This window comes from Solanum verrucosum, unplaced genomic scaffold (genome assembly GCF_900185275.1).
Source record: "Solanum verrucosum unplaced genomic scaffold, falcon-dt-bn FXZP01000177.1, whole genome shotgun sequence".
Classification (NCBI taxonomy): Eukaryota; Viridiplantae; Streptophyta; class Magnoliopsida; order Solanales; family Solanaceae; genus Solanum; species Solanum verrucosum.
The window spans coordinates 1,672,570-1,744,658 of NW_026020401.1; the positions used below are offsets into that span (position 1 = coordinate 1,672,570).

The 72,089-nt window shown below is 33.4% G+C and overlaps 2 protein-coding genes and 1 pseudogene across 2 annotated transcripts; 1 reads left to right on the forward strand and 2 right to left on the reverse strand.

The window, feature by feature from the left end:
* Positions 1-8,219: 8,219 nt before the first annotated feature.
* Positions 8,220-23,439, reverse strand: LOC125839912 (uncharacterized). Its single transcript, XM_049518883.1, has 3 exons — positions 23,287-23,439; positions 23,101-23,229; positions 8,220-8,366 (listed from the first exon to the last, which is right to left on the reverse strand). Exons 1-3 carry the CDS (start codon positions 23,437-23,439, stop codon positions 8,220-8,222), a joined length of 429 nt encoding a protein of 142 aa, XP_049374840.1.
* A 3,766-nt stretch (positions 23,440-27,205) lies between these two features.
* On the reverse strand, positions 27,206-27,990 carry LOC125839913 (uncharacterized; annotated as a pseudogene).
* A 5,584-nt stretch (positions 27,991-33,574) lies between these two features.
* On the forward strand, positions 33,575-39,966 carry LOC125840030 (geraniol 8-hydroxylase-like). The gene is made up of 3 exons (XM_049519013.1): positions 33,575-34,216; positions 35,245-35,529; positions 39,364-39,966. The coding sequence occupies exons 1-3, from the start codon at positions 33,617-33,619 to the stop codon at positions 39,961-39,963; spliced, it is 1,485 nt and encodes a 494-aa protein (XP_049374970.1). The 5' UTR covers positions 33,575-33,616; the 3' UTR covers positions 39,964-39,966.
* Positions 39,967-72,089: the final 32,123 nt, after the last annotated feature.

The following is a 72,089-nucleotide window of genomic DNA, read 5'->3' on the forward strand; positions in this document are numbered from 1 at the left end:
ATATATATATTAATTAAGAGTACACTTTCAAAGATGAAAATTAAATTCAACTTGGGTGCCATGAGCAATGGCTGCCTGAACAGAATAACTCAACCATGCTATGACATTTTTATGACTATAAAACACTAAGGAGTAAAACAAAAAGAAATTAAAAGAATTCTTAAAAGTAAAAAAGTATAGGTTTTAAAGTTGACAAATCTGGTATATTAAACTAAGGGAAAATTACACGACAAGACAAACATGTTATATGTATTTAGGATAAACTGTTATAGTTTAAAATATTACAATTTGTCACTGTATATAGAATTTTATAACAAATTTCTCTCTCCCTTGTGTCTCGTCCCCCCCCCCCCCCCCTCCATCCTAAACAGTTGCAACCTAAAATCATTCTACTTAAATATGACAGTTGTATTTTGTATTATGTATCAAATATATTTGTATTCCGTATTAACTATATTTTGTATTATGTATCAATTGTATTATGAAAATTTATATTTTATCAATTGTGTTCGTAAATACAATTGATACAATTATATTTGATATATGATACCAATCAACTTTCCTCAGACAAATATATTTTGTATCAACTTTATTTGCATTATGTCTCAATTGTATTCATGATACATCGAATATGCATACATTCAACATCTCTCCTCTTTCTCTCGATCTCGCTCGCATCTCTCCTCCTAAAATGAATGCAATTGTATTTCGATACAAATATGTTGTATCAATTATATTCGTGATACAACGAATACAATAGGTATTCAACCTCTCTCTCTCAAATCTCATTCGCCTATGTCCTCTCTCTCTAACATGTAGCTATATTTCGTAATTAAGCAAACTATATCTATAAATTTCTAATTAAGCCAAAATTTGTCACGACCCAGGGATACCCCCTAGATGTAACAAGGCGTATAGAACCCCGAAGGACTCCATACAAGCCCCTTAGTCTTCATAACATAAGAAATAGAACAATAAGAGTAATACATAATTTCAAGTCTTAAAACGTTTTTCATAAAAGCAAGCGGAAGTCTAGACACTTTGTTTCATCATAGTCATCTATTACAATAGTGGATGAAATAGGGCCTAGCACATACAACATGTTCAAAAGGAAATACAAGAAATGGAAACTAAACAATAACTCCGTCCTCGAATCATAAGGACTCACCAAGCTCAGGAACAATCAAATCCAAGCTCTAGCCACAAGTATGATCACATCTAGTGCCGGACCCTACACTTGGAGAAAATGTAGGCAAAAGTAGGCGTTTAGTACAAAAATGCACCAAGTGTGATAGTCATGCATAAAAACACTGGAAACATGCAAAAATGGACATTTCATTTGAAAGCATGCACTTTACCAAGTTTAAACATCATCATAGAGATAGTTGGAAAACATAAGTCAAAACATCATCTTCAACACAAGCTAGCATCATCTTTACAACATTTGATCACTTACGGGATACTTCTTGAAGCATGTCTTAGTTCACTATTAAACATCTTGTTATTATGGGAAATAAGTCTTAATCGACATGAGACCATGTGAGTTGAAACATGGAATCCGGTGACTCCCTCACCGAAAATGATTGGTCTACTTGCCTAAGGTAGAACCGGTAACTCTTAGCTTAGGTGGATCCACTAGCTAAATATCCTACGGGGGCACGTAGTTTATGGGATGGGCAGATTTTTACTAGAAATTCGGCCTTACTATGGGAGAGCTTCCATCTCAAGAGAATTCTTCTAGAAACCCGGCCTTACTACGGGAGAGCCTCCATCTCATACAGTATCTACTCGGTGCTAAGCATTAAATTCCCACGGAGTAGTTAATACTTTATCAACATCATTACTCATGAAAGGGCACCCTTGGCCTACCGATTCAAGGTACATAATTGGAATAGCACTTTTTAGTTACTCATGAAAAGGTGTCATTGGCTTACCGATTCAAGGTACATCATTACTTTAGCTCTTTAGACCATGTGTGAGCAATTATCATCATCCATGATCACTTTTACTCTTAGTTTCAATTAGGTGAGAAAAGCCTTCCAACCTTAGAATCATTACTATTGTGAGAAAACCTTTCACATCACCTTTCAATCAGCCCAGAACAACTAACATAATCATTAACACTTTACTCTCAAAGCATCATTAAGACAATTAGATAGACTTCATAAAAAATGCATAATCTCATACTTTACCTCCTTGAGGTTCAAAACTCACCTTGAATCAAAACATCTAGAATTTAAGCATTAGACATGGATTTCATTATAAATCATGTGACTCTATCACCTCATGCATTAATTCATAAAATTTCCTCTTTCATCAACAAAGACCCACAACATATCATCAACTTTGAGAAATATGGCGATTTCATGGGTTCTTGGGGATACATCATAAAAACCATAGGAAATCAGCAATTCATGCTTAATATAACTCAATGAAATGAGATTTGATATTGTTAAAGAATGACAAAAGTTTCATATCGGGGGTTTATGAGATGGGTGGACTCCTTATAAAGACTGGACAATCTTCCTCTCTTTGAGCTAACTTTTGGGGTGCGAGTTAGTCCAACACCTAATTTAACATGGTATCAAAGCAGGGCTTATCTCACCAAATATTGGGCCCCCAAAATCAAAATTATTCATACACCAAATGCTAAGCACTGGGTGAAGTGGGGTGTTAAAGATTTGACCATCTTTGAGCTAAGAAGTTCGAGGACACAAACTTTCCTCATATTTCTCTAATAATCTCAATATGAACTATCCAATGTTGGTGCAATCATAAAAATATGAAACTTGCCGACATAATTTTTGGCCTATTTGCCAAAAAAAGTTCTTGAGTTTTCATTAATTGCTCCAAATTTCCTATAAAAGGTAGGCTCCATGGTCCAGAGGCAAGATTTTGTTTGGAGATTTCAATTTCTTCCATTTCAAGATTTCGTTGAAGAAGGTTCGGATGAACCCCTTATTCCTTGCTAGCTCCGCCCCTCCTAGCCATTATTGACACCCACAACCACCACCGGTATAGAATCTACTTACACTAATAAGGTAATAAATTTTTTAATTCATTTAGTAATTAATAGATGATATGCTAAGAGAAAAATCACCTAATTAAAAATTAGCCATAAATCAATTATTCAGAGAAAATTTCCCATTCTCACAATTTTTGTTTCTGGAGTTCTTCTCATACAGTTTACCAGAGGCGTATCCAGTATTTTGGAATGATGGGTGCATTATTATGAAAATGTGGATCTAATCGGTTTGACATTTAGATTCGTATCATTGAAAACAATTAAAAATTTAAATCTATAGGTCTAAAATTGAAATGATTAATTAATTAAAACGCCAAAAGTGCTACCAATAACCACTTAGAGAGGTGTTACCTAAATTTAGAAAGAAAAATAATACAAGATATATATAAAATTTAAATTTCTAATCTCAATCATCATTGCATTATATGATATTTCGATTGTGGGTTCACACATCTATATTTAATAAAAAATTAAAAATATAACAATACTATATATGATTTCAGGAGGAAAACATGGGTTCACGTAAACCCGGTGACCCTCTTCTGCATACGCCTCTGTAGTTTACTAACTAAAACTTGAATGTACCATAATATTATTAGCTTTTCTATTGATAAAAGTTTGGTCAAATACAAACTATGACAATGTTTCAATTAAATACCTGAACACATAATATATATTTCTACTAGATATTTTCTACTAAAAAAATTTGAATAAAATTTTGTGCATGTTCTAAAGCTATCATAAGTAAAAGGACATGCTAGCCATTTAAATTATATCACCTCCTTTTAGAATCAGTACCCAATAAAACCTCATGCATATGTCAATCGATGATGACGCCATGATGTGTATATATAAAGAAGGAGACTTACTTTATATGATTAAGTGCCCATTTGGATTGACTTATTTTAGGTATTTTAAAGCCAAAATAGCTTTTAAGCAGTATTGAAGTGTTTGGGTAAAGTTAAAAAATATTTATAAGCACTTATTTTAAAGCCAAAATAACAAAAATAAACCAAAAGCCATAAGTTAGAAATCCTAACTTGTGGCTTTTGGCTTATAAGTCATAAGCCAAAAGCCAATTCAAACAGGCCCTAACTTATCTATGCAATGAACACTTTGAGAATATGTACAAAAACTTTTCAAATTGTGTCATTTATAAAAGGACTTTAAGTGTCCAATAGATACTAATAATAATTTAAATGTTTAAATGAAATTATCTGACAAATTTAAGGAGCTACACATATATTTAGCTATAGTCCGTACATGAAAAAGGATTATAGGAGATTTGAAAAAGATTCATAAAGATATGTAGTAGCTAGTTGACAAATATGGTAGGGAGAGATATAGCATCAATTACCTAGATAGTGATATTCCTTAAAAACAAATATGTACGTATGGTATATATATATGTACCACTAAACAATAAAAATCTATCGTTAATTAGAAGGGTATCCTACTTGTTGATCCCTCCGCAATTCCGTATCAATTATATTTTGTATTATGTATCAAATATATTTGTATTCCGTATCAATTATATTTTGTATTATGTATCAATTGTATATGCATTATTTTGTATCAATTGTATTATGAAAATTTGTATTTTGTCAATTGTGTTCGTAAATACAATTGATACAATTATGTTTGATATATGATACCAATCAATTGTCCTCAGACAAATATATTTTGTATTAACTCTATTTGCATTATGTATCAATTGTATTCATGATACAACGAATATGCATGCATTCAACATCTCTCATCCTTTTCTCGATCTCGCTCGCATCTCTCCTCCTAAAATGAATGCAATTGTATTTCGATACAAATATGTTGTATCAATTATATTCGTGATACAACGAATACAATAGGTATTCAACCTCTCTCTCTCTCAGATCTCATTCGCCTCTATCCTCTCTCTAACATGTAGCTATAATTCGTAATTAAGCAAACTATAGCTACAAATCTCTAATTAAGCCAAGACTTGTCACGACCCAGGGGTACCCCCTAGATGTAACAAGGCGTATAGAACCCCTACTACTAAAAAACTGCTAAAAAAACGACGGAAGAAAAAGCGGACAGCGTCGCTCCAAAAAAGAGACGGACTAAGAGATACCGTCTGTTGCTTTTTAATTAAAATAATTATTTTTAAAATTATTTTACAAAAAGCGACGGACTGCATCTCTTAGTCCGTCGCTTTTTATTAAAAATAGTAATTTATAAATTAAACAATAACCACGCTGTCCGTCGTTTTAATTTATTTTATTTTATTAATTAGTTTTTTTTTTAAAAGCGACGGACGGCATCTCTTAGTCCGTCGCTTTTTGGTCAAAATATCTAGTCAAACATTTTTAAAAAGCGACGGACAGCATCTCTTATTCCGTCGCTTTTAAATTAAAATATGTATTTTTAAAAAAAATTTAAAAGCGACGGACGGCATCGCTTAGTCCGTCACTTTTTTTCGCGTATTTTTGCTAATTAATTATTTTATATAGATAGTGACTCAGTCCGTCGTTTTTATTAAAAATAATTATTTATTAATTTAAAAAAAGTCACGCCGTCCGTCGCTTTTTATTAATTTTAATTGTTTAATTATTTTTTAAATTAGCGACGGACAACATCTTTATGTCCGTCGCTTCTTGGTCAAAATATCTGGTCAAATATTTTAAGAAAGCGACGGACAATGTCTCTTAGTCTGTTGCTTTTTGGTCAAAATGTTGGTCAAACATTTTTAAAAAAAAGCGACGGACATAGAGACGTTGTCCGTCGCTTTTTTAAAAATATCTGCACTAGCAGACGCGATTTTCCCCATTACTCCATATAAAAAACAAAATTGAGAAATATTTTGTTTTTATTTTATTTAAATCGTCTTCCGGAAAATGGTTTTGTGTAAAATAAAAAACAAAAAAAATTATAATACCGACTTCCAGATGTCGGTAAAATTAAATAGTATGTAATAAATTAATATTTTCAATTAACTTTAAATAAATCGTCCTCCGAATGACGGTTTTATATAAGTTAAAAAATAATTTAATATAAAATACCGACCTCCCGATGTCAATATTATTTAATTAACATGATTACTTTTTATTTATCTTAAAATTTAATGTGATACCGACCTCATGAGGTCGGTATTTTTTATTATATCTAATTACTTTTAATAAAAGCGACATCCGGAGGTCGGTATGTTTAAAATATTCCTATTAATCATAATTTTGCTATTGTGCATAATATTAAAATTTCATTTTACACCTACGATTAATTGTTCAAAAAGTGTAACAATTTTGTATACTTACAAATAAAATGTTAGAATTGGTGAAATAAATAAAAAAATATCTATAATCCATATTTAGTGTATGAAACTACGTTGATATGAATTAGGAGATAATTATACTTATATTTATAGAGTAATGTACAAATCCTATCAGTCCGTCATCTAATCATAAACGTAATATCTCATGTCATGATGTAGTAGAGGTGAAGAGCTAACATATAATCCACTCCAGTATGAAATGCGAGATAGTATTATTATATACGTTCGATCTTGAATGGATGTCAAGTGTAGTGATCACCTCCTAATTATGATGACATGTAAAGGATACTTCATCGGAGTATGAAATACGTTGATTAATTATATATATATTCCTCGAGTAGTTTAACAAATCAAGTCTTATATACTAGTGGTTCAGATATGAAATACATTATCAATTAAAGAAATACCGATGATCAATTCAAAGAGATTTATATATTAAATTTGATATTGATAAACTTTTGTTGATCAATAAAATTAAATTTATATAATTAGAAGGTATATAATTTAAATTTATAAAATTAACTTGATTGATAAATTAAATTTATTAAATTAAACTTTTGTTGATGTGTAGTTAAATTATATATATGGCCAAACACATATACAACCCCTCTAACTTGTCCACATTTTTCATTTTGGCACTTTATCTTAGCCTTGTTCCATTTTAACCCTTGAACTCCATTTTTTATGCTCCATTTTAACACGAAATACTATTTTTATGATTTATTTATTTTTATATATATTCTTCATTTGCAACTTCTTATTTTAAATCGACATGTGTCATTTTATTTTAGTTAAAAAATTAAAAATTAACAAAAAATAATTCTTTTTAAAAAATAATAATTTCTTTTTAAGAGTGTTATGTATTTTTGTGTGAAAAATAACCGACGAAATTGTGTTGGTTTTCTTTCTTTAAAATCACTGACAACCTAACAAAGTCAGTCGAGTTTTAACATTGTATAGTAGTGTTATTAGCAATGAACAAGAGTCTTTTTTTAGTAGTGTTATTAACTAAGTCAGTCGAGTCTTTTTAAAGATGGGTTTTTTTATTCGTATTGATTTATATTAAAAATTAAAAGTGAGTATTTGCGTTAAATTTAGATAGCCTAGATGATAAGAAAAAATAAATAAGTAGTGTTATTTAATTTGATTGAATGTTTAAGAAAGAAAATCAAAGAACTTTCGTCAATTTATTTTCATGCAAAAATACAGAGAAATATCAAAAAATAATATTATTGTTTGAAAATTTTTATGTTCGTTTGCGAATGTTTAATTTTTTTAATTAACAGGCACACGTCTATTTTTTTAAAATAAGAAATTGCAATTGAAGAACATAAATAAAAACAAATCCTAAAAATTAAGGTTGTCTAAAAAATTATATATTTTAGTATGCATGATTTATAAAAATATTATTATTTTTAAATTATTATATTTATCGATAGTTAAACTCAAAATAATTACTTTACTTATATTTTAAAATATTAGATGTTTTTAATAATGTGTGAAAATATTTTAATATGTAGTATTTTATTAATCGGCTAGCATTTCCTTATTCTTCGTCTAAATTATTTAAATTATAGTCCATTCTATTCCAATTTATTTCAATTCTAGCCCTCTTTCTATGCAATTCTCTTTCGATTTTAGCCTCTAATTTCAATTTAGTCGCAATTTTAGCCCTTTTGCTCATTGCAATTATTTCAGATTTCAATCAAACTCATCCCTTTTAATCTTGACCACCCATCTCACTCCAAGTTAATCTCAGCCTTACATCTATTTTAAATCAACGGTCAAGATCTATTTTCCTATTTTAATCTACCAAAAGGAGCCAACCCTTAACTAATTCATTCTTCATCTCTTTCTCCTTACCGCCGCCCAACCTCCTCCTCTCTCTCATTCTCCGTCCATTTCCGGCGAGAAGCAGCAGCCCTCCTCCCGCCGCCCTCCTCTTCTCATCTCTTCTCTCCTTGCTCCCTCCCGTCTCTTCTCACCGGCGAGAACGGCAACAACATCTCCGACGCTGCTCTGTCTCTCCCTCAACTGCTTCGGCCAGCGAGCTCCAAGCAATCAACATCAACAGCCGGCCAACTGACCCCGACCTCGATCTACTGCCCTTCTCCTTTAATTGAAGGTTAGGGTTTCATAATATTATTTTTAATTTCTTTCAATTTGAGTATTAAATTTGTTAATTAGTGTATTGAATTAGTTTTTTTTTATTGATTGTTAGTTTGATTGATTGTTAGTTAGTAAGTGAATGATTTAGGGGTTTTTGAAGGTTAGTTTGAATCAGGGATTATTTGATTGTTAGTTTGTGTTTGTTGATTGTGAAATGAAAATTTTAATGTTGGGGTTTGTTTGAATTAGGGTATCTTAGGATTTGTTTGAAATTCGGTATTTCTTGAGTTAATTAGTTTGATTTTGGAATTGTAAGATTAGATTGAATTAGGGTATTTAAGGAGTTGTTTGAATTTAGGATTTTAGCACTAGTTAGAATTTGGGATTTTAGGACTAGTTTGAATTTGTGATTTCAAGACTAGTTTGAATTTTGAATTTAGGACTAGTTTGAATTATTATTGAAGTTGAACTTAGAATTTGAACATGAACTTGAACTTAAAATTTGAAGTTAAACTTAGAACTTGAACTTGAAATTAGAACTTGAAATTAGAACTTGAACTTAGAATTTGAACTTGAAATTAGAACTTTAACTTGAACTTGAACTAGAACTTGAACTTAGAACTTGAACTTAAACTTGAAATTAAAACTTGAACTTGAACTTAAACTTAGAACTTAAACTTGTGTTTGTTGATTGTGAAATGAAAATTTTAATGTTGGGGTTTGTTTGAATTATTATTGAAATTGAACTTAGAATTTGAACATGAACTTGAACTTAGAATTTGAAGTTAAACTTAGAAGTTGAACTTGAAATTAGAACTTGAACTTGAAATTTAACTAATTTTAGAACTTTTCGTGCTAGGCAACTGAGGAAGCTCAACATCTAAAAAAGTTGATACAAGACTATATTGCTTCTTTCATCAAAGTAGGAGATAAGGTTGGTGCTTCTAAATTTCTAAAGTTCAAGTACAATTGTTTTCAATAATGTGTTTATTCCATCTAGTATTGATATTTAACTTTAATTTTATGATAATATTTTTGTGTCCATCGATTGTTTGTTAAGCATAAGTACCAACACTAGTTGATCCTATTGATGACAAAATTGATTTTCTTGCAAGATCGATTTGTGTCCATCTAGTGTTGACACTTAGCTTTAAATGTAGAAATAATATATTTGTTAAGCATGAGTACCAACACTAGTTGATCCTATTGATGACAAAATTGATTTTCTTGCAAGATCGATTTGTGTCCATCTAGTGTTGACACTTAGCTTTAAATTTAGAAATAATATATTTGTTAAGCATGAGTACCAACACTAGTTGATCCTATTGATGACAAAATTGATATTCTTGCAAGATCGATTTGTGTCCATCTAGTGTTGACACTTAGCTTTAAATTTAGAAATAATATATTTGTTAAGCATGAGTACCAACACTAGTTGATCCTATTGATGACAAAATTGATTTTCTTGCAAGATCGATTTGTGTCCATCTAGTGTTGACACTTAGCTTTAAATGTAGAAATAATATATTTGTTAAGCATGAGTACCAACACTAGTTGATCCTATTGATGACAAACTTGATTTTCTTGCAAGATCGATTTGTGTCCATCTAGTATTGACACTTAGCTTTAAATTTAGAAATAATATATTTGTTAAGCATGAGTACCAACACTAGTTGATCCTATTGATGACAAAATTGATTTTCTTGCAAGATCGATTTGTGTCCATCTAGTGTTGACACTTAGCTTTAAATGTAGAAATAATATATTTGTTAAGCATGAGTACCAACACTAGTTGATCCTATTGATGACAAACTTGATTTTCTTGCAAGATCGATTTGTGTCCATCTAGTATTGACACTTAGCTTTAAATTTAGAAATAATATATTTGTTAAGCATGAGTACCAACACTAGTTGATCCTATTGATGACAAAATTGATTTTCTTGCAAGATCGATTTGTGTCCATCTAGTGTTGACACTTAGCTTTAAATTTAGATAAGTTAAATTAAAAAATGTGGTTTTGTTGATGAATTTAGTTGTTGGAATTAAGTCAAAATTAAACTAGTTCAAGTTATAAAGTTGTTAAGTTGTTTAAATAAGTTAAATTAATTAATGTGGATTAGTTGGTGGATTTAGTGTTGTATTAAGTCAAAACTAAACTAGTTAAAGTTGTTAAGTTGTTTAAATAAGTTAAATTAATTAGTGTGGTTTTGTTGATGGATTTAGTTGTTGGAATTAAGTCAAAACTAAACTAGTTCAAGTTAAAAAGTTGTTAAGTTGTTTAAATAAGTTAAATTAACTAATGTGGTTTAGTTGGTGGATTTAGTGTTGTATTAAGTCAAAACTAAACTAGTTAAAGTTGTTAAGTTGTTTAAATAAGTTAAATTAAATAATGTGGTTTTGTTGATGGATTTAGTTGTTGGAATTAAGTCAAAACTAAACTAGTTAAAATTAAAAAGTTGTTAAGTTGTTTAAATAAGTTAAATTAAATAATGTGGTTTTGTCAATACTAAACTAGTTTTAGGACTACTACTAGTAAAATTATTATTAAATTTTATTTATAATATAATTGAACATCTATATTTTTGTAGATGGATCATCGTTTGTGTATGTATAATATGCATTATGAAACTGGTGCTGGTTTGAAACCTGAGTTTATTGACGGTGTTAGAAATTTTATTGAACATACAATGACACTTGACATTTTCAAGATTAATGGATTGGTTAGGTGTCCTTGTAGTGCATGTAAGTGCTTAAATTTTTTTAAACCAGATAGAGTTATGGTTCATTTGTACCGTAATGGATTTAAGCCTAGATATTTTGTATGGATTGATCATGGAGAAAGTGATCGATTGGATGGTATCTTTTATAATTTGATGCCTGTTGATGTATATAATATTAGTTGATACATATATATCGTTATAAATTTCAATTTTTATTTATAGAAAAAAGAATTGGAACGCACTCCCATTGAACTAGAGGTTTTCAAAAAGACTCATGTCAGGAAGAAAGAAAATGAGTCGGATCCGGATGTGTGGGTGGAGGAAAGGGCCGAACGAACTTTTGTAAGTTATTTAATATGAATAATATATATCAATAGTGAATATATTTATGGTATGTATATATATTGATGTCAATACATATATTTAATATGCAGAATGACTTTCATAAGTACGTCGCTGAGAATTTAGATAATTCGGTTCAATTGACACCTGAACTGTCCACTCAGATTCGGAAAGAAAAAGTGGTAGGAGGGACACACAAGGGTAGATGCTATGGTCTAGGCTCTCGCAACGATGTTAGACGCCTTCAGTCAGGCTTAGAAGGTATTGGATCGTCATGTCAAGCTGAGGCACTTGACGGTGTTTAGATTGCTGCTATGTCGGATCAAATAGCTAAACTTACAGCGGCACCAGCAGAGTCAGAGCGGAAAAGAGTAGCTGAACAAAAAAGCATGAGTGAGACCGTTCAGCAAATCAAATAACAAGTGATGAACCTCGCTCGTCGACCTACTACTTCGGCTCCCGATGACAACGACGATGAGAGTGATGAGGATGATTATGTAGATCTCACTCCCTAGTTTAGATCTCTGGACATTTATGAACTTTTTGAAATTTTAAAAGACTTTATAAGTCTTTAATTTATGATTTAGATACTTTTGAATGTTATTTTAAGTTTGTTGTTTTATGTTTTGTTTAGATTGTTTATAATTGTGTGTGTTTGATTGGGCTGAATAGTGTAGAATTGAAATAAATTGCATTTGCAGGTGGGCAGCAGAAGCTGCAAGCTGCTACTGTCAAAAATATTGCAGAAAAAGTGACGGACAGCGTGGTTTAGTCCGTCGCTTTTTTGGGTTTTAATTTTTTTAAAAACCCAGAAAAGCGACAGACAGCGTGGTTTTGTCCGTCGCTTTTTTAAGTTTTTAAAAATAAAATTTCTAGAAAAGCAACGGACAGTGTTCTTTTATCCATCGCTTTACTGGATTTTCAAAAAATAAATTTCCAGAAAAGCGACGGACTGCGTTACCCTTTAGAAATTAAAAAAAATGAAAATTAAAATAAAGCGACGTAATCCGTCGCTTTTTTTTAAAAAAATAATAATAAAAAAGAAGTAAAAAAACGACTCAGTCCGTCGCTAAAAGAGACGCAGTCCGTTGCTTTTTTAAAAATGACGTTGTCCGTCGCTTTTTGAAAAGCATCGAGCTAAAAAGCGACGGAAGTGACTGGGTCACTTTTCCGTCGATGTTGACCAAAAATGCGACGCAGTCCGTCGCTTTTGACCGTCGTTTTTTAACAATTTTTTAGTAGTGCCCGAAAGACTCCATACAAGCCCCTTAGTCCTCATAACATAAGAAATAGTACAATAAGAGTAATACATAATTTCAAGTCTTAAAAAGCCTTTCATAAAAGCAAGCGGAAGTCTAGACACTTTGTTTCATCATAGTCATCTATTACAATAGTGGATGAAATAGGGCCTAGCACATACAACATGTTCAAAAGGAAATACAAGAAATGGAAACTAAACAATAACTCCGTCCTCGAATCATAAGGACTCACCAAGCTCAGGAACAATCAAATCCAAGCTCTAGCCACAAGTATGATCACCTCTAGTGCCGGACACTACACTTGGAGAAAATGTAGGCAAAAGTAAGTGTTTAGTAAAAAAATGCAGTAAGTGTGGTAGTCATGCATAAAAACACTGGAAACATGCAAAAATGGACATTTCATTTGAAAGCATGCACTTTACCAAGTTTAAACATCATCATAGAGATAGTTGGAAAACATAAGTCAAAACATCATCTTCAACACAAGCTAGCATCATCTTTGGAACATTTGAACACTTACATGATACTTCTTGAAGCATGTCTTAGTTCACTATTAAACATCTTGTTATTGTGGGAAATAAGCCTTAATCGACATGAGACCATGTGAGTTGAAACATGGAATCCGGTGACTCCCTCACCGAAAAGGGTTGGTCTACTTGCCTAAGGTGGAACTGGTAACTCTTAGCTTAGGTGGATCCACTAGCTAAATATCCTACGGGGGCACGTAGTTTATGGAATAGGGATATTTTTACTAGAAACCCGGCCTGCCTTACTATGGGAGAGCTTCCATCTCAAGAGATTTCTTCTAGAAACCCGACCTTACTACTAGAGAGCTTCCATCTCATACAATATCCATTCAGTGCTAAGCATTAAATTTCCACAGAGTAGTTAATTCTTTATCAACATCATTACTCATGAAAGGGCGCCCTTGGCCTACCGATTCAAAGTACATCATTGGGATAGCTCTTTTTGGTTACTCATGAAAATGTGTCATTGGCCTACCAATTCAAGGTACATCATTACTTTAGATCTTTAGACCATGCATGAGCAACTATCACCATCCATAATCACTTTTACTCTTAGATTCAATAAGGTGAGAAATGTCTTTCAACCTTAGAATCATTACTATTGTGAGAAAACCTTTCGCATCATGTTCATTATGAGTTCATGAGAATAACCTTTGAATCAGCCTACAACAACTAACATAATCATTAACACTTTACTCTCAAAGCATCATTAAGACAATTAGATAGACTTCATAGAAAATGCATAATCTCATACTTTATCTCCTTGAGGTTCAAAGCTCACCTTGAATCAACACATCTAGAATTTAAGCATTAGACATGGATTTCATTATAAATCATGTGATTCTATCACCTCATGCATTAATTCATAAAATTTCCTCTTTCATCAACAAAGACCCACATTATATCATCAACTTTGAGAAATATGGGGATTTCATGGGTTCTTGGGGATACATCATAAAAATCATAGGAAATCAGCAATTCATGCTTAATATAACTCAATTCAATCATTAAAATCAAGTTTTAAAGGAACCCGTGACTTTTGAATCAAGTCCTAACAATTGGGGATTTCTACAATTTGAAATTGAAGGTTTTGAGAGGGCTCCATGGATGAAAGTTATCCATGGATGAAGACTACCATACCTTAATCACAATGCCCAAAGAAATTGATGTGCAAAACCTTGCTCTTCAAACCATTGCTCAAATCATCATCATCATCATCTTCTTTTTCTTCTAAAGAGAGAATTTTTTTGGGAGGAGGTTTTGGTTTTCTTTTGGGATTTAGGAGGAATGAATTAAATGAGGTGAATTTGGGGTTAAAAGAGCTCATATAGGGGTTCTAAATATAGACAAAACGACATAGTATAGAAATCAATTAATTAGGAAAAGACCCAATTTCCCCTAAGTTAAACTGTCAGCTGTCTCCGACCTGCTGACCTACGGACCTAGTCGACGGACCGTGGATGGACCTACGGTCCGTCTCGGTGAACCGTGGTTGGTGGTCAGAGTATTTGGCCTTGACCTACGGCCACGGTCCGTAGGTCCCTTCCGTGGTCCATGCTGGGACCATTTCTGAGTGCCCAACGACGGACCCAGTCGACGGGCCGTGGTCTGACCCACGAACCATCCTGGTGGACCGTCGATCGGGATCAGAGACTAGGAATTATGGGGCACCAACCATGAACCACACCTACGGTCCGTGGTCCACTCCAAAGGCCATGGGTGGGTGGCGTGGTTTCACTGCACCAGATCCTGGAAATGCCCCTTTTTGGATCGGGGAGTTACGAAACTGTAGTCATTTTTTTTAATGTTTCCTTAAAATTAAAGGTATATATAAAGATTGAAGTTTAGGTTTATAACATTAAAAGAAATCTTTTAAAGATGTGTTAGACTTACAAGAATGAATGCTTTGATGTTCTGATTTGTGATAGGATATCCAAATTCTCCACTCTCCATCACTTTAAGTAAATCATCAACCAAATCTTCATTTCCAGACTTACCATTACATTTCTTACCTTTTGCTCGATTATCTAGATGATCATTAATGATTTTTCTCCAAGATTTTATCAACATTTAAGTACGCCTTTGACAATTTGGACTTTATTCCACTAATGTTATGAATCCATTTTTGGGAAGGGAACAAATCGGTTAAGTCGAATCCTCCCTTTATCAACTTATTTCGATCATGTATGATTTTTCACCTACATGTTGTAGTATTCGCAAACCAAAAAAAATTGTTTGATAAGTTGATCAATTAGTCAGGTGTACTTGAAATGAGATTTGATATTGTTAAAGAATGACAAAAGTTTCATATCGGGGGTTTATGAGATGGGTGGACTCCTTATAAAGACTGGACAATCTTCCTCTCTTTGAGCTAACTTTTGGGGTGCGAGTTAGTCCAACACCTAATTTAACATGGTATCAAAGCAGGGCTTATCTCACCAAATATTGGGCCCCCAAAATCAAAATTATTCATACACCAAATGCTAAGCACTGGGTGAAGTGGGGTGTTAAAGATTTGACCATCTTTGAGCTAAGAAGTTCGAGGACACAAACTTTCCTCATATTTCTCTAATAATCTCAATATGAACTATCCAATGTTGGTGCAATCATAAAAATATGATACTTGCCGACATAATTTTTGGCCTATTTGCCAGAAAAAGATCTTGAGTTTTCATTAATTGCTCCAAATTTCCTATAAAAGGTAGGCTCCATGGTCCAGGAGGCAAGATTTTGTTTGGAGATTTCAATTTCTTTCCTTTCAAGATTTCGTTGAAGGAGGTTCGGATGAACCCTTATTCTTTGCTAGCTTCGTCCCTCCTAGCCCTTATTGACACCCACAACCATCACCAGTATAGAATCTACTTACAATAATAAGGTAAAAAAAATTTAATTCATTTAGTAATTAATAGATGATATGCTAAAACAAAAATCACCTAATTAAAATATTAGCCATAAATCAATTATTCAGAGAAAATTTCCCATTCTCACAATTTTTGTTACCGGAGTTCTTCTCATACAGTTTACCAGAGGCGTATCCAGTATGTTGGAATGATGGGTGCTATTATGAAAATGTGGATCTAATCGGTTTGACATTTAGGTTCGTATCATTGAAAATAGTTAAAAATTTAAATATGTAGGTCTAAAATTGAAATGATTAATTAATCAAAACGTCAAAAGTGCTACCAATAACCACTTAGAGAGGTGTTACCTAATTTTAGAAAGAAAAATAATACAAGATATATATAAAATTCGAATTTCTAATCTCAATCATCATTGCATTATATGATACTTCGATTGTGGGTTCACACATCTATATTTAATAAAAATTTAAAAATATACCAATACTAAATATGATTTCAGGAGGAAAACATGGGTTCACGTAAACCCGGTGACCCCCTTTTACATACGCCTCTGCAGTTTACTAACTAAAACTTGAATGTACCGTAATATTATTAGCTTTTCTATTGACAAAAGTTTGGTCAAATACAAACTATGACAATGTTTCAATTAAATACCTAAACACATGATAGATGTTTCTACTAGATATTTTCTACTAAAAAATTTAAATAAAATTTTGTGCATGTTCTCAAGCATCATAAGTAAAAGGGCATGCTAGCCATTTAAATTATATCACTTCCTTTTAGCACCACTAACCAATAAAACCTCATGCATATGTCAATCGATGATGACGTCATGATGTGCATATATAAAGAAGGATACTTACGTTATATGATTAACTTATCTATGTAATGAACACTTTGAGAATATGTACAAAAACTTTTTCATAATAGAAGCTGAAAGTGTCTAATACAAATACTTTATCATATGTTTGGTGCTCAATTATAATAGTCTATAGTTTAAGTATATAAATAAGATTTACTATCATGTTCAAGCGGTTCGACCTAAAAATTTATTATAAGAATCATCCACATTTGCATAGCTTTGATAAATCGAATACACAGACCCTTAAATTTTCCAAATTGTGTTAAATTGCTACACTTATAAAGGAGTTTAAGTGTCCAATAGATACTAATAATAATTTAAATGTTTAAATAAAATTATCTGACAAATTTAAAGAGCTACACATATATTTAGCTATAGTCGGTACATGAAAAAGGATTATAGGAGATTTGAAAAAGATTCATAAAGATATGTAGTAGCTAGTTGACAAATATGGTAGAGAGAGATATAGCATATATTACCTAGATAGTGATATTCCTAAAAAGCAAATATGTACGTATGATATATATATATATATATATATATATATATATATATATATATATACCACTAAACAATAAAAATCTATCGTTAATTAGAAGGGTATCCTATTTGTTTATCCCTCCGCAACCGAGTAGGCAATTAATCGCAAGTACCAATGACAGTGATATTCCTAAAAAACAAATATGTACGTATGGTATATATCTACCGCTAAACAATAAAAATCTATCGTTAATTAGAAGGGTATCCTACTTGTTGATCCCTCCGCAACTGAGTAGGCAATTAATCGCAAGTACCAATGACAGTGATATTCCTAAAAAACAAATATGTACATATGGTATATATGTACCGCTAAACAATAAAAATCTATCGTTAATTAGAAGGGTATCCTACTTGTTGATCCCTCCGCAACTGAGTAGGCATTAGGTCGAGTTCTAGACTTAAGCTTGTCTTAAGATTACCAATACCAATGCAGTTTGTTCTTAATGCAATTACTCCTTGCCATAGTAATGGTTTCTTTTAGAGATGTCAAATGAACGGATTGAGTTGAAACTAGAGATATTAAAATGGGTTGAAATAAAAATTGGGTTGGGTTTTGACCCGCCCAAGTTTACTTTGGGCTCAAATGGGCTTAAAAGCGGGTTGGGTCTTGACTCGCTTAATCTCAATAATTTTAATATATTGTTATTTAAGTTTTATAACCACCATTTGAATTTCAACTCAAGAAAATTATTTTTAAAAAAAGTTACAAATGGATAGATAAATCCGAAAAGATATAAAATAGATAGTAATTCATACCTTTAAATAGTAACATACATTACATCAATGAAAATAAAGAGTCTTAAAACGGGTTGAAATTGGAGATTAAATTGGGCTCAATTGAGAATTCTCTTAAAATGGGTTAAGACTTGATGGGTTGAGATTGAACCCCATTCAAATTATCTTAAACTCAACCCTTCAAATTATGAGCAGATTAATTACCTATAGTTGGGCTCATTTTTGACGCCCCTAGTTTCTTTCTTATATATTATGAGCTTGCCCTCTTTTTATTCAGTTTTGTTTAATTATTGACTGAATTAATTCCTGAACTCCAAGTTAGAATAAATACTAGCTATAAATACACCCATAGAAATATACTTAGCAGATGATAGGATCATACAACCTATAGAAAAAAGTATAATAAGTGCAGTAAAAGGTAACTTTATATACCAAAAATTTAAATTCATAATAAGTGCTAACTACTCAATAGCAATAAATGACAGGAATATAGATAAATCGCTAGTATTATTTTGGAAAATGTCAGGGATAGAGCTAGCCCCAGGAAGTAAATATTTACAACTAGATGTAAAAACTTGTATGTTTTAACAACAAAACATAAGATAACAGCAAAAAATAAAATAAAAAAAATAAAAATAGAAAATCCTTTTGAGAGAATAGTTACAGTCATAGATAATAATGACTATAGTTATAATGAGATTGACATAAAAGAAGATTTAGAAATAGTAAAAGAAAGATTAAGCACATAAAAAAGAATAAACTATGAAATACCCCAAATATCATAAAAAATGAGTACCTCAAGAAGAATAGATAAAACTCCACAAAAATCAATAGAAGAAGAAATAAAACCATATCATTATTACATAACGGGAGTAATGGAGCAACAAAAATATCTAATATTAATAAATACAGGACAAGAAGAAAACTATATTACAAGAGAATTAGTAACAGAAGATGAAATAATTACTACTGAAGAAAACTAAAAGCATGGCGAATTCCGTAGTAACTATCTTCTAATTTTACTGTTTCTTTTTCTAACGTTAAACTTAGATTGTCACCTATTTTCTTATATCTTCTTCCTAGATTAGAAAATATTATCTTTATTTTTAGTCCGTTATAGTTTTCATATGTTTTTTCATCTATTGCGTACTTTTCTTTATTCATTTATAAATTGTGTTGTAGTTTATATTCTAAGTTTTCTATTTGTATTTGTAGATATAAAATAGTTTTTCTCTGTGCTATTATAGATTTTTTACAAATTCTGCAAATATATTACTGTTAAGTCTATTTTGCCTATGTCTCAATTCTTGTCTTTTTGCTATAATTATTTCAGTAAGTTTTTGTCTATATTCGTTATACTCGTTATACATTGTATCTTTAAATATTGAATATATTTATATTCTATTTTAGATATATTATCTATTAATTGATCTAATTTATCGTTATCAGTTTTTGTGATATTGAGTTGTTTATATTCTAGATACCATTTTTTTGGTTAATTTTCTTCTTATTTTTCTACTAATATATATTTTTTTATCCATATCTCAAAATTACTTTAAAACACCTTAAATAAATCAATCCATAAGCTGAAAAGATATTTTGGGTAAGCTAATTATAATGGTCCCTTGCTCATTTATTAGTAACTCCACATGGTACGGGGTTAAGCTGCAACCACATATCGTTTTTTTTTTTTTTGGTTTTCACATTGGAGCTCGACTGAATTCGAATTCGCGCCGAAAAGTCCCACATTGGGGGGTAAAGCGCTCCCAACAAAGGTGACTCCGTACCCAAGGGGGCTCAAACCCGAGACCTCTTGGTTAAGGATGAAGGAGTACTTACCACTCCATCACAACCCTTGTTGGTGCAGCCACATATTGTTACAACAAATTAAAAATAACTTTTAACGATAATAAATATACTCATTAACAAAAAGTAATAAAGTCTTTATTGATATTAATTAATTGTCATTGGATCCACGGTCGATATATGTTTTAAAGTCATTTGCAAAATATGTTAAATGCAGCTAAAAATATATTTTTAGCGCCAATTACACAAGAATTGAAAAGGATAGTTTTATAAATTATATTTATGCAAAGAATTTACTATTAAATGAACATATTATCTAATATTTGACGGAAGAACTTATCTAATGTTGCAGTAGCTTACGTTTTTGTGCTATTTGGGAAAAGTCACCAAAGTTAGCAAGCACATGGTATGCTAGTCGTACAATTCCAACGTGTTCTATTTCTGCGGTGATAAAGAAAGGTGTCAACAACGTAAAATAATGAACATAATTTTATTTTTACAAATATTTTGTTCTAAAATATATTTTCTTATTTTTCTTATTATTTTAACTTTTTTTTTCTTATGAATATTATTTTTTGTTTCTTTCTATTTTTTTCTTCAAAATTCATTGTCATCTCTATTGAACTTCCTCATTTAATTTCAATGTCACAATTTTTACCACATGTCCACCCTCCCTCTTTTATTACGACTCCCTTTGTCCCTAATTACTTGTTCACTTTTTTTTAGTTGTCCCTAATTACTTGTCTATTTTGACAAATCAAGAAAGGACAATTTTTTTCACCTATTATACCCTCAATTAATTACTTTGAAAAATGTAAAACTTCTTGAAAATCTTAAAATTTTAATTCACCCACTTCATAATTAATAAGGGTAAAATGGTAAACTCACTATGACAATCATTGTTTTCTTAATATGTGTGTCAATTCAAAAGTCGACAAGTAATTAGGGACAGAAGGAGTATTAGTTTAACTCTCTTCAATTTTAAAACTTTATATAAATATTCTTTTACATTTTGAAAATTTTGATAAACCCACTAGATATCAAGATGATTGTAAGGTATCATTTACTTATTTTATTTGAATTTCAATCAAGCTATTCTTATTTTTGGAGAATTCATTGATTCTTTCAAATTTATCATTTTTAATTTTGAAAGTTATATGAAAACGAGATAAATTAATTGATGATACCTTTAAAATTTTAAAATTTCTTAGAAAAATAATTAATTTTGTTATCAATAACTCAACAAAGTCTAGAAAATAGTATGATATTTTTTTAAAAATCACCGAAGAAAAGAAAGTTGGCTAAAGAAGAAGAAAAAAAACGAAAATGAGAGAGGAGCTCAGCTTGAATGTGGGGTGGGGGTGAGAGGCGAAGAAAAAAGAAAGAAAATGGGGGTGGGGGTCAGCTTGAACGTGGGGTGGGAGTTGAAGTGAAATTTAAGGAGAATTCAAAATTAAAGTAAAAGAAAATAAATTAAAAAGTAAATGAGAAAAAAATAAAGAAAAACCTAAAATAAAAAAATATATATTATACTCCCTCCATTTCATATTAATTGAATTTTTGAGGTGTTTCACACCCTTTAAGAAAAGTAGATTAAGAAATAAATTGAACATAGTTTTCCATTTTTATCCTTATTAATTATTGTCAAATTTATGATTAAAATAACTAAATATTAATTAATCACTAATTCCAATACTAACTAATGAAGGGTAAAATTGGAAGAACATTCTAAATGTAGTCTTGAAAACTGAACAATTAAGTTAATTTGAAAAATTAAAATGTCTCAACAATTCAATTACTCCATGGAGGGAGTAAGTTAAATTAATATGTGTCACATAATGATTGGTGTGTGATAATATTTGCTTTTCAAAATCTGAAAGTAATTAAAACGCGATATAATAGTATCATTTCCAAATTATTTAATGGAGTAATTAAATTCCATATTGTGATTTGATGTATACCACCAATCAAGGAGTTGCAATTGTAGTCTAAAGCTAGTATAAAACCCAAAACAGTGACAAGAAATCCACAATTTTCACTCAACTATAACCTGCATTTAAATCATGAAACCATCAATTTAAACCCAATCCCCAACGTTCCTTAATTTCCATTTAATAACTCCCCAGTCATTACCTAATAATTATCACCCTTTGTAACAATAAACATATGCATTATACAATTCACAACTCGCCTGAAAGGAAAGTTGTTTTACCTGGAGTCTGCGGTTTCTCTTCTCCCCGCACACGTTTTGCCTAACTCTGTTACTGGTGTTACGCTAATCACCCAATTAACTTAAATCAATTCATGGGCCAAGTGTTAAAAGGGTATTAAACAAAGGAAAAATTACAGAAATCTCACATTTTAAGTTTACTTATTACCATTATCCCCTATAAGTTTTACAAATCTCCAAAATCTCTCATTTTCGTGCATTAGATTAGTGTATCAGCGCTTATATTATTGTATCTCGCGCATCATATTAATGTATCACCGCTTATATTATTGTATCCCACGCATCAGATTAATGTATCAGCACTTATATTATTGTATCACGGGCATGTATCAGCGCTTATATTATTGTATCTCGCGCATCAAATTAATGTATCAACGCTTATATTATTGTATCCGTTTGAGGGATTTCTGTAATTATAAACTTTTAAGGGATAAATTGTAATTTTGTCTTAGAAGTATGTGATTTCTGTAATTTGCCCTTAAACAAATTATGTACTTGGCCCATTAACTATCAACTATTAGTTATTTGCTAAATACTCGTAATTATCGAATAGTTTAAAATTTTCATTTAAATTTTACAGGAAGAGTCAAAATAGTCCTAGTTCTCAAAACGACCTAGCGGGTCATTACATCACCTACCACTTAAACAAACGTTAGTCTTTGAACGGAAAAAGAAAAGAACTCACCTGAACGCTAAAAAAGCTGAGGATATCTACTCCTCATGTCTGACTCTGTCTCTTATGTAGCCTCCTCCACTGGACGATGCTTCCATTGAACCTTTACTGAAGCAATCTCTTTCGACCTCAACTTTCGAATTTGCCTATCCAAAATGGTTACTGGCTCCTTCTCAAAAGTCAATTTTTGCTCAAGTAACACCGAATCCCATTGAATCACATGAGCACCACCCTGATGATTACTTTTTTAACATCGAAATATGAAATACGAGATGAACACCCGACAAACCAGGTGGCAAAGCCAACTGATACGCCACCTCACCAATACGCTCTCTACAATCTCGAAAGGACCAATATACCTTGGGCTCAACTTGCCTTTCTTTCCAAATCTATTCACACCCTTCATGGGCGAAACTTTCAATAGAACCCGCTCTCCCACCATGAACTCCAAATCGCGAACCTTCTGATTTGCATAACTTTTTTGCCTACTCTAAGCCATGAGAAGCCTATCTTGGATCAACTTGACCTTGTCCAAGGACTCCCTCAACAAATCTGTACCCCACAGTCTAAACTCAAATGCATCAAACCAACTAATTGGAGATCGACATCTCCTACCATACAAAGCCTCAAATGGTGCCATCTCAATGCTCGAGTGGTAACTATTATTGTAAGCAAACTCCGCTAAAGGCAAAAATTGATCCCAGTGACCACAAAAGTTGATCAGACATGCCCGCAACATGTCCTCAAGAACCTGAATAGTCCGTTCAGACTGACCATCAGTCTGAAGGTGAAAGGTTGTGCAAAGATCCACCTGAGTGCCCAACTCATTCTAAATAGACCGCTAGAAATGAGATGTAAATTGTGTGCCACGATTTGAAATAATAGAAACAGGAACCCCATACAAACTGACTATCTCTCGAATATAGATCTTGGCCAACTTCTCTGAATTATAGGTAGTCTGAACTGGTACAAAGTGTGCAGACTTAGTCAATCGATCCACGATGACCCATATAACATCAAACTTACCCAAAGTACGTGGCAAACCTACCACAAAGTCCATAGCAATACGCTCTTACTTCTACTAAGGTATAGGCATCCTCTGAGTCACACCTCCAGACTTTTGGTGTTCATACTCACTTGCTGACAATTTAAACACCGAGATATAAAATCTATTATGTCCCTCTTCATACGACACCACTAATAATGTTGCTTCAAGTCACGATACATCTTAGTAGCCCCCGAATGAATAGAGTACCTCGAACTATGGGCCTCCTCCATGATCAATTTAGTCAATTCACCGGTCGGAGGAACACAAATATGACCTTTTATCCACAAAACTCCCTTACTATCAAGAGTTGCATCCTTGGCTTCTCCTTTTGACACCTTGTCTCTAATCTTACATAAATCACCGTCATCAAACTGTTGAGCCTGAATCTGCTCCAACAAGGATGACCTAGCCTCCATATAAGCCAATACCTTACCAGATTCTGAACTATCAAGCCTCACTAAGCTATTGGCCAAGGATTAGACATCCTTAGCTAAAGGGCGCTCGCCAGCCTGCAATAAGGCTAGACTACCTATACTTACCGCCTTCCGACTCAAGGCATCTGCTACCACATTTGCCATACCCGGATGATAAATAATAGTCAATTCGTAGTCTTTGAGCAACTCCAACCATCTCCGTTGCCTCAATTTGATATCCTTCTGATTGAATATATACTGGAGACTACGATGATCCGTGAACACCTCACAATGCACACCATAAATATAATGCCTCCAAATTTTCAATGCAAACACAAAAGTCGCCAACTCCAAATCATGAATAAGATAGTTCTTCTCATGAACCTTCAACTGCCTTGAAGCATAAGCTATCACCTTCCCCTTCTGAATCAATACGCAACCAAGACCAATTCGAGAAACATACAACAAAACCCTCTCCCTCCATGAGTAGGGTCAAAATTGGAGCAGTAGTCAATAAAGTCTTGAGTTTTTGGAAACTCACCTCACACTCGTCAGACCACTGAAACGTCACTTCCTTTTGGGTCAATCTAGTTAATGGGGATGCAATGGACGAGAACCCCTCTACAAATCGTCGATAATAACCTACAAGGCCTAAGAAACTCCGAATCTCAGTAACTAAAGCATGTCTGACCTAATCTCGAACTGCCTCAATCTTCTTAGGATCCACTATAATACCTTCCTTAGACACTACATATCCCAAGAATGCTACCGAACTAAGCCAAAACTCACACTTTGAAAACTTTGCATAAAGCTTCTTCTCCTTCATAATCCCAAGCACAATCCTCAAATGATGTTCGTGTTCCTCTTTACTGCAGGAGTATATCAATATATTATCTATGAAGACACTAACAAAGAAATCCAAGTACGGTCTGAACACTCCGTTCATCAAGTCCATAAAAGTTGCTGGGGCATTAGTCAATCCGAAAGACATCACCAAAAACTCGTAATGGCCATAACGTGTTCGGAAAGCTGTCTTAGGGATATCCTCCACCCTAACCTTCAGCTGATGATAGCCGGATCTCAAGTCAATCTTGGAGAAAATTGAAGCACCCTGCAGTTGATCAAATAAATCATTAATACGAGATATCTGGTACTTATTTCTGATGGTTACCTTGTTCAACTGTCGATAGTCAATACACATACACATAGATCCATCTTTCTTCTACACAAATAACACTGGAGCACCCTAAGGAGATACACTCGGTCTAATAAAACCCTTGCTCAACAAATCCTGCAACTACTTTTTCAACTCTTTCAATTCAGTCGGTGTCAGGCGATAAGAAGAAATGGAAATAGGTTGAGTGTCTGGCTCAACATCAATACAAAAATCAATATCACGATCAGATGGAAGACCTGGTAAATCTGTCAGAAATACCTCCGAAAATTCACTCACCGCTGGAATAAACTCAAGCATAGGAGTCTCAACACTAGTATCTCGAATTTGCGCCAAGTAAGCCAAACATCATGTCTTTACCAAGTGACGAGCCTTAAGAAATGATATCATCCCCTTAGGAGGGTGACTAAGAGAACCTCTCCATTTTACTATAGGAATTCCAGGCATAGCTAATATAACTGTCTTGGCATGACAATTTAAAATTGCATGGTAAAGGGATAACCAATCCAAACCAAGAATCACGTCAAAATTTACCATATCTAAGACCTTTAAATCTGCATGAGTGTCATATCCCATCAAGGTAACAATACATAGTCGATACATCCGATCTACCACTACAAAATCCCCAACAAGAGTAGAAACATGTACCAGCAAATCAAGAGAATCACATAATATATCCAGACTCGAAGCAAAATGTGTGGACACATAAGAATAAATAGAGCCTAGATCAAATAATACAGTAGCTGGTCGATGACAAACCGGAATAATACTTGTGATAACAACATCTGAAGTCTCAGCCTTTGGCCGACACAGAAAATCATAACAGTGAGAACGACCGCTCTCAGATTGTGAACCTCCACGACCACCACCTCGACTATAAGGAGAACCACCTCTACCTGAATGAGAACCACCGCTGCCACTCTGTACACCTCCTCTAGTAGGAGGCTGAGTAGCCCTGAAAGTCGAAGCATGAGTACCTTGATGTAAACCCCCACGTTTGGTCCTAGGGCAATCTCTCACAAAGTGCCCCATATCACCACACTCAAAACAATCCCTACAAGACGTAGGCTGATGAGAGGAACCTGAATGACCAGAATGTCATCCACGGCCTACATGTCTAGAAGATGAACCTTGTGTAGTATGCACCGAACTCGAAGAACTATGTCCAGCGTAACCAGCCTCAAACACTGGTATAACAACATGAATGAGTCTGCTAGACTGAGAGTGATAACCTCTCCCTATGTAACCTTGACTCCTAGGAGGAGCAGCACCATAATCACCTAAATGAAAGGTCATCTTGCCCTCACGCTGCTTAAATCCCTCGCGTCGAATCATCTCCAACTCTTTAGCAGTATCTACCACTTTCTGGAATGGAACACCGGAAGAAGCAACCTAAGAAACTCCCAGACGAATCGAAATAATCATCCCCTTAACAAACCTTCTCACTCTCTCAGCCTCTGTGGGAAGTATCATCGAAGCATGCCTAGCCAAGGCATGAAATTTACCCTCATACTCTGTGACTGACATACCATCTTGCTGCAAACTCTCAAACTCGGCCCTTTTGCGCTTCATCTCACTGCGTGGAACAAACTTGTTGAAATACCTGAGTAAACTGAGTCCAAGATAGTGGAGGGGATCCAGCTGGCATACTACTAATATAATCCCTCAACCACTGCTTGGCAGAGCCAGTTATATAAAATGTTGTATAGTCAACTCCACGAGACTCCACTAATCTAAGATTATGCAACCTCTCATGACAACTAACTATAAATTCATATACATCCTCGGTTAAGTCACCAGTATAAGTTGGAGGATTCATTAGTCTGAACCTCCCAAACATCTTTTGTTCATCAATGGTCATGGAAGGCTTGTTCGCCAAGTGTGATGCAATACCTGGCAATTCCATACTATCTAAACGGGGAGCTACAACAACAGCTAGTTGAGTCCCGAGAGTCTGAGAATCTGGAGCAACCATCAGATCTGGAGTCTGACCTCCAACACGGGTTTGTGAGGCATCAAAATTGACAGGCAAAGTTCCCGTCTGAGCCATCCCCTCTAGAAGTCCTAACATACGACCAAGGTATCTTGAAGAACTGGGGTGGCAATAATATTGGTTGGAGCCTGAGCTGGTCCATCCTCCTAGACACAATCCTAGACATCCCCATGAATAACATCTGCATCAAGAGGTACTGTCCTATCACGGCCCTGGGTAATTATTGGTACTTGTCCTTCCACGGGTGCTGCAATACGACCCCTACCCCGACCTCGTCCCCTGCTTCTACCTCGGATAGTGCTCCCAGAAACAGGCGCATGAATAGGCTCATGATCACCACTTGCAGATGTACGGGTCCTTACCATCTGAGAGAATGAGACATCAAGATTAGAATTTCAACAAGGTAAAGTGTGCACGATAAGGAATGAAAGAACAAAATTTTCTTAAATGTCCTATAGCCTCTCGAACATAGGTATGGATGTCATCGTACCAATTCACAAGACTCTACTAGACCTTGCTCTTGTACTCGTGAGACCGATGAACCTAGGGCTCTGATACCAAATTGTCATGACCCAAATTCACAGGTCGTGATGGCACCTATGTTCCCAACCAATAGGTAAGCCAACCCAACATATTTTATCAATTTTAACTAACTAAAGAGGTAAAATGTAAACAACGAGTAAAACATAATCTCCAACACTAAGTTATTTATAAATACGAAATGCAGAAAGCTAAAATACTACCCCTAGAATTGGTGTCATAAGTACAAGAGCTTCTGAAATATGATGCAAGTCTGAAACTAAAATGACAAATCCAAACATAAGGGATATCATGTCTGAATACTAAAATAACATAATAAACAAAATATAGAGGGAGGTGTGGGCCACGGAACATCCAAACAGCTCACCATAACTCCAAAATACTCCAAGCTCGGACTCAAACAACTCCATGAGATGTGCTCGTACTCAGAATCGAATCTACACCATAAAAGAGTGCAACAAGTGTAGTATGAGTACGAAACCGTGTGTACCCAATATATCTCATAGACCGACAATGAAGAAGTAGTGACCGGAGTTATATAAGAAAAATCAGTTTTTTACTTATACGAGCCTATATTACACTCACTAGTCAAGTTTCATCAAATAGAGGTAATCAAATATCAAGTACTTTCCAACCACCAATAAAACACATAATCATCAAGAATAAAGGATGTCATGAGATGCAATGTAATATGACACCATGAAATGATATGCCTCAGTATACCAAGTACTTTCTCAACCGTATATACATGATACTCCTCAGAAACACATCGAGAGTTCATGACCCATGGGGGACTTGTGAGGTCCATATACCGACACAGAAAATCTCCATGTGTCGGTGCGGACGATCTCAACGCACTATCATATAATCAAACAATTTTTGCACAGACAATCTCCACGTGCCCAAATTATAATCTTAATATCTCACCATCCCTAGCACGGACGATCTCCACGTGCCCAACTTATACTCATCCCCAGGTCAATGCATGTGCACAATATAATTTCAAATAAAGGGATAATGGTGCATCTCAATCAATCAAATATCAACATAATACATAATCACCTCAACTATCACAATTATACAGGTTCAATAAAGACATACAATCACACAAAGAGTTCGAGTCACTAATACATCAGCTAATGCCCATATGCTTTGGCATTCTCTGATTTAAAATCCGCATTCTATAGTAATGAACTTTCCCTTTATAACACCGGTACTTGTACCAATGTCTGTCACACCATTGGTACGAGATCCCCATCTTTCGCCCTTACCCATTGTCTATTCCATTTTTAATCTTTAATTAGGAAAATGTCTTTCAACGAAGTCTAAAAGTCTTAACATACCTTGAATGCCGAACTCGTGCCACAAATCCTCAAGATTTTTCCTTCCCTTTTCGCAAAGCTTCAGAACGTTCCCAATATACCAATTATGCAATATTCGTAAGTTAGCGAGTTCATAGACACTCATATTACTACACGTCTAACCTAGACCAGAAAATGCTATAATCAAGCTCCTAAATTTGGTGCCAACTAATATGTCATATCTTATATTTCCTATAATTTAAGCCTAGGGTTAAGTCTTAAGTCCTTCAAATAACATAATTCTAATGACATTCACAAGATCTAATACACCTAATATTTAATTACATATCTCAATATATGCAAACTTGACTCATGATTGACAAATTCTTAAATTGTTTGGCTTCCTAAAAGTACGTCAGACTTAACTAGCATTTCAACTTATCTAAACTTGAAAACTGAACAATTAAGTTAATTTGAAAAATGAAAAATGTCTCAACTATTCAATTACTCCATGGAGGGAGTAAGTTAAATTAATATGTGTCATATAATGATTGGTCTGTGATAACACTTGCTTTTAAAATCTGAAGTAAGTGAAACGCGATATAATAGTATCATTTCCAAATTATTTAAATTGAGTAATTAAATTCCATATTTGTTGTATACCACCGATCAAGGAGTTGCAATTGTAGTCTAAAGCTAGTATAAAACCCCAAAACAGTGACAAGAAATCCACAATTTTCACTCAACTATAACCTGCATTTAAATCATGAAACCATCAATTTAAAACCAATCCCCAACGTTCCTTAATTTCCATTTAATAACTCCCCAATCATTACCTAATAGTTATCACCCTTGTAACAATAAACATATGCATTATACAATTCACAACTCGCCTGAAAGGAAAGTTGTTTTACCTGGAGTCTGCGGTTTCTCTTCTCCCCGCACACGTTTTGCCTAACTCTGTTACTGGTGTTATGCTAATCACCCAATTAACTTAAATCAATACATGGGCCAAGTGATTAAAGGGTATTAAACAAAGGAAAAATTACAGAAATCCACCTTTTAGTTTACTTATTACCATTATCTCCTATAATTTTTACAAATCTCCAAAATCTCTCATTTTCGTGCATCAGATTAATGTATCAGCGCTTATATTATTGTATCTCGCGCATCATATTAATGTATCAACGTTTATATTATTGTATCCCGCGCATCAGATTAATGTATCAGCGCTTATATTATTGTATCAATTTGAGAAATTTCTATAATTATAAACTTTTAAGGGATAAATTGTAATTTTGCCTTAAAAGTATGTGATTTCTGTAATTTTCCCTTAAACAAATTATGTACTTGGCCCATTAACTATCAACTATTAATTATTTGCTAAATATTCGTCAACTAAATACTCGTAATTATTAAATAGTTTAAAATTTTCATTTAAATTTTACAGGAATAGTCAAAATAGTCCTAATTCTCAAAAGGACCTAGCGGGTCGTTACTTGCTGCCAGATATTGTTACAACAAATTAAAAATAACTTTTAACGATTATAAATATGCTCATTAACAAAGAGTAATAAAATCTTTATTGACATTAGTTAATTGTCATTGGATCCACGGTTGATATATGTTTTAAAGTCATTTGCAAAAAATGTTAAATGCCGCTAAAAATATATTTTTAGCGCCAATTACACAAGAATTGAAAAGGATAGTTTTATAATTTATATTTATGCAAAGAATTTACTATTAAATGAACATATTATCTAATATTTAACGGAAGAACTTATCTAATGTTGCAGTAGCTTACGTTTTTGTGCTATTTTTGGGGAAAAGTCACCAAAGATAGCAAGCACATGGTATGCTAGTCGTACAATTCCAACGTGTTCTATTTCTGCGGCGATAAAGAAAGGTGTCAACAACGTAAAATAATGAATATAATTTTATTTCTACAAATATTTTTTTCTAAAATATATTTTCTTATTTTTCTTATTATTTTAACTTTCTTTTTTCGTACGAGTATTATTTTTTGTTTCTCTTTCTAATTTTTTCTTCAAAATTCATTGTTATCTCTATTGAACCTCCTCATTTAATTTCAATGTCACAATTTTTACCACATGTCCACCTTCCCTCTTTTATTATGACTCCCGCTGTCCCTAATTACTTGTTCACTTTTTTTTTAGTTGTCCCTAATTACTTGTCTATTTTGACTAGGGGTGTGCATTTGTTTTTTTGATTTGGTTTTGCACTATTCGGTTTGTTTTTTTCGGTTTTTGGTTTGTAAAAGTGTAACCCAATCCGATCCAAAATAAATTTGGTTTGGTTTGGTTTTCCCCTATTCGGTTCGTCTTTTTTCGATTTGGTTATTTGGTTATGTCAATAATTAATAACATAACCAAAGTAATAATATTTAATCACTTAAATATACTTTCTAATATAGATCATAAGTAAAACTTAAAACACAATACTTATAAGTATACCTATTATGGATGTAATTTAAATATAAAATATAAACGTAATCATCATGAAAGGCAATAACCAAAAAGGGACAAAAGTGTTTAACTCCAACTTAATTCTAAACCTAAACATTATATATATATATATATATATATATATATATATATATATGGTTTTTTCGGTTTTTATTTTTTAAAACCCGAAATCAAACCAAAAAAACCAAACAAAGTAATTTATTAATCCAAAATCAATCCGAAAAACCAAAAAACCAATCCAATAAAAATTCGGTTTGATTTGGTTTGGTTATTCAGTTTAATTAAACCGAATAGTGCACACCCCTAATTTTGATAAATCAAGAAAGGACAATTTTTTTATTATCTATTATACCCTTAATTAATTACTTTGAAAAATGTAAAACTTCTTGAAAATCTTAAAATTTTAATTCCTCCACTTCATAATTAATAAGGGTAAAATGGTAAACTCACTATGACAATCATTGTTTTCTTAATATGTGTGTCAATTCAAAAGTCGACAAGTAATTAGGGACAGAAGGAGTATTAGTTTAACTCTCTTCAATTTTAAAACTTTATATAAATATTTTTTTACATTTTGAAAATTTTGATAAACCCATTAGATTTCAAGATGATTATAAGGTATCATTTACTTATTTTATTTGAATTTCAATCAAGCTATTCTTATTTTTGGAGAATTCATTGATTCTTTCAAATTTATCATTTTTAATTTTTGAAAGTTATATGAAAACGAGATAAATTAATTGATGATACCTTTCAAAATTTTAAAATTTCTTAGAAAAATAATTAATTTTGTTATCAATAACTCAACAAAGTCTAGAAAATAGTATGATTTTTTTAAAAAAATCACTGAAAAAAAGGAAATTGGCTAAAGAAGAAGAAAAAAAACGAAAATGGGAGAGGAGCACAACTTGAATGTGGGGGTGGGGGTGAGAGGCGAAGATGAAAGATAGAAAATGGGGGTGGGAATCGGCTTGAACGTGGGGTGGGAGGTGAAGTGAAATTTAAGGAGAATTCAAAATTAAAGTAAGAAAAAAATAAATTAAAAAGTAAATGAGAAAAAATAAAGAAAAACCTAAAATAAAAAATATATATATTATACTCCCTCCATTTCATATTAATTGAATTTTTGAGGTGTTTCACACCCTTTAAGAAAAGTAGATCAAGACATAAATTGAACATAGTTTTCCATTTTTATCCTTATTAATTATTGTCAAATTTATGATTAAAATAACTAAATATTAATTAATCACTAATTCCAATACTAACTAATGAAGGGTAAAATTGGAAGAACATTCTAAATGTAGTCTTGAAAACTGAACAATTAAGTTAATTTGAAAAATGAAAAATGTCTCAACAATTCAGTTACTCCATGGAGGGAGTAAGTCAAATTAATATGTGTCACATAATGATTGGTGTGTGATAACACTTGCTTTTTAAAATCTGAAAGTAATTGAAACTCGATATAATAGTATCATTTCCAAATTATTTAAGTAGGCAATAAAACACCCGCATAATTAAGATGTTATTTTTAAAAAAATTCTAGACAAATTCAGATACTACTCTATGTCTTTCCTCTATATAAATGTGCATTCCCCATTGATATAGGTGCAAATTTCTTACACATCAACTTTGTGAATAGTATCAAAGTTGAAGGATTATCAAAAATGGATAACTATACACTTGTGCTTGGATCAACTTTGGCCTTGAGCTTTTTTTACATTATTATAGCAAAAATATGCAATAGAGGCAACAAAAAGTTTCCACCAGATCCATCACCATGGCCAATTATTGGAAATTTTCATTTGTTAGGTACAAAACCTCATAGATCACTAGTCAATCTTGCACAAATATATGGTCCAATTATGAGTTTAAAAATAGGACAAAAAGCACTAGTGGTCATTTCTTCATCAACCATGGCAAAACAAGTCCTTCAAAAGCAAGACTTAGCCTTTTCCACTAGATTTATCACTAATGCCCTTCAAGCACATAACCATTGCAAATTTTCTGTGGCATGTCTTCCTGTTTGTCCTCAATGGCGAACGCTTCGGAAAATCTTGAACACAAATATCTTCTCATCCAATAGGCTTGATGTGAATGAACATCTAAGGTCTCAAAAGGTTAAAGAGTTGATTGCTTATTGTGCAAAATGTAGTCAACAAGGTAAAGCTTTGGATATATGTCAAGTTGTTTTCAAGACTAATTTCAATTTGATGTGCAACACCCTTTTCTCCAAGGACTTGGCTGACCCCTTTTCGGATTCAAAGGTAAAACTAATTAACATGATTGTGAATACCTTGTTATGGTTTTTTTATACTAAACGGTACGCTCTCTGTCCCATTTTATATGAGTTAGAGCCTGTTTGACATTGTTGTTGGAGGCTAGAAGCACTTATTTTGAGGAAAAAAAACACTTTTGTTGAAAAATGAAGTGTTTGACAAATCAGTAAAAATGCTTTTAAATGGAAGCAGAAACAGTTTTCTGCTGTTGAGAAGAAGTGAAAAATTTCTACTTTTTTAAAAAAGCAGAAGGAGAAACAAAAAATTATTTTTCTCAAAGGCTAAAATATCATTTTCGTATATATACATTTACCAATATATTTCTTATTAATTAATTAGTATATTTCATAAGTTTTATTAAATTTCATTTAAGAATTTTATTTTTTATTTGTATATAATTTATTTTACGTTTATATATTATTTACTTATTATTTTGTAGAATTAGAAAAAAGAAAAAAATAACAATTTAAGATTTCAACCTCCCAGAAAAGGGATAATATTGATTGAAAATTTAAACAGGTAAATTTTAATTTTTTTTATAATAGATATTTAAAATAGTTTCTCTCTGTAAAATAATTTCAATATTAGAAGTACATTAATAGTTATTCTTTCTTGTAATTTGACTCTTAGAAGCACTTTAACACAATTTGCTTATGAAAACAATTTTCAAATGAATTAGTCAACCACAAATTGATATTTTTTAAAAGCACTTTTTCTAAAAAGCCATTTTAAAAAAGTGTTTCTAATAATAAGTTGTTTTTAGCAGCAATGTCAAACAAGGTCTTAGTTTGACTTGATACAGAATTTAAAAAAGAAAGAAAGACTTTTAAAACTTGTATTCTAAAATAATTAGGTGATAGATATTTGTGTGACTTTAAATCATTTTATTAAGAGTAAAATTGATATTTCAAAGTTAATATTTCATTCTTTTTTTAGATTGACTAAAAAAAAGTGATATAAATTAGAGTAGAAGAAGTATATCAAATGCCTTGTTTTGACCCTTTATAATTTTAAAGGTTGAGTTGAAGGATATGATTTGGGGCATCATGGAAGAGGCTGGGAAGATTAACCTAGCGGATTATTTCCCTATACTTGAAAAGTTTGATCTTCAAAAAATAAGGTATCGCACAAATATCCATTTTGGTAAGTTGTTTAAACTTTTAGGTGATTTGATCAATGAACGATTAGAGGAAAAACAAAGCAGCCACGGTGAAAAGAACGATGTTTTGGAAGTATTACTCAACCTCAGTGCAGAAAATCCCAAAGAGATAGATCACAATCATATAAAATCACTGCTCCTGGTTCGTGCTCTTCTATTTTATCCTTTAAATTTTAGAAAATTTTCAACATATCCTTTAAATCGTTAAATCATTGTTTTGATTTAAATTGTCCATGAAGTAAGAAAGAAGAAGAAAATAATAATCGAGAATACACTTGGATTTGTGTTGCTTGAACTGGCTAACAGTGTGGTAGAAGATCAAGGGTGAACTACCACTAATAGAAATAACATAAGAATTTAACGAGCTTTAGTCAAACCAACATCCTTAGGACAAAAGGAGATATATAGAGTTGTGCATTATAAATAAGAAGAATAGTGCAAAGAATTTGTAATTACAACCCTTTTTTACACGTCCCAATTATCCCTAAACCTACATGAAATGGCTTTCTCAAACCTCGTTTGGTAGGCGGTATTAGATAAAATAATTCATGGATTGAAATTTAGTCCATCTAATACATTGTTTGGTTACTTTATTTAATTTAATCCATGGATTGCTTATTCACCATATGTGGTCTTATCTTATCTCTAGAAAATGGAGGGATAACTAATCCAAGGTTTAACAAACCTTGGATAAGATCCCTAAATGACTAAACTATCCCCTTATTCCTTTTCCTAAATTTATTTTGTAATTTAATTTCCTTTTTATTTATATTGAAATGGTTATAAATGTTCTTTTTTAATTCTCCAAATTCGTTCTGTGTAATTTAATGATTTCGCTAAAAAAAATTATCCATTTTTTCTTGATTTTTTTTATTCAAGATAGTTTATCGATTAACCACTTGAACTATTTATTTTTATTTTTTTTAAAAAAAAAAACAAGCTTTAGGTATTGAACAATTTAAGTAGTCTTAAATCTATGTTAAGTTTAAGATATACTTGACCAATAAAAAAATAGAAATACACCGTGCCATTAATGATCTCTTTATAGTGGTACATCACACCTTAAAATTAATAACAATTTATATATATATATATATATATATATATATATATTTGACTTAACTTGTTAAATGGAATAGAAAATCCTAAAAAAAAAAATATTGTCCGGCAGTTATCTACCTTGAACTAATTACATAAAATTAAAAATCTCATAATAACACAAGGGTATAATAGGAAAGAATTTTTTGTAGAGTTTTAAATCAAACACAAGATTAAGTGGAAAGTAATGAACCAAACACTTGACAAAAAATAATCTCTACACTACTAATCCCTGCGTTACTAATCCCTGCGTTACTAATCCCTGCGTTACTAATCCCTGCATTACTAATCACTGCATTATCAATGTTTGTACCAAACGACCCCTAAGAGTAATAATAAAAAATTTCTTAAACCTATAGGAAAACAATGAGTTTCCCGAATCTACTAGGAGAACTAGTATAACTAAAATTCACAAAATTCAAGAAATAAACATCAACTATTTTCCTTGACTTTGAATTATCTTCATCAATTGAAACAACATCTCTCTCTCCTGCCCTCAACCCTAGCACTGTATTTACTTAGTACTGCAAACACTAATCAAATTTAGACAATGCCGAAATTTATTAGGGAGAAGGACCTAAAATGTCCCTCACATTGATACAAAATAATCTTTAATCCACATTTCGGGCCTTCAAATACTCTTGACATTAATCTTTTGGCTCAAGAATACCCTAGACATAAATATTTGGCTCATATTTGCTCTTACTTTTAACAGTTGTCCTAAAGTAGAATTATTAAATACATATTATTATGTTGGCTAATCTGATTGGTTCAAATTTAAACTCTTCTCAAATAAATAATAAAAACTATTTTGGATATATACAAAAGAAAAATTGCAGTATACGTACATAGTTGATTAATTAAATCATCTTCTATGAACTAATTATTTATAAATGAATGTCGTTATTTTTCTCCCTTTTTTCTCCTTAATTTGTCATTAATTGAAAAATAATAAAATTTAAAATGGTGGAAAAGATCCAAGAAGAAAAATAAAAGTGGAAGAGAGATGAAGTGAGGGGGGGGGGGGGGGGGAGCGTAGATAGTAGAGGATTGGTTTTTTTTTTTAATTTACTATGGAACCCAAAATTAGGCCAATCATTGGAGTCCATATATTAAATAATTTCAAATTATTTTAATGAAGAAGGGCGTAAAATACCCTTAAACTATGAGATTTAGTACAAATTTACCCTCCATCCTTCTTATGAGTGTGAGTTGTTAAAAATAAGGGTATTTTTGAACCAAAAGATTAACACCAAGGGTATTTGAAATCCGAAAGGTGAATGTATGATAATTTTATACTGATTCAAATAGTTAAGAGGTATTTTAGATCCTTCTGTCATCCAAGTACCTCAAGATTCATCTGAGTACTCCCTTCTAGTACTCTTTACAAGGACACCTCAAGATTCATTTGACTCCCTTCTAGTACTTTTTATACAAGGACACCTCAAGATTCATTTGACTCCCTTCTAGTACTCTTTACAAGGACACAAAATAATATATATCTCCAAATCCTTACTATCTTTATAAAGAATTTTCACCTCCTCCAGTCCCTCACCTTCTAAACTACTAGACTGACACTAACAAAAACAAGTTTTAGCAGCAATAACTAAACACATTAATAAAGAGTGCTAAAGTTTTTACCTGTATTAGTTAAGTGTCATTAGATACAATATAGCTAAAGGCTTTAGGAACATATATAAAGAGTGTTAATTGCCGCTAAATAACATATTTAGCGGCAATTGAGCTATTGTTGTTAATTAATTGCTGCTAAAAATAATTCTTTTTGTAGTGTGAGCTTGTGGAGATTTAATTTCTAGCACCACTGAGATTTAATTTTCACATTAGACTGAGCTTGTCACTGACTCCATAATCTGTTTCTATTTTTGCCTTGTCCCTTAGACTTTTTTCTAATAGAAAAATTCATTGAATGTCACATCTATCCCTATTATATTTTTCTAAGGTTAAGGGATCGAGTTAATTATGAAAAGTCATATGGGACTATGGGAATTGATAGGGTATGCAGTGTTAGAATATGCACATCGAAAGCATTTTTTAAGATCACAAATCTTACCTAATAACCAAACAACATAATCTAAATGAATTGAGAGGATAACTTATAACATGTCGAAACTTTTACAAAACTCGTTTAAGAACAATGAATCTAGGGTTGCAGTTCTATGCTATTTCCTAACTAATTCTTTCAATCAAGTTTTACGTGGGAAAGTATTTTTTTAGAAAATGATGATCCTTTCTTAAGAACCACCGCCCCTATTTATATTTTTTCAGCAAAAAAAGAAGGGTTTGAAAGAGAAAACATTATCAGTCATTAACCCCGGCAATAACAATTAACAACCATTAATCATCATTAAGAGAAGTTAAAATGCAATCAACAACAAAATGTTCTTTTCTTTCTTCTTTTAATTAAGAAAAACGTTTTCCCCTCTTTTAAACTAGTAATAAATTATTTAAAGTCAAAACAATTTATTCCTATAGAAGAAGACTAGTAAAGAGAATACCTCTTCTAGAGTAATCCTTTTCTTTTCATTGTATACATTGAACTTTAAATTATGGAAAATGTGTAGATTATGTAATTTATTAGTTAATAATTGTAGATTATGTAATTTAGTTAATATAATTGTAGGTTATGTGATTTTTAGTTAATAATTGTAGATTATGGAATATTTTATGCTTCACAAGTATTTATGAATCTTTCCATTTATTTAGTTCATTTTAACCCCACATATTTCAATCCAAATAATATTTAGACGGATTATTCACTCATTTATTTATCATCTTAATTCATTTTAACTCGTTCAAATTCATGTCAATCTGCTTATACCCCTAATTTATAATTTAAGAGAATTATTAAATATTACAGGACTTATTTGCTGGGGGTACTGATTCACCAACAACCACAATAGAATGGGCAATGGCAGAAATACTTAGAAAACCAGAGATTATGAAGAAAGTCCGAGTTGAGCTTGCAGAAGTCGTTGGAAAAGGAAAACCAGTAGAAGAATCAAATATTCCTAAACTCCCCTACTTGCAATTCATTGTCAAAGAAACCTTAAGATTGCACCCACCAACTCCATTTTTAATACCCCGAAAAGTTGAGCAAGATGTTAAATTGTGTAACTATATCATCCCGAAGGGCTCACTAGTACTAGTTAATGTGTGGGCGATTGGCCGAGATCCTACTTTTTGGAAGGACCCTTTCGTATTTAAACCAGAGAGATTCCAAAGTTTAGAAGTGGATATGCAGGGGCAAGATTTTGAATTGATTCATTTTGGTGCTGGTCGAAGAATATGTCCTGGTTTACCATTGAGATTAGTCCCAATAATGTTGGGTTCACTCTTGAATTCCTTCAATTGGAAACTTGAAGCAAACATTGAGCCAAAAGACTTAGACATGGAGGAAACATTTAGTTTCATCTCATCCAAAGCTCATCCTTTGCGAGTTATCCCATCTCCTCTTTGATGTTTGTATAATGTAATAATTGAGTGCACGTAAGATTTCCTACTGTTGTTGTTTTTTCAGGTTTATTATTTTGGTCCTTTTCCTTTTCAAAACAAAATAAATTTTGTATGTTTTACATTTTTTGTTCCTCTTTTGCACTTGAAAGTGTCGTTTTTAATAAACACCTTGTCCCTTAATTCAAGAAATTTGGAGAAAAGCTACTATATAGAGTTTAATTGATTGTCCACTTGCCAATTAATTTTTCAAATGGGGACATATATTCGTCTCCTTAGGTTATCTTTCATTTCTAGCATATTATTTCTTCCTCTGTTGGTGGAAAGCTTTTGATCATGTTTCTATCACGCCCCGAGCCTACACCCCGGACGTGGCTGGCACTCGAGAACCATTGCTGGCCCCAAGAGAACCCTTGGCCGGGCTTACTAACTCAACGTAAGAAATATAACTCATGCAAAGACTTATGAAATAACAACTTAGACAAAATAGCAACTCAAGTCTTAAACGTATACAACTTAAATGAATAAGACTAAAGACTATGACTATCCGTCTATGAAGCCTCTAAAACAAAGAAAGATGTCAGGACAAGACCCCCGATCATCCTAACAATGAAATATTGAAAGCAAATAATAAAAAGAGTCCTCCGGAATGCAAGGAGGCTCACCAACTAACTGTGAATGCTCAACTGGATCAACAAGGCACTGGATGTTGATCCTGGTTACCTGCGTCTTCATCATAAGACGATGCAGGCCAACTGGTATCAGTACATTGAATGTACCAGTATGCGAGTTGGAATGCTAAACATAACTTAAGCTTGAAAAGAATCTGAAAGAAACACTTACCTTGACTTTACTCAACTCCTGAATAACTTAACTCAATATAAACCAATAAAACACATGCAAAGACTTACGAAATACTCAACTCCTGATACTAAGTTTGTCACGCCCCGAGCCTAGACCCCGGACATGGCTGGCACTCGAGAACCATTGCTGGCCCCAAGCGAACCCTTGGCCTGACTTACTTACTCAACGGAAGACTTAAACATAAGAAATATAACTCATGCAAAGACTTACGAAATAAAAACTTAGCCAAAATGGCAACTCAAGTCTTAAACATATACAACTTAAATGAATAAGACTAAAGACTATAACTATCCGTCTATGAAGCCTCTAAAACAAAGAGGGATGTTGGGACAAGATCCCCAATCATCCTAACAATGAAATACTAAAACCAAATGATAAAAAGAGTCCTCCGGAATGCAAGGAGGCTCACCAACTAACTCTGAGTGATCAACTGGATCAACGAGGTACTGGATGCTAATCCTAGTTACCTGCGCCTAAATCATAAGACGATGCAGGCCAACTGGCATCACTATATTGAATGTACGAGTATGCGAGTTGGAATGCTAAACATAACTTAAGCTTGAAAAGAATCTGAAAGAAACACTTACCTTGACTTTACTCAATTCCTGAATAACGTAACTCAATATAAAGCAATAAACCATATGCAATATACAGAAAGCTTTTAAAAAAGTAGAAATCAACTTAGTTTGTTAAAGAAATGAAATAACAAACTCAACGATACTTGTATAATAAAGTAATATAGTTTCTGTGGGAGATTCTCTAACCGACAACCACCACTATGAGCCTAAGTGGTGATACAACATCTTGCCCACGCGGCCAGAACTGTCCTATACTTTGCCTTCATATAGTATGCCTTAACTAAGTGGATCCACTAGTCTATCCTAAAAGCATCTTAAGGAGTCATCTAAAAAGTATGATCCTTTACTACCCATGATGGCTACATGGTTTATGGAGGCTTGAGTTAATATGAACTCGCATCCCCATATCGGTGTTCAATACTACTCCCAAAATATACTTAGCTCATATGTTTTTAAAACAAAATTCTTTCTTTGGTTTGAGATAATTACTCAAAACTTAGCTTAAAATCTCTCTTAGAATAGATGTTACGTTCCCTTTCTTTCTCAAATGTGAAAACATTTTAAAACTCTTTGGGAATACATAGTCCCCATATACTTCTTTGAAGAATGAACTTCAATCTTTACTCTTTACTCTGTACTTACTTGAACTAAAATGTCTTAAAACAAAGTTAAAAGCATTTGCAAAAGACTTCTTGAAAAACCTCTTAGAACTTCCTAGACTTGACTATTGACTTTCCTTGAATTTGAATTTATGGATTCAAGGTTACGATTTATGTTTTTGGATGATTTCTAGATGTTTGTTTATAAGTCATTTAGAGTAGTTAGAATCAATGGAAAGTGTTAGTACACTTTAGAAGGACTTAATTAATAGGCTAAACAACGAAAAACTGGTGAAAAACGATGATTTGGGCGCATCCCGGGCGCGCCGCGCCAGCCCCTCGGGTGCTACGGGGGCGCGTCGTGCCAGTCTCCCTTCAGGAAATTTTTTTGACAAAGTTTTGATCTCATTTTCTGATCCTAAATCGTTTTAATCTGATTCTTTTTCTCAAATTCACTTTAGATTCATGCACCCAAATCATATACATAAAATCTAACCCAAACAACTCAAGGAAAGAACACTTTAACATCAAGAAACTTCTTAACCCCAACTCATATTTAAGAACGAAATCACTTCAAGAACATCAAATTCTCAATCTTTTAAGGAAGAAGATACGCTGAATTAAATATGCTTGGCGCGTGGGTGAACTAACCCAACGCTATGTGATCTCACATACCTCGTAGGGATCGCCCCTTGACGAAATCCACGATCTAAGCTTCAAGAACTTGACAATTTCCTTGCTTCTCCTTCTCTTTTCTCCTCTTCTTTTCTCTTCTCTAAAACCCTAACTCTTTTTCCAAAAGAGTAAACTGACTAAGATCAGTTTAGACCCCATTAATTACCCAAAAATGAAATAAAATAATTAGGTAAGGAAAAGACCAGACTACCCTTCTAAAATCCGGATTGGACATTTCCTTATTTGAACAGCCCAACTTCGAATGGGAATATCTCACTCATACGAACTCGGAATCGCGCAAACTCGGCGGAGTTGGAAAGATTATTCCACAATATATCGTACGATATCTGGAACCACACCTAACTCATCCTGATCTAGAAGTTATGGTCGTTTGAAATTGACCAAAAGTTCAACTTAACAAACTTAACAAATTTTCCAGATTTTATATTCTTTCCAAAAATGGCTATTTCCAATTCTTTAACTTCTTCCTAGTTATTTTGATTTGCGAGATGTTACGGTTTCCTTGTCAAAATTGAAAACAAATGTATTTTGTTTTTAAAGTGAAAAATGATATTTGGAAATTAATAATGTTTGGTTATGACTATAAATTGGAGTTGTTTTTGACTTTTTGTGAGTAGTTTGGTGATTAAAAAAAAAAAAAACAACTTTTTGTTGTTTTTTACATGTAATGCCCCAGTCGGTCATTTTTGGAAAGTTTTGTGAATTTATCGTTTTACCCCTCCCGATATCGATCCCGAGTCTTTTATTTTGAGTTTGAAAAGTTGATTTCAAACTTTAAGTTAAAAGTTGAGAATTTGATAAGTTTGTGACTTTGAAAGGTTAAGTTGCTTAAAAGTGCTTTTTGGAGTCTTTTGGTGTTTCGAGTGTTGGAATGGAATTTCATCGATTCCATCAGTCCCAAAATGTGGAATCTAAGCTGCGAGGGTTGCCGGTCTCAGATTCAGAGTCTTTTTGAGGATTTGAGGTCCTAAGTTGTAAAAATGTGGAAATTTAGCCTTTGAGTTGACTTTGGTCAACATTCGGGGTTCAAAAGCTCAGATCAGAATTCCGAGAGTTTCGTTAGATTCTGGGAATGATTTTAGGCCTAGATGAGGTTTTGGTTGATTTTTGAGAGGTCTTGAACCTATTTTAGCCTTTTTAGGCGTTGAGTTAGTTGTCACTTGAGAATTAAAAAAAAAAACATAACCACGGGCTATTGGTATTTGCAATCTTAAGACAAGCTTAAGTTAAGAACTCGACCTAATGCCTAGAATCTGTCAGTTGGTATTTGCGATCAATTTCCTACTCAGATGCCGGGGGATCGACAAGTAGGATACCCTTAGGAACGTTGTCATCATAGCACTTAAAAAGATTCATATACACTAACAAAGGAAAAATAAGCAAAAGAGAGAATTATAAAAGATCAAACGTTAGAGAACCAACAACAATGCAAAAGAGAGAATTATAGATCCTATAAAAGATCAATGTTAGAGGACCTATAAATTAAACCATAAAAATATTATATAACAAAGATTGGGACAATAATAACATCAACAAATTCAATATAATCTCACAAAGCGTGTCTATGGAGGATAGAATATATTTAGACCTTATCATTATCTTATATGTAGATAGGCTATTTCCAATAGACCCGCTCAAGTTAATAAAAATATAAAGTAGAATAGAGAGAAATTGAATAATGTAAACGAATACAATCATGACAAAATACTACAACAACCTGACAAATCATCCTAAACAATAGTCATAATTACAAGCTATAACGATAATCAAGGTGTAAAAAAAATACAAAATCCAATTAATTTATTATCAATTTAAATGTTGAGATATAAATATCTCTTATATCTTGAATAAACGTAGGGATAAGTTCATATTGTTAATTTATTGATTTAATTTCATATATTTGTTGATATTTTAAGTGATCGAGCGAAGCGCGGCTTAGTTTACTACTTGTGATATAACATGACATTAACCATAAAGTTCATTAAGAAAATATACCACTTATACAAATTAACCATTGAATCGATCATAGGCAAGGAGCAGATCTAGAATTTATGTTATATAAATTACATTTTTAAAGTTTTTATTTTTGAATCAATTATATTTGTAAAATTATGAATTCATATTTACTATTAGTTGCAATTTTACACATAAATTTATATTCTATATTACAGAAAATACTAGGATTAGATAAACTCGATGATTTTAAGCTCTATCTGCTTCTGCGCTCAGATTTAGATTTGTGGTGTTATCCATACTATGATTTTTTTTTTACTATAAAACATTAAGTAGTAAAACAAACGGAAATTAAAAGAATTTTTAAAAGTAGAAAAGTATAAATTTTAAAGTTGACAACTTTGATATATAAAATTAAAGGAAAATTACACAACAAGACAAATATGTTATATGTATTTCCGATAAAACACTATAGTTTAAAATATTACAATTTGTAGATGTATAGAGGATTTGATAGAAAATTTATCTCTCCCTTACGTCTCTCTCTCTCTCTCCTCTCTCTCCACATCCCAAACAGCTGCAACCTCATACCACTTAAATATGACAATTGTATTTTGTATTATGTATCAATTGTATTTTATTCCGTATCAATTATATTTTCAATTATGTATCAATTGTATATGTATTTTGTATCAATTGTATTATGAAAATTTGTATTATGTCAATTGTATTCGTCGACACATTGTATTTGTTAATACAATTGATACAATTATATTCGATATATGATACCAATCAATTGTATTCAGACAATTATATTTGTAAATGTATCCAGTTTATTTGCATTATGTATCAATTGTATTCGTGATACAACAAATACGCATGTATTACTTTTCTCTCCTCCCTCTCTTGATCGACATGATTTCTAAACACCTATGCATGATTCAATAACTACCCAACCCAAATCCCAACTAATCAACAGGCATTCACATTCTCGAGCTCAATCTAAGAAAGGGAAGTCGTAGCCTACATGTAGGCCGATCACGCGAGGCCAAAATCACTTCTTCGAAACTTTTCCTTTCCAAACGACCTAGAAACACTGCCACGCTATCAAAAAAAGAATCACAATGTTATTACGATCGTTTTTACACTAAAATTGCAAGAAACAGAGACAAACCAATTTTGGGGTCAAAACAGGGAAAGTGGGACATGCGCTGGAAATTTTGAAATTAACCCCAAAAATAGGTCCTAATCAGTTCCCTGAGCTCATGTACCAAAATGGGACACAATTCAAGGCTCGGAAACATCACAGTATCAACATGCAACCAACTCAAGAACTAGAAATGGGACAGCAACTGAAATCAGTAACTTTACCAGAAACAGAAGGTCTACAGTGAATTCTGACAATACCACGACTTTCTCCTCGAAAAACCACTCAAAATAGCCACTGAAATCATCAAATTTGGACTTAGAATGAGGGAGAATCAAGTCCCAAAATATCCCACAAATTGAGTTCTCAAAGTAGCCATGGCAACAGGTGAAAACGAGAATTTACCTCAAACAAAGATCCCAAAGCAGCTTCCGATCTCCCCAACACGTTCTCCTCCAAAAATCTCACAACCTAGCCTCTTGAATCACCCAATTTGAAGCGCTATAGCTCAAGATGTTCAACTTTGAAATTGAGGAAGAAATGCTGAAAATGACTGTCTTGTAGGCGAGGGTGCACCAGCAGATTATTTCTATTTTTGAAGTCTCTGATGGGGTGTTCGAGATTCGTTCGAAGCCCTGTGTGCACAAACAGACTATGATATCCCACTAGATTCGACGTTCCGGACTCAATGGAGAAGTCGTAATTTTCATACGAGGATATTTTGACTAAAAGTGGGTCCCACACCCAAATATCATTTTTAGCCTAATTCCACAACAGGTCTCGGGAAGTGAACGAAAGGCCGTTCTAGACCAAACTTGACATTCCAGAACTAATTGCGCTGATGGAATTTTTATCCGAGTGCATTTTCCAAGAATGTTGACCAAAGTCAACATTATGCCGAATTTCAAAAGCTAAAACACCTAATGGTCAAAACTCGCACCAAATGTCTCGATACTCATGCCAACTATGCTACTATCCAAATTTGGTTATTTCAGAGCTGATGGAACCGTCATAATTCCATTCTGAATTCGTTTACTTGACATTTTGACTAAAGTCAACTATTCAAGTTTCAAAAGCTTCAAAATAGGGAAACGGGCATAAAACCCAAACGAACGATCAGGCAACCGAACAGTCAGTGACATCAAATCATAAATGACTTGGGTTCGCTATAGGAACGCTATAAATGACGAAAAGGAGGAGTTTAGGCAAAAATGACCTGGAGGGTCATTACATCATTAGACTCCCGAGACCTTAGGTTGTGATTTGGATATTTAGGTAAAAAGTTGAATTTTTGCTCTAAAGAGGTTTCTTGGGGGTATTTCAATCATAACCATCCTTTTAATGAAATCCACCAATTCTGTTGGTTCCAAAACATATTTTATGATGAATTTGCACTATTGGTTTGTGTTTATAGGGTTCCGAATGAGTTTTGAGGGTCAATAAAGGTTGCTGGTAAACACTTTTTGCGAGAAAATATAGACTTTTAGCAACATAAGATGGACTTTAGCGACGAAATCGCTGAGTTCAATATCTATTCCAACTCATTTTCGTATTTTTGACATTTTGGGAGCTAGAAAGGTCCGTTTGAGGTGACTTTTGATGCGTTTTTCTTCGATAATCGTTGGGCACTCATTTTAAACCCTATTTTATGTTTTTTCCCAATAATACTCCTTTCATATTTCATGATTTATATCCATAAAATGGAGATTTTAAATTCCAATGTAGAGAAATAAAAATTTGTTGATTTGAAAGTTGATTTGGAATGAGTTTTTTTATTGATTTTCGGGATTTAAGGTTGTTGTATTGAAAGAGAAAATCCGATTCGACTTGTTTTGTTGTGGAGCCAATGAGAGGAAAAAAAATAGATGCGAGAGGAGAATGATACAATCGAAAAAGGTAGCAGTTGCTGCGTCGACGGCAACAACAAAACTGTAAATCCATTCAAAGAGACCGGAGTCGGAGGGGCAGGCTCTGGTGAAGACGTATCTTCATCTGCGGCATCATCATAGTCCTCAACATCAAAGAGTCAAGGAAAATCATACAAAATATGTCTCATGTGTGTATTTACCTTGTTTTCCGCAAGAAACTCATATGTGTATTACTAACATAATCAAAGATTAGTCTTATCAAACCTTGCATCATGGGTAATCTTCACTGAGATCTGGCATAGCCTCAAATTTGACCTAGTATTATTCAAGTCAAGCTCTACCCGAATAAATCAATTATGAGAACTATCATACTGATGAAATGAGTTGTTATATCATATACCAGTTAAAATACTGTTGATCCCCAAATGGAAAAGGAAGTAAAAAAGGAAGAAATCACAAGAAATACATGAATCGATGAATAATTGGGATACTTGTTGCATATGTCTGCTTCGTTATCCCAAGTAGCCTTTCAATCGATCAGTTCTTCCATTGAGCATTTACTGACTCAATCTCTATACTTCTCAACTTAACAATAGGTTCTTCTTAATAAGAGAGGTTTTCATCAAGTAACACAAAATTCCAATGGATGATGTAATTACCATCACCATGGAACTTCTTAAACATAGGCACATAAAATACTAGGTGAACCCTAGACAAACTCGAGGGCAATGTAAGTTAGTGTTCCACCCTAAGAATTTCAAACAATTCAATAAATATCACACTAAGCTTCCTTTTCTTGCCAAATCTCATGATTCCTTTCATGGGTACACCATGACTAACACTTGCTCGCCTTTCATAAAGTGCATGTCTTTTATCTTGTGATTTGTATACTATTTTTGTTGACTATGTGCCGCCACAAGTTTCTTTTATGTAAACATTATCTTCTCTAACAAGTCCTTTAACAGGTCAGTACCCCACAGTCTCACCTCAAAAGCATCAAACCAGGTGATAGGCGATCTACACCTCCTTCTATACAAAGCCTTAAATAATGTCATATCAATGCTCGAGCGAGAACTATTATTGTAAGAGAACTGGGCTATGGATAGGAATTGATTCGAATATAGAGCCTTGAAAGTCCATGACACAAGAGTAGAACATGTCCTCTGAGACTTGAATCGTCCACTCCGACTAGCCATTTGTCTAGAGGTGAAACTCTATGCAATGATCCAACATACTCCCCACTTTTCATGCAACTTCTCCCAAAAAGTTAGAGGTGAGTTGTGTTCCCCTATCCGAAATAATCGAAATGGGCACCTTATGCAATATAACAATTTCCTTGAGATATACTTAAGCTAATTTATCTACCATATAAGTCACTTAAACTGGAATGAAGTGTGCAAACTTAGTCAATGTATCCATAATAGCCCGTATTGAATAAAACTTTCCCAAGGTCTTGGGGAGTCCCACAACGAATCCCATAGTTATTCTCTCCCACTTCCACTCTAGGATAGGCATTTGTTGAAGGGTGTCGCCTAGTTACTAATGCTCAGACTTCACTTGTTGACAATTTTTACACTTAACCACAAACTCCATTATGTATGGCTTCATTTGACTCTACCAATAGTTTTGTCTCAGGTTGTAATACATCTTAGTTATGTTGGGATGTACCGAATACTTTGAGCTATGAGCCTCTGCAAGGATGGTAGAAATCAATTTACCATCTCGGGGCACACGAGCACATAAACTCTCCCTTTAATACGTAACACATCTTCATCATCAAGAATGGCTTCTGTGGTCTTACCTTTCACAACTATTTCACAAATTTTCCCTATTTTCAGATTTTTAAATTTCCTGGACTTAATTTGATCTAAAAAGGTAAACTTTTCCTTAATGTTGGCTAGTAACCCACAACTTTTGGATATCTCAAGTCTCATTAAACTATTAGCCAAGATTTGAACCTCCCTAATTAACAAACGTCTGGTAACTACTAGACATGCAAGGATATCCATTCTCTCTATTTTCTGATCAATCTATCAGCTACCACGTTAGCCTTACTTAAATAGTTGTGAATAGTGACATCATAATCATTCCACATCTTTATCCATCTATGTTGTCTCAAATTAATCTCTTTTTGGGTGAATATACGGTATAGACTATGATGTTTAGTAAACAATTTGAAGCGAACTTCATACAAGTTATGCCTTCATATCTTAAGTATAAAAATTACGGCAGTCAACTTCAATTCATAAGTCAGATAGTTCTTCTCTTAAACTGTCAATTGTCTAGAGGTATAAGCGATGACATTATTTTCCTGAATTAACACAACACCTAACCTAGAATGTGAGACATCACAATAAATAATGAAATTATTACCCTTCACTGTCAAGGAAATAATAAGAGTAGAGTTCAACAATTCCTTGAGTTATTGGAAACTCTCCTCACATTTGTCGGACCACATGAATGACACCTATTTTTGAGTTAGGTGGGTTAGATAAGAGGTAATTGAGGAAAATCCTTTCACAAACTTGCGGTAATACGTAGGCCTGGTAAAATTTTTAACTACCTCGATATTTTGCGGACCCACCATTACTCCATATTTTGAAACAACGTAACTAAGAAAGGATACTGAAGGCAACAAAAAATTGCACTTGGAATAGCTAGCATAAAGTTTTTTCTCCTTGAGTAAACCCAACACTATTCTCAAATGATCCTCATGCTTTCTTAATTCTTATAAACGAAGATGCCATCAATAAATACTAACAGAGGAGTCAAGATAAGGCTTAAATGCTCCATTCATCTGACTCATGAAGTCATCAGGTCCCCAAGAGTAAATGTTTTCATATTTATGATGAGAGGAAACTGAGATTTCCAAAAGAGTTTTGAGCAAGAAAAGGGAACATCAATTCTAAGAGAGCTTTCAAGCTAAGTTTGAGTAATTATCTCAAATCAAAGAAGAAATTGTTTTAAAAACAGATGAGCTAAGTATATTTTGGGAGTATTATTGAGCATCGATGTGGGGATGCAAGTTTCATATTAACTCAAGACTCCATGAAAAACATGTAGCCATCATGGGTAGAAAAGGGTCATACTTTTGAGATGAATACTTTTCACATAGACTAGTGGATCCGCTTAGTATTTCAGGTTTTATGCCTTTGGCAGGGTATAGGATGGTCCTTGGCAGCGTGAGGTAAAGTGTTGTATCATCACTATAACTCTTAAGTGATGGTTGTCGAATAGGGAAACTCCCACATAAACTATATTACTTTATTATATAAGTAAAGTTAAGTTTGTTATTACATTTTCTTTTAACGAACTAAGTTGTTTACTTTTTTATAAAGCTTTCCATATATTGCATGTGTATTGTTGCTTTATATTAAGTTGAGTATCCATAGTTGAGTACCCAGAGTCGAATATCATATCTTTGAGTTGAGTATCTAATATCTGAGTTGAGTATGTTATCCTTGAATACTTCTGAGTTGAGTAAGTTGAGTAGTTTTAAGTATCCTTGAATATTCCTTGAGTTGAGTAAGTTTGAGAAGAGGTAAGTTTGTTTCCTTTGTATAAAGTTTCAAGCTTATGTTATGATTTAGAATTCCTCTTACATGCTCGTACAATCCACGTACTGAGCTATTTGGCTTGCATCTTTTCATGATGCAAACATAGGTATTCAGGATCATCAATAGGAGATTCATTGATACATCTGAGGGTTCGAGTTAGCTATGGTAAGCCTCCTTATTTTTCGGAGGATTTCATTTACTTTTCAGTTTAGTCAGGATGTCGTGGGTCTTGTCCCGACTTCCATCTTTATCAGTTAGAGGCTTCATAGATAGTCAATATAGTTGAGAAGTCTGTATTATTCATTTATTTTATTAAATGTTTTAAAGACTTAAGTGCCTATTTTATGGCGAGTTGAATATATTTGTTTTATTCTAAGTTGTTCATTTGGGTTAAAGTTTTGAAAAGTTGAGTTTATTGAATTTTATTCAGGTTTAAGCTTTTGCATGCTTAAGTTAGTCTTCCGCTTGTAGTCAGCCAGGATGAGGGTTCGCTTAGGGACCAACAATGGTTCTTAAGTGCTGGCCACGTCCAGGGTGTAGACTCGGGTCGTGACAAACTTGGTATCAGAGCACAGAATTCAAGTTTTCTAGGGTGTTTATGAAGCCGCGTCAGTAGGTTCTTGTTTATAGTTGTGAGAGCCCCACTTTTATAAACGAGGGACTACAGACATTTAAGAAAAGTTTCCCTTCTATCATACTCTTAATCGTCCAATAGATCTATGTCATAAAGAGTTATTCTAACTCATGCATTTGTCATAATCATTCGACTACACATCATACTAGAGGTGGTTGAAAAGCAGAGTTAGTTCTTTGTCGATGAGTTGTTCTTAGCAAGAGTTTTGAGGAAGTTATGAGACTCCAGAGGGGCTTAAGAAAAGTCCAAGAGTAAGTTAAGTGTTCAGTTTCAGAGGAATGCACTCACATTCATATGAATCGTGCATTTGAGCAAAAAATGAGTTGTACTCTTTTCCTTAAGCCTCGTTTCAGCTGAGATCCTTATGAGGAAATATGTTTAGAGCTTGGGTAGTATTTTCACCCAACAGGGTAACATGAGTTATGAGATCATGAGCAGTAGTAGTGAAAGAGCCTAGAGGAAAGTATGTAGAGGTTTAGTAATCTAAGTAAGGAAGATGGTGTTGTGACAAGCTATGTTACTATAGTTATGTACCTAGTAAGTTAATAATGAAGAGTTTTCCCTTATGGGTAGATTAAGAAGTGATGAGTTATGAAGATTCCATCATAGCTAGAAAAGAGTTGGTGATGAAGTGTCATTGTGTAGGAAATGACTTAGTGTAAGTGGTGAATAGAAGAGAAAGAGTATTCATGAGGTAATAGATCTAAGCTAGGCTTATGATTTTGAGGGAGAGCCCATAATATTCCAAGTGTAATAGAACTAATTAAGCATTGATATATATAGTGAATGAGTGAATAGTATTTATGTTGCGAAGTCGAAGGTGATAGTAATTGTAAGTATGAAGACTAAGAGGTGACGATTGGCTATTTGTCATAAGGTCCTAGTGGACTAGTGTTTCTGAATTTGTATCTAGTAGTTGTAAGTTAGTATAGTAAGCAAGAAATCACATTGATATTCGGGCTTAGTCATAAATATTAAGCTTGGATTTGAGATGAGTGTCATAATCAAAAAAATGGCAGCATTAGGGTGATGATGTTAGTCTTGAGATTTAATCTAGAAGACTTGAAGAAATCGAGGTAATTAGCTGCAATAGATATGAGTGGAACAAGTGAGAGACACTAACGTTTAGATAAGGGCAGTGAAGTGTGGCTAAGTCACAAGAGCATTAAGAGGTGTGCCGAGACGGTACATTACCGGATGAGGTTCCAATTAAGTTATAATTTTCCATGTGTTCCTAGATAGCATAATTGAGTTGTCAATGTGGAATAGGTCCATAGCCTTCAAGTGTTAGCTTTAGACCTAAGGGGGAGATGATAAGATGAGAAATCAGGTCAAGTGTTGAGAATTTCTTAAGGAGCTATTTAGTAGGAGTCCATGGAGTTGTTAGAGTACTAAGATTGAATGTGGTGGTAAAGAGCAATAGTTTGAGATGAGATTTCCTGTAGAGAAGCAGAGAATCCAAACTTAAGGATTTGGGTTAAGCTTGAATATAGTAAGAGCAGACCATTAGACTCAGGCCTTAGTAAGAGTTACCCATTCCATACCCAGTCCAGTCATCATTCGAGGACGAATGATCCCAAGGAGGAGATATTGTAACACCCCAGAAACTTTTTGAAATAAGACTAGAACCCTTATTTGTAGTGACTGAGATTTTTGCAAGGAATTTAAAATTTTCTTGAGTGTTAAGGTCACTAGACGTAGCACCTTGAGTTCCAAAAAGAATCAATTGGAAATAGCAAAATCTGAAATTTTGCAAGTTAAGCTAAGTATGAGTTTTGGGTCGACTTCAAATGACCATAACTCCTAGATAAGGATGATTTATGTGTACTACCAAATACCTTAGGAAAGGTCTTCGAATTATATTTCCACTGCCACCGAGTTTGCTTAATTTCGAGCTCTGAGTAAAAAGTTATGACGGATTTACTAACGTCGTGCAAACCTGGCAACAGCTCTCAGACACGGAGCCAACACGGACCTCACTGCCTGGTAAAAGATCTTTCCGACTCCCAGCTTGTTTTAATTACTTCTTTAGGGGTATTTTAGTCCTAAAAACCCTTAGGAGTACATCTAAATTGCCCTAAACGTGTAGAAAATCAGTTTTCTTAAATCTAAACCCTCTCATTCACTCCAAAGATTCTACGCTCAAGAAATTCAAGAAAAAATTAAGGCTAGGTTCTTCTTCAAAGGTTTTCCTTCAAGTTGCTTCAAGAGGATAATTCTTTCAGGTATGTAAGCTTCCATAGTGTTGAGTTTGTTCACCCACACGCCAATCATGTTAATTTCATCTCTAAATTCATTCTAAAAGTTGAAGATTTGAGGTTCTTGTTATGTATTCATGAATTTGCTTTCGTTCTTGAATTGGGCTGAGATTAAGGAGTTCTTAAGGTTAATGTGCCGATTTATAGAGGGGTTAGAGTTAGATTCTAGTGTACATATGTTGGGTATCTAAATATAAAGAGAGATTGAGAAAACAAATCAAATTTAGGCGAATTGGGGTTAGAAAACGATGAAGAAATTTCATCGAACAAAATTTGAAGGAGGTTGGCGTCACATGCCTAGTGCCCAGATTTAAAATTTCAGCTTCGCATCGCGGAGCTGACACAAGGTGTTCTACCTCAAAAGAAGTTTTTGAAACCAAATTTTAAAAGCCTCTCCGCATCGTGGACCCACTCTCAAATATTGGTTTTAAGTCTTTTTTCATGTTTAGCTATCTAAAATCATTCTTAAACATCATGAGGCCTTTCCTATCACAAATCACAACCTTGAATTCATAAATCACATTCAAGGTAGAGTTGAGAGTCAAGTCTTGAGAGTTCTTTCGAACATTTTTCAAAAAATCCCTTTCTGTCTTTTTAAGGAGTCTTCTACAAATTCTAATAACTTGTTTCAAGACTCGAGCAAGTGAGTATGAGAGTGAGAATAATGTATTCATAAGTCTACCTTGGCATCATGAGATCTTTCTTATCATGAACTATAACTCTTGAATTCATAATTCACATTCAAGAGAGAGTTAAGAGTAGAGTTCAAGAAAGCCTTTGTGTTCAATTGTGAATCCTTTGAGATCAACTATCGATTTGAACTAAGTTTTGAGAAAGTAAGTCAGAGAATAAGAAGAGTCGCATACATGAGTTCCATATAGTTATGTAGACCATCGAGTCGAGTTGTTTCATGCTCATAATTTCGCATGAACTTCGTAAGTTTAGGATCTTTCAGAGAAGTGGTATCTTCAAGTTCTAAGCCTTTAAGTGTTGAGTTCCTAATCCCTTTTGAGAAGCATCTTTGAGTACTTGAGTTGAATATTTCATACCCATAATTCCGCATGAACACTATAAGTTGAAAAATTTTGAGATGAGTAGTATCATTGAAGTTCTTGAGTTTCAAGTATTGAGTTCTATCTATGGTTATTGACACCTTGAATTGAGTCGTTCATGTCCATCATTCAGCATGAACCATATTTTAAGAAGTCTTTTACAAATGTTTATACGTTGTTTTAAGACTTAAACTTTAAAGTTGAGTAAAGAGTAAGAGTAAGGTTCATTTTCTTTAAAATGATATATGGGAATTAAGTATTCCCAAGAGTAAATGTTTTCACATTTATGATGAGAGGAAACTGAGATTTCCCAAAGATTTTTTAGCAAGAAAAGGGAACATTGATTTCAAGAGAGCTTTTAAGCTAAGTTTGAGTAATTATCTCAAATCAGAGAAGAAGTTGTTTTAAAAACAAAATGAGCTAAGTATATTTTGGGAGTATTATTGAGCACCGATGTGGGGATGTGAGTTTCATATTAACTCAAGTCTCCATGAAAACCATATAGCCATCATGGGTAGAAAAGGGTCATACTTTTTGGATGAAACCTTTTCACCTAGACTAGTGGATCCACATAGTAGTTCAAGTTCTATGCCTTTGGCAGGGTATAGGATGGTCCTTAGCAGCGTGAGGTAAAGTGTTGTATCATCACTATAACTATTAAGTGATAATTGTCGGTTAGAGAAACTCCCACAGAAACTATATTACTTTATTATATAAGTAAAGTTAAGTTTGTTATTGCATTTTCTTTAACGAACTAAGTTGTTTTACTATTTTATAAAGCTTTCCATAGATTGCATGTATATTGTTGTTTTATATTGAGTTGAGTATCCAGAGTTGAGTACCCAGAGTCGAATATCATATCTTTGAGTTGAGTATCTAATATCTGAGTTGAGTATGTTATCCTTGCATACTTCTTAGTTGAGTAAGTTGAGTAGTTTTGAGTATCCTTGAGTATTCCTTGAGTTGAGTAAGTTTGAGAAGAGGTAAGTATGTTTCCTTTGTATCAAGTTTCAAGCTTATGTTACGCTTTAGAATTCCTCTTACATGCTCGTACATTTCACGTACTGAGCTATTTGGCCTGCATCTTTTCATGTTGCAGACACAGGTATTCAGGATCATCAACAGGAGATTCGTTGATACATCTGAGGGTTCAAGTTAGCTATGGTGAGCCTTCTTATTTTCCGAAGGATTTCATTTACTTTTCAGTTTAGTTAGGATGTCGTGGGTCTTGTCTCGACTACCATCTTTATCAGCTAGAGGCTTCATAGATAGCCAATATAGTTGAGAAGTCTGTAGTATTCATTTATTTTATTAAATGTTTTAAAGACTTAAGTGCCTATTTTATGGCGAGTTGAATATTTTATTTTTATTCTAAGTTGTTCATTTGAGTTAAAGTTTTGAAAAGTTGAGTTTATTGAATTTTATTTAGTTTTAAGCTTTTGCATGCTTAAGTTAGTCTTCCGCTTGTAGTCAGCCAGGATGAGGGTTCTCTTGGGGACTAATCATGGTTCTTAAGTGCCGGCCACGTCCAGGGTGTAGACTCGGGTCGTGACACCAACTTATCCTTTCAAACCCAAAACTTACCAAATTCTCAACTTTTAACTCTAAGTTTGAAACCAACTTTTCAAACTCAATTGTAAAAGACTCAGGGCTGATAACAGGAGCGGCAAAATGGAAATTTCATGAAACTCTTAAAAAATGACCGACCGGGTCATTACATGTGAATAATTAATGCACATATATAAACTATCATCTTTCTTCTTAAGAAATAACACATGAGAACCCCACGGGAAAGCATTCAAATGGATGAATCCCCTACTTAGAAATTCATGTGATTGAGCTTGTAGAGCTCTCAGCTCAGCTGATGCTATCCTATAGGGAAAATAGAAATAGGATGAGTGTTTGGCTCCAAATCTATATCTAAACCAATATCATGGTTCAATTGCATATTAGTAGGGAAGACCTAAGATAACTCACATACTACTGGAACTCACTCTATGTATCGGACCTCTATGGTAGTATCTCAGAGATGGGCTAAAAAAGTCAGACACCCCCTCCCAATTAACCTCTTCGATGTAATGAAGAAGATGAGTTTCAAATACATAAGATGAGTTCATGTTCCACTCAACTCTAGCAATCCCCGACATAACTAAAACAATTATTTTTGCAAGATAGTCCAAAATTACATGGTATAGAGATAACCAACTTTTCCCTAGGATGATATCAAGTCCACCTTATTAAGGATTACTAAATCTTCCCAAGTTGGATAACTTATAAACATCACAAGACGAGAATGGTACACTCTATCTAAAAGGAGTGAGTCACCTACTGTGGTAGACACATGAATATAAGTATCAAGGAAATCACAAATCATGTTTATTTCCACCGCAAATTTAGCAGATACAAAAAAAAAGTGGTGGCAGGATCGAATAAAATAATGGCCATATAGTCACATATGAGAATAATACATATAATAACCCTGTCTGACGCCTCTAACTCCGACCTTCTTGGAAAAGAAGAAAAACGTGCCCTATCGCTTATTTGAGCAACACTCCAACTAGGTTGAGTACCTTCTCTACCTGCATAACAACCTTCAGGCCCTTCTGATTACCATTTCTACCCGAATTATTACCATTGCAACAAGTTTATGGACGACCTCTAGCATTACCATCATCTTCCCTACCAGTGTGTGTTGAATCCGGAGGAACCTATTGTTAACATGACTGAAGAGACTTAGGGAAATACATGTGGACATGTCTATACTCACAATATCCACAACAACTATGGTCTTAAAAAGGTTACTGAGTTGGTTCTAAAGGGGTCTGATATCTACTTGATTTGAAAATAGGTTGATTGGTGCCTGACACGCCCCCCATTGAAACTTAAATCACATACTGAAACGGGAAAGCAAAATATCCCTACAAATTGTATCCCTTAGAGTAATACCCATTGAATTGCCCACTCTCCAAACCTTCGTTTCTGCCGTCTTGGCATAAATATCATGTTAACTTCCTTAACATTCCTAGTGAAGTCAACCACCACCTATAAAGACCTAACAAAGAATATCATTAGTAAGGTTCAAATATGTAGTCAAATGTGCAAACCCTTAACAAAGCAGTGAATCTGCTTTTCCTTTGAATGGAGAAATTATAAGGAGTACTGAGATAGTGAGTGAAACATGTCCTCATAAAATACCACACACACATCCCTGCCTTTTATGTGTGAAATTGTATCTTCTTCTGTCTCTCAGGGTGTGTGGTACATATTTTTTCGAGAACACCACGTAAAACTGAGTCCATAATAGTGGTGGGAACTGAGCAGCCTTACAATCCACATACGTTCTCCATCACATCTTTGTATCACCCTGCAACTGAAAGGTCACAAACTCAACTCCGTATTTCTCCATTAGCCGTATATTATGAAATTTCTCATATTAGTCAATAATAAACTCGTAAGAATCCTTCATTTCAAATCCCTAGAAAGTGCTTCTTCAATGATACCAATGCTTATAACTTGTAATTTATTTCTAGAACTCATCAAGTTTCAAAGCTTACCCTTTACACTATGACAGTGCCTACCTTCTGCTTGAGTTATTTGAATACACTCAAAGCAAGTTGAATACTTTCTCAAAAAATGTAAAGCATTAGAAATGGGGATAAGAAAGACATTTTTGTCTACAAATGTCAATCTACCGGAAGATTCTACTCATGCACCTCCATCACTTTGCCAAACAGATTTGGACTAGATGCCTTCAATATTGATGATGATCTTGACCTGAATACAAGTACCTTTTTAGTTTTTGTTATCTAGAGCCTGCAAGAAGTCATTCGTTCATTTTGATTTCCAAATTTGAGAATGCACATCTTGGTCTCGAATAGATAACTTTGGAAATCAAAATGCGCTTGTGACTTTGTGCAGACTCTAGATGACTAATACTAAAAAAGTAATAATTTGGAAAATTACCTATTCAGGTCAAGATCATCTTCAAAATCGAAGGCATCTAGTTCAAATGTGTCTGGCAAAATGATGGATTGGTAAGGTGCATGAATAACATTTTTCGATAGGTTAACATTATAGCAAAAAATGCATTGCTTATCCCCTTTCCAATGTTTTACATTCATGCAGAAAGTATTCGACTTGGTTTGAGTGTATTCGAACAACTCCAAGAAGTAGGTAGGCAGACTGTTGTAGTGCAAAGGGTAAGCTCAAAAACATAAAAATTGGATATAAGCTTTTTGATTGATTCAGGGCGCAGCGACGCCAAATTCAATCAAGAAAAGGGGGCTTACTTTTCCTGAGGCTGATTCATCCTATTCAAATTTTGCTATGCTAATGGAAGATGAAAAATTTTCAGATGAGATGGACCCCCAAGAGATGAGCGAGAACCCCCAATTGCTTAGGGGTCGCACTCTGTCCCGCTTGGTGGACGAAATTTTCTCTTATTCAAACGTTATTGGCAGAATGCCTTCAATCTAGTCTTGAAGCAAGGAGCCAATTGTCATGCTTAACATACACGTTTTGTAGAACTTATGCCCCTCCTCTCTTTAAACTGAGAAAGAAAAAAGAAGATGGTTTCAGTAGGTAGGATGAAGTCACTCTGGTAGGATGAAGTATAGGTCGATTGAAGTAGGGAAGGTCGATTAAGGAAGAGAATGTGGCAAGGCCAGCCCTAAGTCTAAGTTGAAGTTACAGGGCTGAGAAGATCTTCTTTTATTTAAGCGGAATCAGAGCTCTTGGGTAAGAAGGCAGGATGAAGTTCACACCAGGATTGAAGAAGCGGGTTTGATAGAACCAGGGTCAGCGAAAGACGATGGAAAAGGCCGCTTGTAAGCGTGATCCTCTATCCTCTCTCTTTCTATCATCAGAGAATCAATCTTGTAGCCTAGCTACGTAGCAGGCTCAGAGCCTTTTGATGGAGGAAGAACCGTGGCTATGGAATCTGTTGCTCTGGCCGCTGTTCTGTTACCCGAATGAACTCTAGAAATAAATTTCAAACAATAAACGCAAGTATCAATGAACAAACACTTTTTAGGTCTTTGAAACAGAGGATGCTTATGATTTTATTATTGACTACCATGAGAGGGGTAACTGATAGTACTAGTAAAACACCAATTATCTTTTTTTTCAATCCACCCTAGCAGGATCAATAGTGTTTTCACCCTAAACCTATGATTCGATGGAGGAGTTCAAACACTTGACCAAGCCTCACTTTCAAAAAACTAACAACCTAATAAAGTCATAAGAAATTATATTCTTTATCACATGACAGCATGACCAACAATCAAACGTTACACCCTGATCAACAACAAATTATAATTCACACATGAAAACAACATAACTGAGAAAATATAGGATGAGTGACATACTTAGAGAGAAATTCTTCAATGATGGGATGTTTGTAGTTGTTCATAGTTGTCGTATGAGTGAGCTTGTTTTGTAACAATTTTTTTACTAGTAAAGGCCCAAACCCAAGTCTTCTTCCCAACTCTTTTCTTAATTTGTCATCAGGGTGAGTGCATTCTTTTTAAAACTTATACAATAACAAACATGAAACAATTGTTATATATGGAATGAATTTACCATATACAAAATTGAGGATAACATATTTTTAGTGTATATAAGTTAAACTATTTTAATTACTTATGATTCTATTTCGCTGTGTATGGAAGTGGATGCACGTCTTCTTATTTGGATGTTGATTCGGATCAACTTGATCATCACCCGAATTAGAGACTTCCATTATATCAGTACTTGATTTTGTATCAAATTCTTCATTACAAATAAAATTCATCTCATTTTCTGATGTTCTATCGGCCGAGGACGATATATTAAAGAAAGAATTATGGAGCACCGCCTTCTATTTGCGATGAAACCTATATATATATATATATCAAATTTTGTGTGTGTGTGTTTACTGCTTAATTTGCTGATAAAAAAGATTGAGTGAATTTTTGACTAAAAACTTAAAACATAATTAGACTGGTTTAGTGACATGTTTGGCTTTTCTCCTTTATCTAGTAAAATATTCACAAGAGATTTTCTTTAATTTTTATATGTTTTTTTATACTAATATTGAGACCCAATTGAAGAGGCTTATTTCTATATGTTCATCCACGACAATCATTCAAGCATACGAGAAAAAAAAGGTTAATGAATTTGATTGATAGTCTTTAAAATCAATTTAATGATAGGCTTGATTCATCTCCTTTTTAAGTTCAATGTATAATCACAATATTAAAAAATGTAGAGATAGACATTTTAGATTAATAGATATACACATGGAAGAATAAGATAATGGATTAAATCAATTTAATGAGATAAGCAAACTTTAGTTAAGCTAGGGACTCTTAGATAAACCTTTAATTCAAGGAACTTCTCCAAAAAATACGGTTGCCCTAGGGACTCATAATCAGTAATTTCTTTCCATCAAGAAAACTTATACATATACATAATCAAAAAAATTATTTTGCTATATATATATATATATATATATATATATATATATATATATATATATATCATTTATTTGGAAAACAAGGTAAATAACTTAACTAGCTTTGGCAAGTCAGGTAAAAATTTAGTCAAAAATGTGTGAAACTTGCCTTGTAAAGTCCACAACTTCAATGAAAATTATTTGAAGTGGGTATTGGCAAGCCGTACCAAATTCAGGCAAAAATTCCTAATGTTTGGTCTTGTAAAGTTCACAAGTACTTCAATAAGAAAAAAGTTTGAAGTTAGCCTTGACAAGCCATACCAAACTTCAAACAAAAATGTCTTGATGTTTGGCCACCTTCACAAGGTCATACTTCAGACAAAAATGTTCGAAGTTAAACAAAAAATTTCAACTTCAATTGTGTACATTGGAAGTTGTGCTTGAAGCAGAAAACTTGCAATAATTAATTAACACCAAATATAAATTAATTAACTATCTCAAAAAGCAGTGTTTTTGCATGTTGCCTAGTATTCCTTTTTGAGTTTGGACCTTTTCTTTTGTATAGTCATTTGATATTTGAACTAGCCTAAGCTACTTCAACCAGCAATAAGGATTCGACGAAATGGGAGGATCTGAGATCAGTGTAAGACGTTCAAACTCGAAAGAAGCTATTAACACTCTTTTAAAGGGGCGGATAGAGCTACTCATGCACTCTAATGTTGGACCACCTAGGGGTTAGAGAGCAACTGAACAAAATGAGAAGAAGTGTGAAAACTTACCAACTGAAGAAGCATCTCTCCAATAGAAAGGATTGTCAGCAAAATATAAGAAGCACAACCTATGTAACCTGAGAGAACAACTAAAAAGGGAAAAACAGTTAGTAGCAAGACAAAAGGGAATAGTACAGGGATGAAGGTACTTACTCTTGTTAGCTGACACATGACCAGCACGAAAGAATAGAAGCTCCAGGTTGTTGATGATCCAAATCAATAGAAAGCGGAGGCTTGGATTAGTCTAAGGAGGCAACATATCTCAAGAGAAATGAGGCGAGAAGACAAAGAAGATAATGAGGGGGTCTGTATTATGAAACCCTACTTTAGGTATATATAGCGGCAACTGGTAAGAGTTGGACTGGGCTTTAGGATATGGGTAGAAAAAAATGTTAATCTTTTATGTGTTTTTGTTATTAGGGCTCGGTATTGGTTGGGCTACGCCCGAGGTGGTGTTTCTTTTTTGATTTCGAGATTATTAATAAAATACCAAAATTTGCTTTTAAAAAAAAGAAATCTATGGAATTTTTAGTCCATTACATCATGTAAAACATAGAAAGGAGGAAGTGTTTTTATTAAAACGTCAAAGTTCTTAACTAATTAAGGATGAAAAAGATCTTATCGCATTCATCACAATCTTCAGAGACAATCCATTTTGTGTACATCGTGCAATAATTTCATGGATGCACAATTCTTCATCTGCTTATATAAAATTTTAAAAAAAAATAAAATATATATATATATATAAAGGCTTCTACTTTATTCTAAAATCTTAACACAAGAAACCTTATTGGAGCATGTGCTCCCTCAGTGCATGTTGAATAGGATTTTTTTTTTTAAAAAAGAGAATTTTATTGTTTAGTGACAAAAATTGTATGTCTCAATAATAGATAAACTATATATACCATATGTACATATTTGTATTTTTAGGAATATCGCTATCTAGGTAAATGCTACATCTCTCCCTATCATATTTGTCAACTAGCTAGCTACTACATATCTCTATGAATCTTTTTCAAATCTCCTATAATTCTTGATGTGAGACCAAAAACATATATTTTCATCATTATTTACCTTATATTTATTATTTATAGTGTATTTTATTTATAAGAGTACATTGGTGCAAAGTTAAAAAAATTTGGAGCTAATACGAATTAAAGATCAAAGGTTTCAGAAGAAAATCAAACATGCATGCAGCTTAATGGAATAAACTCAATATAATAATGTAAAAGGAAAAGTGCAGCAAATAACGAAATTGAAACAATCTTGCTTCCACGTGGCAGATTCGGAAGGCATCACTGAAGTTTGAGGCGGCGGACCCTCGGAAGTCGAATTCTTATTGGTTTTGGATCCCTAATTTGATTTGGATTCAATTATTTTATTTAGGGATTTTTTTAAAATCTATAATAGTCCATAGAAATAATTATTTGGAGGAGATAAATCAAAAGGGCATCAAAGTATAAAGTTGTCAATACTTTTTAGGTTTTTTTTCTTCTTATTATTTTCTGAGATATTAGTAGCTAAAAACCCTTGTTCTGGAGCTGTGGCTATGAGTAATTGTTGAACATCGATGGTTTTGAATTAATGTTGGTTATCACTTTAAGTTACTTTTATATTCTTATTTTATTATTTCATGATTGATCACCATAGAAATAAATCTCTTGTCTATTCTTAAAATCGAGAGAGGATAAGGTAGATAGACCAAAGAATATAAAAAACATGATCTTCTATTGAGTTGATTTGTGTTTAGGAGTGACTCCCGGACGAACAACTAGCTTGGTTACGAAACAGGATGAAATATAAATGCTCGCCAATTAGGACTACTTATCCCCGCTCAACGATGTAGTTATACAGCTAATTGGAATAGGCGACTAGAGGTCGAGAGACCTAACTCATATAATTAACCATGTAAATCAGTAACTTGATAACCTAAATTAGTTCATGCATGAGATGTGATACATGAAACCGTACGCATGCCGCAGCCCAGAAATTTTTCAAATCACTGTAAGTAATTTTATTATTTTATTCCTGCATTCTTTTCCTTTGGCACTCTTAAATAAATAAGTAGACCAATATAATTTAGTAAAAATAGTTAATTGACAAGTCCTTTGGGTTCGATAATCTGGTTATTTTAAGAGCCACTATATTACTTGCGTGTATATTTGGGAGCAACAAGTTTTTGGCACCGCTACCGGGGACTTAGAAACTAACTATCCATCTAGGTTATACTTATTATTTTTATTTATTTATTTTTGTTTTTTTGATTAGTTTTTTTTAAAACAATTAATTATTAGTTTTTTCTTTGAATAATTTGATACTCTTATTGATATGGATGATTGGGAAAAATCGTAGTTGGGTGATAAGTAGTATTCTTATAAAAATCCTTATATTTGTAATGGACACCACTTGGATATCGAGTGTCCTATATGTCATATATGTGGTCATCAGATCAATATATTAATTGGAATGGTTTTCCTAAATCTTATTCCCTTCCCCCGAACCCCTATAATGATTCTTCTGTTATTCGTGGGGGTGATGAAGTGGAGAATGCAAAACAAGAGGCGCACAATGTGAATTCACTTATGGAATGTACGGACATGCTGGACAAAGTTAATTAAAAAATCATGGAACAAATATTTGAATGCGGGGAAGAGCAATCAAAAATCATGAAACTTCTTGATAAGCTTGACGCTATTCAATTAGAAATTACAGTCCAAGCTAAATTAGAAGAGAGTGAAGCCCAACAAGGAGAAAGTTATGGAGAAACAGAGATAGTGAGCCAATCTTGGCTACAAGAACAAACTCAACTTCTAAAGTTTCAAGAGTCTATTTGTGATGGTCTAATATATATGACAACCCAACTAATTGAAGGAAGAGTTGAGCTCACCCAAAAAATAGATCAATTTGACTCAAATATTCATGACACAGAGGCTCACTTGAACAAAAAGATTGAGGTGTCTGAAGCCCAATTACCAATTGTCGTAGATGATGACCAACTAGTAGAGCAAAAAGAGGAATTCCAACCATTCAACTATACATTATTTCTTAATATCGATGTTGAGAAAGAGTACAAAAGTGAGAATATTGTAAATAATGTTGCTTTGGAGTTGGGGCATTTTGAATCTCATTCAAAACACTTTTCTATAAAATCTGAACTAATGGATGAGTGTATAGATGAGGTACAAGTCCCCTACATCCTAAAGTTTTTTAGTTCACGTAGACAAAATGACATTCCTCACCTAAGGGCCAAGAAGTTCAAGATGCGACATATATTACTTGGTTCCTTTATCTTTATACCTCCTCCCCTTGAGAGGAGCAGAAAAGTTGATGCAAAGTTAGAGGTACAATTCATAAGTTCAAAGTGGAAAGAAAAGTGGCGAACTTCCTTGTGTTGTGCCACGACGTTAAATTAGGCACTTATTGGGAGGCAACCCAATTTATAGTGTAATTTCTTAATTTATTTTTTTAGGGTCATTTTTGTGTTATTTTGGATCAAGGGTCTTCTTACTTAGAGTGATGAAGAGTGTAGAATTTGGATCTCCTATCACAAATCTGAACATTAAAGCAGTCATTCTTGTAAGTCTAACACATATTTAAAAGATTCGTTTTCATGTTATAAACCTAAACTTCAATCTTTATACATACCTTTAATTTTAGGGGAACTTTAAGTTAGCGTTTGGCCAAATATTTCCAAATATTTTTGGCAAATATTATTTGAGTGAAATTTCACCATGTGTTTGGCCATAATATTTGGGAAATATATTTCACTTTTTTAATAAATATGATTTATACCCATAAATTTAAAAACTATCAAAATTAATCATAGGTTTGTATTACATATCAAGATAAAAACGTCGACGTAACAAGATTCATGACTTCCGCAACAAGTCAATTGGATCTTCGTTGTAGCAAATAACAAGTAGTGTCCATGAGAATGGAGCAATGTGGTAGTTTGGAGTGAGTGCAACAAGCATCATTCCATACATAGACGAAGCACATGATTTTATTACCCTAAGTCGATTGTTCGTCATTTTCAACAACAACTATATCATCACTTTCATATTCACTGAATATCTCATCACTACTTTGGTATTCACGTAAAAAAAAATTATGTAATACAACACAAACAAATACTATAGAGGGTGTTTTTTGTAAAAATAAAAGTTTGGTGTAGAATTTGAATTTTTTAAAGTTCCCAAATAATGAGATTTGGCTCAAATACTAGTTTTTTCAAGTATTTGGGAATTTGGGTTATTTGTCAAAAATATTTGCCAAGTAATGACAAATTATATGGACAAACACTATTTACCAAATTTCCCCCCAAATTTTACTTGGGAAATCTATGGCCAAACGGGTCCTAAAAAATGACTAGAGTTTAGGCTTAATTAGAGATCTGTAGCTATAGAGGCGAGCACGGTTGAATACCTATTGTATTTGTTGTATCATGTTGTATCACGAATACAATTGATATAATTGATTTGTATCAAAATACAACTGATATAATTGATTTGTATCAAAATACAATTGTATTTATTTTCAACCTATTTCGGAAATTATCGGGTAACTGTGCGCATGTTATATGTTATTAATTGACCTTCTTACTTTTATGCTTGATTATTATTTATTTGAAGTATGTTGGGCCTTAGTTTAGGTTTGACTAGGCCTTGCCTTAGAAATGCATGATTCGGAATCGATAGGCCTTAGTTTTTCCCCAACGGCCGGCTTAGATCCCTGTAGACTGGTGTAGCAGACTTGAGTCTGATAGTTTGGGCCTTAACTAAGCGATACGCTTGCTCCGACGATAGTTATCCTTATTTCTCCGATACTACGGCTTCACAAGTTACGTCGGCGACACTAGGTTCCGCTCCGTGATTTGAAGTTGGATTTCGATTCGATTCCAAGGACTTACATTGATTGGCTAAGTGTGGACGGCATTCCACGAATATTTATGATTATGGATCGATTGGGACTCTTTTAGCAGCTACATTGGCACCTTTGTCAGGCATCCAGATCCAAGCTCTGGCCTCGACCTCATTGATATTTTCGAAGAGCATCATGTTCAAGGTCCGGCCTCTATCACCCGGATACTTATATAGAGCATCCGGTTAGAGGTCCAGCCTCAGTTACTTGATACTTGGATTGGTTACTTGGGTACTTCTGGTGAGCATCCGGTTCGAGGTCCGGCCTCCGTACTGTCAGATTCTACTAATTGGGGTTGAGGTTCTGGTTCGATGTTCTCCAGTCTTGGGTTCTCAGATATAGTTCTCTTTAGTTATAGTTATTATGTGTACTCGTCGGGCTTATGGGAGTACGTTCGGGTTTTTATTTAAACTTGCGCACGAGTGTACCTTCTGGACTTTTGGGGGTCCAATTAGGTGTAGTTAGCTTATAGATTACTTTAGTTAGTTCTTTCTACACTCGTGTGCATTCCATTGTTTACTTAGACTTCCATTCTTGACTTCTGTTTGTGTCATTCCTTCTTGTCATATTGCCTTTACTTTTCAAGCGCAGTCGACCTATGATGCCTACTGGGTACCTGTTGTTTTGGTACACATACTATGTTCTGCATCTGTTTTCGTGATGCAGGTCCGAACACCAGTGGTTAGTGTTGATATCGAGCTTGGAGTATTCTGATCCGGAGACGAGGGTGAGCACACGACGTTTTGTACTATTTCAGTATCCATCTATATATATAGCTAGTCTTTTGCCTTTTGAGACAGTCTAGTTTTTGTGGTCCACTTTTGGGACTTGTACTCGTTTTGTTAGTAGCTCTGTACTAGTGACCTCCAGGTTCTGAGAGGGATCTTCATTTGTATATATATGTTTTGGTTTACTTCCGCCTGTTTATATTGTTATCTTAAATTTTGCCTACTCTTGTTTAGTTTCTGCCCTCAGACCCATTACTTGGTGTTCCGAGTTACGGGTTGGCTTACCTACTGGTGGGTTATAGTAGGTGCCAGCATGACTCGAGAAATTGAGTCGTGACAAATGACCACCCTACTAGAATCACCATCCGATGCTCAGATCATGAAATGTTGAGCAAAGTCAACCATTTCAATATAACTCAACTCATAAGTTCAAAATCACTAAAATCTCACTTGATCACATCGAGAACCACGCTAACCATTCTCGCAACACATAATAAGCATGAAACCCTGAGGGAAAGGGCAAAATGATAATTTCACACATAAAAGTAATTTCTCAAGAAATGAGACGTTACACATATTAAGTTTTGTACCAATGGAATGACCACAAAACTTCAATGTACAAGCTACAACCATATGAAACAAATTCCAATGGCTAACATATGTAACTTAGATGATTCTCAAATCAAAACATGTAATCTTCGTTCACTATGACCTATTTTTCTATAATTTGTGTATTGTAAATGTATAATCAATGTATAATGTGTACACACCAATATACATATATTATACATTAATTAAACAATGTACACACCAATATACATATATTATACATGATAAGATTCTTTCAAATAATATCATACAATACCATATTTAAATAGATTGGTGTGATGGTTGTCACATTTACTTAACCTTTTATTATATATACAAAAATCACAATAATTAAGAGGACACTTTCAAAGATGAAAATCAAATTCAGCTTGTGTCATATATATATATATATATATATATATACATATGTATGTATGTATGCATGCTCCTAGTTTTACTATAACACTATTGCATTGTTGATTTAGTTTAATAGAAGTAGGGAAAATTACCAAAAATGTTCTTTATACTCTATGATGTTTTCTTTTACAGCATCTAAATGGATATAAAGTTTAATATAGAAAACATACCACATGTATTAATATTTCACATGTGTAATAATAAGTAGTAAGTTTATACTCTGTTAAATATAAGTTGGTTATTAGTCTGTTAGTGATTCTGTTAGTACAGTCAAATTAGTTAGTTACAGATTACAGCTGTCACCAGCTAATTAGTAGTATGTATAGATTCTCTCTCTCTATATATATATATCTAAGCTTGTACTCCTTCTAAGTTTTAACACACATGAATGAGAATAGATTTTTCTTCTCCCAATATTGTGTCCTCTTCCTCATTTTACTCTGCTGCAATCTGATGCATTATCAAGGTTATTGAAGTTATCATGGTATTAGAGTCACTACATAAAAAAATGATATTTAGCAGTAATTAATTAACGGCATAGCTCAATTGCCGCTAAAGATGTATTTTTAGCGGCAATTAGCACTCTTTGTATATGTCCCTAAAGCCTTTAGCAACATTGGATCTAATGGCACTTAACTAATGTCGGTAAAGACTTTAACACTCTTTATTAATGTGTTTATTTATTACCGTCAAAAGTCATTTTTGTTGTAGTGAACCAGGTTCATCCCCATTTGGGCTTCCGGTCCACGCCCCAGTTGGGCTTGGGCGTGAAAGAGGGTGTTAGAGTGGGTAAAAGTTCCACATTTGTTGGGGAATCATGAACTAGTGGTCTCCTTAAATGGACTTGGACATTCCTCCCCTCATGAGCTAGCTTTTGGGATCTTATCAGCTTGGACTTGGCATTGATTTGCCAGGTCCAGGAAAGGTATTGTGATGTGCTAAAAAAAGTACGCTCTTGAGTCAATAGCTGAAATGGGACTTATGGTTCTAAACCAGCTAATTCTCCTTTGGACTCAACTGTCAAGCTCACATCTGTTGAGTATGATTCCTTCATTCATAAAGGGAGTCCTGATTATCAGACAAAGGATCCTATGCTTCCAGACATAAGCAAGTATCAGAGACTTGTGGGGAGGTTATAATATCTCACTGTGACAAGAGTAGATATTTCTTTTGCAATTCAAGTCCTAAGTCAATTTATGCACAAACCAAAACACTCGCATATGAAAGTTGCATTAACGGTTGTCATGTATATTAAGGGGGGCACCAGGACTGGTTTACTAATGTCAGTTGAATCATCTAACACCTTGGAGCCTTTCTGTGACTCAGATTGGGCTGGATTTCTATAAACGAGAAACTGGTTACCTATTCAGATTCGAAGGTGCCTTGATTTCATGGAAGTCAAAGAAGTAAGACACCATCTCTAGAGGCTCAGCTGAAGCAGAGTTCAGAAGCATGACATCAGTGGTAGCTGAATTAACATGGTTGACAAGACTATTTAAAGAACTTGGAATAAGCATTCATCAGCCCATACATCTTCATTGTGATAGCAAAGTTGTCATTCAAATAGCTCACAACCTTATATTTCATGAAAGGACAAAGCACGTAGATATTGACTGTCATTTTGTGAGAGACAAGATAGTGCAGGGAATGATCAAGACTCAGCATTTGATTGGACATAAAGATCAATAAAGAAAATATACAAATTAACCATAGAGTCGATCAGAGGCAAGACAAATTCAGAATTTAAGCTATACGAAATCTAATTTTTATAGTTTTTAGCTTGAATCTATTATTATATTTTTAAAGTTATGAATTCAAATTTACTACATTAGTTACAATTTTAGTAAAGTTTTATACATAAATTTATATTCTATATAAAAGAAATATTAGGATTAGATTAACTCGATAACTTAAAGCTCTCTCCGCTTCTGCTTAGAATTAACTTTGTGGTGTTAACACTTAACCATGCTATGACATTTTTATGACTATAAAACATTAAGGACCAAAACAAAAAGAAATTAAACGAATTCTTAAAAGTAGAAAAGTATAGGTTTTAAAGTTAACTAAAAAGTAAAGTTGACAACTCTGGTATATAAAATTAAGGGAAAAGTTACATAACAACACAAACTTTACGATAAATCACTATAGATTAAAATATTACAAGTTATAGTTGTATATAGGATTTTATAGCAAATTTATCTCTCCCTTACGTCTCTTTCTCTCTCTCTCTCTCTCACCCCTCTCTCTCTCTCAATACTAAACAGTTGCAACCTAAAAACATTCCACTTAAATATGACATTTGTATTTTGTATTATGTATCAAATGTTTTTGTATTCCGTAACAACTATTTTTTGTATTATGTATCAATTGTATAATGAAAATTTATATTCTATCAATTATATTTATTAACACAAATTATGTTCGTTAATACAATATATACAATTATATTTGATATATGATACCAATCAATTGTATCAATTGTATTCAAATATTTATATTTGTATTTGTATCAACTTTATTTGCATTTTGTCAATTGTATTTGCGATACGCCGAATACGCATGTGTTCATCCTCTCTCCTCCCTCTCTCGATATCGCTTGCCTCTCTCCTCCAAAAATGAATATAATTGTATTTTGATACAAATCAGTTGTATCAATTGTATTTGTGATACAACTTGATACAACGAATATAATAGGTATTCAACCTCTCTCTCCCAGGCCTCTCGCCTATATCCTCCCTCTTCAAGTCTCACTCGCATCTCTCCTTCCCCTAACATGTAGCTATAATTCGTAATTAAACAAAATATAGCTACAGATCTCTAATTAAGTCCAAACTCTAGTCATTTTTTAAATTTCCCTACAATTAAAGGTATATATAAAGATTGAAGTTTAGGTTTATAACATGAAAAAAAATCTTTTAAAGGAGCTACACATATATTTGACCATAGTCTTTACATGAAAAACACATATCTTTTACCTAGAAATAATGTGACATTGAGAGGATTATAGGAGATTTGAAAAAGATTTAGATATGTAGTAGCTAGTTGACAAATATGGTAGGGAGAGATGTAGC

Coding starts and splice junctions, on each gene's coding strand:
- LOC125839912 (XM_049518883.1), bottom strand. CDS start 23,439: ATGGTGGGAGAGCGGGTTCTATTGAAAGTTTCGCCCATGAAGGGTGTG. Junction 23,230..23,286: donor TCAGTTGGCTTTGCCACCTG/GTTTGTCGGGTG, acceptor AGTAATCATCAG/GGTGGTGCTCATGTGATTCA. Junction 8,367..23,100: donor AAGAGATTGCTTCAGTAAAG/GTTCAATGGAAG, acceptor TGGCCGAAGCAG/TTGAGGGAGAGACAGAGCAG.
- LOC125840030 (XM_049519013.1), top strand. CDS start 33,617: ATGGATAACTATACACTTGTGCTTGGATCAACTTTGGCCTTGAGCTTT. Junction 34,217..35,244: donor ACCCCTTTTCGGATTCAAAG/GTAAAACTAATT, acceptor ATAATTTTAAAG/GTTGAGTTGAAGGATATGAT. Junction 35,530..39,363: donor ATATAAAATCACTGCTCCTG/GTTCGTGCTCTT, acceptor TAAATATTACAG/GACTTATTTGCTGGGGGTAC.